The sequence below is a fragment of the Saimiri boliviensis genome, chromosome 2 (genome assembly GCF_048565385.1).
Source record: "Saimiri boliviensis isolate mSaiBol1 chromosome 2, mSaiBol1.pri, whole genome shotgun sequence".
Taxonomy (NCBI): Eukaryota; Metazoa; Chordata; class Mammalia; order Primates; family Cebidae; genus Saimiri; species Saimiri boliviensis.
In genome coordinates, this window is record NC_133450.1 from 139,921,172 (window position 1) to 139,985,453 (window position 64,282).

A 64,282-nucleotide genomic window follows, 5' to 3' on the forward strand; every position below is an offset into this window, starting at 1 on the left:
GGGAGAATGGGACTGGTGGGAGAAAGTATTAATACTTTTAAATATTAATAGTATAAAGGGGTATAAATTTCTTTTTGGAGGGAGGGGTGTCATTTGCCCCATTATCTGACTGGATTTGGAGGAGAGTAACTTAGAGAAGGAGATTAGCACAGAGTAGGCAGTTTTTGAACCCAAAAGGGAAATTTATCATTTTACTTGCTGCCTCCAGAGTTGTCCTTGGCTTCATCTTATTGGTGACATGTCTGATTTGGAATCCACCCAGGGCAGAGAGCCCTTTCAGCTGAAGGCCATCAGGGGTGGGGATTCCAACCCAGGACCCCTTTGGTCCTCAGGGGACTCCCATTTCCAGTGGCTGAGCTTGGGGCAGAGGGGGCAAGCCTTACAGGATTTTTTTCCATTTGTCCCACTGGGGCAGTTTGCCTTCCAGTGGCCTGGCTTCCCACATCAATGGCCGTTATCTGAAGAGTGTCCTTAGGCCAACCTGGAGAGGGCTGGGGACTGGAAAGCAGCTAACGGCTGAGCCAGCCTATTGTTCCTGCATTTTTTTTCCCTCTTAACCCTGCTTTCTTGAGTCTGTTCTTAATTATAAGAGACTGAGGGGGTAAATTTGAGGATTTCCTGCATAGAGAACATGCTGCATTACACAAGAAAATTAGATGCTTCTTTTTGAGAGTCTAGGGGTCAAATTTGTCCCAATGCTCTAAAATGCAGCCCTGGGGTGAGTCTGAGGGAATGGAGGGCCTTTGTCCCATGATGGGACTGGGAAGAACATCTGCTGGGGACACAATCACAATTTCTCATGGGGTGTCCTGCCAAGGGAAAAGGGCTCCCTTCACGTCCACAGAGGGCCTCCGAGTTGCACTTTCCAAAGGGGCATCCCTCCTGTTGGAAAAGACCTCCTAGAACTAGTGCCTTGTATTGGATAAACACTGGGTCAGTGGCCCCAGGTCCATCCAGGTATGAATTACACTGGGTGGCTGGCCCAGGTATGAGTTATACTGGGTGATTCACCCAGGTACCAGGGGAATGGGTTGAGGGAAGTCTCATTGTTCTGGTGCTGCTTGGGATCACCTGGCTTAAGATGCCTGAGCCAGATGGCTAGCTGTCTTTACTGGCGAATTGACAGGGAGAATAAAAGGGGCCTGAGTTCCGCAAAACGTGTGTAGGTTCGCTTTCCCTGAGCTTCCACTGTTAATCACACTACACAGAGGGATTGGGGAACTTCTGACCAGAAAGTATAGGGAGGGCCTTCCTCCCTTCTGCACAAGGCAGCCAGCCTGCTCAGCTCCTGGCCTTTAGTCCACACCAGGGAGTGGCCCTGGCCCTTGTCATCAATTTCCAGAGGAATACTAGAGTTTGTCTTCTGGAAGATGGAAAAAGAAGGCAAAACTCTAGACTCTCACCGGAACGGGTAACAATGGTCAGACGTCTTTCCACCAGGACCTCCTGGTCCACTGGGGAGTGGCCCTGGCTGGCACCTCCACCTGTCTCTGGGTTTGGGTGCTGAAGAACTTTGAGTTTAAATAAAGTAAGTGAGCCCCACATTTCCAGGGGGTCTGTCTGCCCACTCTGTCTACCAAGAGGTTGGAGTTGGAAGAGTTGGAGAAAAGGAACAGGAGAGAGTAGGGGAGCAGCCTCAGGCACTTCCTGAGCTGCCCACCGCCCGACTACCTTCTGGGCCACAGAAATGTCATAGGTGCCACTACCTGGGGCTGTAAAGGAATTTACCAAGACAGTTGTAGGTGGAAACAGGCAGATTTATTAGAGAATGTAGGAAAACACATCGCAAGAGTGCAACGGGCAGCAGGGCACAGAAGGGGCTGTCTGCAAAAAGGCAGTGGCTGTGGGGGGTTTGGTAGGGCTGTGCTGCTGAGGCTACGTGGAGCGAGGCATTTGCGAACAGGACGTTGTGCCAGCAGGTGGTTTGCGGTAACTGTCTCTTGGAACCATTGTTCTCCTGGTCCTGGACCCCTTCCTCATCGTCGCTTATCTTACTAGGACTCCGCAAAAGTGATGCTAACACCGTGAGGATACTCACTGTAAAAGTCTGGTGAAGAACACAGGCTGTATGGTTGCCCGTCTTAAGTACTTAGAAGAGAACTCTGTGGAATGAAAGGCTGGGTGGAAGGTGACTAGTGATTACACCCCACTCCTGTCTACCTTTTGTTATCTGTCTTAGTTTGCTGTGGCTGCTGGCAGCTTCATGCAGCAGGAATGCCCTCCCTTACAGTTCTTGAGCTCAGAGTTTAGGGTCAGGGCACTGGTGGGGCTGCTTCCTTCTCCACGCTGTCAGGTTGGGGGGACTCCGTCTCCTTCCTTTTTAGCTTCTGGAGCTCCCTCTGTTCCTTGGTCTTTGGACTCTTCCTCCACCTTTGAAGTATATCACTCCAATCTCTGCCTCCCCCACATACTTCCTGAGGAGGGCAGGGAGTGCCTTGTGATGGCTCGGGCTCACCCCAGCTATGGAGAATTATCAGCCTCCAGATCCCCAACTTCGGCACACCTGCAAAACCCCCTGTACCGGGGGATGTCACAGGTTCTGGGATGCATGGGTTCTGGGGGTGAGGACCTGGACATGTTGGGGTGTGGTGCTCAGCCCACCATGCTCAGCCCACCATGGCATTTTCCCATCTTTTCCATGACGAAGACACATGTTACTTTATAGTGGACAAAACGTATATATTTTATACTGCCAAGCAGATAGACCAACTGGAAATGTGGGGCTCACTTTATTTAAACTAGAAACTCCTCTGCAAGGCCCATGAAGTCCTGAGTCATCTGATGCCAGGGACTCTACTGCTTCCTCTCCGGTAGCTGTTGTCTCCTTCCCAGGCCAGTCTCCCAGAATGCATTGATGCCTGGTGCATGCCATGCTCCCCTCACCCATGCTCCCCTCACCCTCTCTGCTTTGCTGACCCCTCTGCTCTGGGACATGGGCTGGGGTATGCGTGTCATGAGTGCCACGAAGCCAAGTGAGGCTCCAGCTGCAGGAGGGTGTCGAGGGCTGAGGGTCTTGCACCCGCCTTCAGCAGGTGGCAGATCAGACTCCCCAAGGGCCATGGTTGACCTGCCTTGCCCTCAGTCTCCACACTGCCCTGGCAAGCCATGCAGTGACCGTCCTCCAGCCAGGCCTGAGCTCGGCCCCAGCTCCCGCCATCGTCACAGAACGTGCCGTGCTCTGCAGGCTTCACACCTACCTGCTCTGGGCTCTCCTCTCCTCTCTGGGTGCTCCCTCCACACTCGCCCTCTCACTTGCCATGAAGGTGCCCAGCCCAGCATTCCCTTTCTCTCCCCTCTCTACCTCTGGCCATCAGAGGCTTCAGAGTATCATCTCTGGGCCACTGGCTCCCATATCTGTCTCCGGCCCTGAGCTCTCACATGGCACCGGGCACACCATGGCCATGCTTGCTGCCATCCATGCCTCTTGGTGGGCACAAGGGCAGCCCCTCGCCTGGTGTCCTCCACCTCGCAGCTGCTGGGACAGGGACCTGAGTCTTTCTCCCTCCGCCTACAGCCAGTGTGTCTCCTGCCCGCCAGCCCCCTCCAGTATGTTTCCGGCATGAGTCCTCCCTCCCTGCAGCCGGCACTCTCCCCCAGCCACTGTCCTCTTGCCGAACGACCAGGACAGGGTTGAGCTCTGGTGTCCTTGCCCAGTTCAGTCCCCACAGTGTGGGCCAATGGAACACCCGAAGCAGAGCTCAGGTCCAGTCTGCCCATCCCCAGCACCCGCTGAAAGCCCCAGCTGCACTCAGGGAGATCCAAGCTCCTCACACTGCCTGGAAGAGGTGGGCTCCACCAGCTATCCCGGCCCCCTGACTGCCTGGCCCTCTCCTGAGCACTCTCCTCCCCAAACATGCCCCGGGTCTTCTTCCTGTCCCCTGTTGGCCCTGCCTCCACTATTCCGCTGATCAGGGCAGAGGCCTCCGCTGCAGCCGCCCGTTCAGTGACCCCGCCTTCTAAAGTCCTCCAAGTCCTTTTCATGGCAACCTGACAGAGTCTTCTGGGCATCTCAGCCTTGGGAAGCCACCTTCTCCCCACATGTGTTCACTTGTTACTGTTTCTCCCCCCACACCCCATTTCCATTTCTTCCAGAGCCTGCCCCTCCCATCCCATCTCCAGGATGTGTCTCTTTCACCATGTGCCTGGCTCGTAGCAGGGATTCAGTAAACCCTTCTTATGTGAAGGTCACAAGTCTCTGGGGTCAATTACAACAGGCAAAAATGAGCGTGTGAAGTGTTGAACGACCGGGCTGTCCTCTCCGGGGGCAAGGCCACCAGGAGACCCTCTGAATCGGCCTAGGGCCTGCTTCTTGATCAGCCCAGAAGGTGGCCCAGCCCACCCAAGTGCACCAAGCCCCTGCGGGGACAGACACCTGGGCAGGCTCATCCGCTCCATCTGCTCCCCTAAGCACAGGCTGCTGAGTGAAGGAACGGCTTTAATTTGCTAAAAAAACGATTGATTTGGCTGAGTTCCTTGCAGTGTGAGTCACTTTAATCAGCGTCATCTAATACTGTTTGGGATGAATTTTGCAAACGTTAGCAGCTCCATTTTTTCTCTCTCTGAAGTTGTTGCAATAAAGTTACAAGAAGAAGCCCAGTGAGAAGCCCTGATGCCCACCCTAGAGAGTGCCCACAGCCTGTGTCTGCCTCTGCCAGCCTGCTCGGATTCCGCTGGTGCTGGCAGAGGAAAGGGGGGCTGCAGCCGTGAAGAAAGGAGTCGACCTCACTCTGACCAAAAGCCGATCCGCCCAAATGTGGCCCATGTCACCATGTCAGACTCACATTCTCCCAGGCCGTGAGAAGCGAGAAAGTGACCACCGTGCTCACGGTGGCCCTGCAGAGTGGGCTTTGCGGGTGCAGGTTCACCCAACATCTGCTGGGCTGTTCCGACATGCCAGACAGTGACCGTAGCCCTTCATCAGCAGGGAATTTTATTCACTGCTTGTGGCAGCTCTGGGACCTGCTGGGCGGTATTGCACCTGTCGGTGGGGGTCAGGGAACCAGGTCCCATCAGGGATCTTCCCAGGCCGGCCTTATCCTTCCAAAGCCACAAGGCTTGTCTTCACTAACCTCATCACCTTTGTTAAATGAGGCTCAGACCTGGTCTAACCAAGTCCTTATGTTTTGTTGGAGCATAACTTTCTGCTAGTTCCTGCCCGGTTCTTGCTCAGACATCCAAGCCTGCCCCCGCCCCGCCCGGACATGTGTGTGTTCATGCCTGGGACCTCAGTGTTGGCCTCTTGCTTGGGAACTCCAGCCCCACAAGAGCAAGGTTCCCATCCACTTGGCAGTGTCCTTGGCCCACAGGGGCCCAGGGAGCCTCCGTGGTGCCAATGAACAAGCAAATGAATTCACAGAGCTTCCGGAAGATTGAGACTATTTTTTTTTTTTTTTGGCAATTTTGCATTCGCTTGGAGCCTAACACAGCATGGCCGGCAGGTGCTCAGTAGGAATTTGTGGGAGGAAGGATGGGAGGGAGGTGTCAGAGACAGAAGAGGAAAGGAGGGAAGGTTCTTCGGAGACGCTGCGTCACACTCACCAGGGTTGCATCCTACAAAGCCCACTTCAGCTCACGTGAGCACACCTGTGCTATGAAGCTTTGGGCGGAACCTGGTTCCCGAGGCCGGTTCCCGAGGCCGGCTTAGACCCTGTGAGATGCCGGCTTAGACCCTGTGGGATGCCAGCTTGCCTTTTTTCTATTTTAAGACCTTTGAGAGGTGGTGTCTAGGAGCTGAGCTCTAGGGTCAGCCAGCCTGTCCTCTGGCCCCAGCTCTGCTGGCCCCTATGCAGGTGGCCCTGGTAAGCCCTGTGCCTCTGGGAGCCAATTCCCTTGGCTGTCAGATGAGGACTGTGACCCTCTCAGGATGACTGTGGGGCGAGGGGAGCATCCCTCCTGCTTTAGCCCAGAGCTTATCTTGCACGGCTATGGGGGACGGTGGCAAACATGCAGGAGCATCTGTCTCTTGCCCCCTCTAAGTTCTGCTTCCAGCCCCCAGTGACCGCTCATCATAAAGGGTCAGAAGTATCACCTGCACAGAGGGAGATGCCTGAAGACACCCTCCAAGAAGACGCACAGCTCCCTAGAGTCTCAGCACGCTGAGGCTGGGGCAGACACATCCTTCCCAGGGTGGACTCACGCCACCTCCACACCCACACCTGCAGCTGGGCTCTGTCTTCAGTCCCTGCCTCCAGCTTTAGGGGCACAACCGCCATGAGGCTTGCTGTGTCTTAGTAATGTGAATCCAAATAACTGCGGTGGCTTGAAGGGGAGACCTGAAGGAAGGAGTGGAGCAGACACCTTCAGGGAGGTGTGCGATTTATTAAGATTACTCCTAGGTGCATGCTTAAGATTCACATAGTTAAAAACCAGGCTGGGAGGACAGCCAGGAGAAGCGGGAAGCTAAGGTGGGTATGAAGCGTTGCCTCCTTTTGTGGCTGCCGGGGATGAGGACCTCCCTCCTCAGTGGAGAGGGTGAGATCCTGCTGTGCCAGCATCCGTGTGATCAGCTGCACTGAGGCCCAGGGCAACCGTAGCCATAGGGCGAATCCTTGCAGGAGCGAGATTGAGGCTTGCAGAACGCTCGCGTTCACTCTCTCATACACGCATGCACGCACACGTGCACATGCACACACACACACACACACATGCACAATCACATACACACACACGGACACATGCACATGCACACACATGCACGCACAATCACATACACACATGCACGCGTGCACATGCGCACATATGTGTGCACACACATATGCACACACACATGTGCAATCACACACACATGCACAATCACATACACATGCACACACACACGCAGACACACATGCACACACACGCACGCACACACACATACACTCATACACACACACACACACACACACACACACACAGAGCTGCTGTTTACTGGGCGCTTTATGTGCCTAGAAGGCCTGGGAGGGGATTCTCATTACTCTGATTTTGCTTCAGGGTACTGTAGTCCAGAGAGGGTGAGGTATCTGCCCAAGGTCACACAGTAAAAAGGCAGAGACACTGGCCGGAGTCTCTCTGCTCCCAAAGCCACCCTGTCCCCAGTCCTCGTGGATACTGCCAGCAGGCAGGTCACACTGACCTGACATGACTGACACCCCAACCTTCCCGCGGGATACGAGAGCTGTGCAAGGAAGATACGGATGAGGCTGCGTTGTCCTGGACGACAGGGATGCGAGGAATTCTTTACACGCTGCTGTCCGTGTCTCAGCAGTCTTGAAGACGCTCATGATTAAAAGTCTGGGGCTGTACATAAACTCTGGAGATGGCTGGGACATGCCCAGAGCTACGGAGTCGGGGTTTGAAAGCTCCAGATGAAATGGCAACATGACAGCTGAGGCCAAGCTTCGCCGGCAATTCCTCACCACGCGGGAGTTTAATTTGTACCTTTGGAGAGCATTTCTTGGCTGCACTGCTCAGATGATGGGATCCGGAATGTGGGGGGGTCTGCACTCCCAGAGGGCACCAAAGCTTCACCCGCGGGGAGGCTGCGATGAGCTGAGAGCAGGGAAGGTTCCTCTGCCCGGCAGAGGGCCTGGCCAGCACTGGGAGCAGAGCCCTCCATCAGGATTTCACAGAGAGAAGCTCCACGGGCTTTGGGGTCCCTGGAGGGATGGGGCCCTTTCCAAATTCACAATGGGGCCCATGGCGAGGTGGTGGTGAGGTCCCTGCCTCCTACTCCACCCGTGACCTTGAACAGGTGACCTAAGTCCTCTGTGCCTCAGTATCCCCGCCCATAAAACCGGAGCATCAGTGCTGTCCACCTGATGGGCCCCCAAGGGCCGAATGCAATGAGAGCCGTGTCTGGCACCCCAAAGGCACCCAATAAGGTCAGTCTCTCTAAGGACAATTGGGCCGTGCGGCCTAGGAAAGGGGTCTGTGTGGCATTTCGCTAGCAATCTGTAAGGATGCTCACTTGGTGACAACCACACTTAGAACTAGAGCCCCCCTTTCCAGGGGACCCTCTGTGGGAGGCTCCTTCCTCCTGCTGGGGGACCCTCCCCAGGGGGCTCCTTCCTCCTTCTGGGGACCCTCCGGGGGGATCCTTCCTCTTTCTGGGAGACCCTCTGCCAGGGCCTCCTCCTCCATCTCAGAGACCCTCTGTGGGGAGCCCCTTCATCTTTCTGGGGGATCCTCCATGGGGGCTCCTTCCTCCTTCTGAGAGACCCTGAGGGGGCCTTCCTCCTTCTGGGAGACCCTCGGTGGGGGAGCCCTTTCCTCCTTCTGGAAGACCCTCTGTGGAGGCTCCTTCCCAGCCCTTCCCCAGCCTCCCAGCTGCAGAGGCACCTTGGACCCTCGACCTGCGTCTGGTCATCCGGTCTCACTGGTCTTATTGTGTCTCAAGCTGCTTCCTTTGCCCACAGCTGGGCTTTTCTGATTTTTCACCTGGGCCCTGACCTGACCACTCCGACCTCATGGACAGTTAGGAGAAGAAGGGGTGGAGACGTCTCCCACCGTCCCAGCGACTCAGCAGCTGTCTTTGCAATTCGTACAAAAGGGATTTGTGATTTTCGTGGTAAATTAATTTGAAGACTTTCTGCTTAATTAAATGGGCTTCCTGAGCCCTCCGTGTGTCTTTGTTTGGTGTGGAGACCCATCTTGAGTATCAGAAGAGATGTTCGCCGCGGAATTTCCTACAGGGTCTCCCGTCTCTCTTCTCTGACACCTGTGGCCTGAACCCAGCCCAAGACCTGGCTGGCAGCTCCTGGATTTTGTTCCAGGCCGGAGCCGAGGCTGAGGCGAGCAGCAGAAGCTCCATGGCCAGCCCAGCACCGCCAGACCCTTCAATGCACAGGGAAGCCTGCACTTCATCAAGCTTGAAACACCTGCCTGAGGGCAGAAGCAGGGGACTGCGCTCTTCAGTGCCTCTCACGATTGTTTGGCAAAATGAGCTCCGAATGGCCCAGGAAACCTGAAAAAAAAAAAAAAAAAAAAAAAAAAAAACAGAAAAAGATGGGTGATGAGAAGCAGGGCTGGGCCCAGGCTGGCCAGGGAGTCCCTGCCTTTCACCCACCTCTCCCCAGGGCTGCCGCCGTGCCAGGTGAGAGGTCATTGGCAGCAGGATTCCCAGCCAGGCGGAAGCAGAAACCCGCCGAGCCTGCCGGGTGTCCGATGAGTGATTCTGTCCTGAAACCTGGTAGAGGACTCCGGGGCAGAAGGCGGGCCCCCTGCGGTGGGTCGAGTTTTCTTTCTGCAGCATGCCACTATACCAGGCACTGGGATGTGGACATCCACGTGGCATCCATGCACCAGTGCCATCAGAGGCGAGTGGGAAGCCAGACACGTGCACACAGGCCACACGTGGACCATGTGCCCCGTGGCGAGCTGGGCCCTCTGCAGACCCAGGGTCGAGAGTAAGGAGCGGTCAGCACTGCTTCCTGGGGCGAGGAGGAAGGCAGCTGTCCTTCCATCCAGTGTCTGCAGGAGCGCGCCACGGCGTGCCCACACTCATCCCACCCTCCCGGCCCGGCTCAGGCTTCCCCATTGCCACCTGCCAAGCCCAGCTCTGTTCACTTCCCCACTTGCAGTGTGGACAGTGGACACTGCGTGCTGGGGCTGGCATCACCCTCGGCACCGTCTTGAATTGGTGGCAGTAATCTCTGTGTGAAGTTTCAGTCTCCCAGCGTCAGGCAGCGGCCCCGTTTCCTCAGTCTCCGTTCGCACCGCTGACCGGGACACTCCTTTCTATGTGGCCACAAGCTGCCTCTACCTGCAGAGTAACTGTTCGTTTTCCCCAATCTTAAGTGTCCAACCTCCACCCGCTCCCGATTTTAAAAGCACCCACCTGCTAGCGTCTGAAGAGACAGCAGCTGCAGCGGTCGGTGCGGTGGGCTTAGGAGACCTCTGTTCTCACCCCCGACACACACGGGACGAACAGTAGAAGGAGCCTCGCACAGTCTGGATGCCCCTCCGAACCCCATGTTCAGACTCGACCCCAGTGTCCGAGCGGGGCCTGGTGGGAGGCGTCCGGGTCACGGGGGAGATCCCACAGGGTTTGGTGCTGTCCTGCCCAGGGTGAGTGAGTTCCTGTGAGGTCTGGGTGTTGAAAGTGTGTGCCCTCTGCCCCGGCCCTGCCGTTGCCCCCTGCTCCTGGTGTGGCCATGTGACTCACCTTCTCCCGCCTCGCCTTGAGTGACACTCCCTGAGGCCTCCCCAGGAGCCGAGCAGGTGCCGGTGCTCTGCCTGCAGAGCCCGCAGAACTGTGAGCCGATGACACCTCTCTTCTTCATCCCCCAGCCCCAGGCATTCCTTGACAGCAAGGCAGGAACAGACTAACGCACTGCCCAGGTCTCTGACCCCTGGGCCCAAACAAACCCCAGCACAAGCTCCCAGGAGGGAGACAGCCCCTTTGCTCCCCTCCCTCTGTCTGAATCAGGCAGGTGAGGGCCGATTGGGATGTCTGGAGGCCACAGCAGAGGCTGGGGAAGGCGGCTACTGAACCCCGGGTCGGGTGACCCCCTCCTGCCTGGGGCAGATAGAAGGAAGTTGGTTTTGGGTCTGCCCTTCCCTGCGGGGTAAAGGTCCGGGTGCCATTTCAGCCACCTTGTCACTAAGTATGGCCAAAACCAGAGAATGGGGCCACATCACAGAAAAACTCCAATTTCCACGAGGAAAAGTTGTGGCTTCCTTCTGAATGCGGCTTGCCAGATCCGGGCACACCAGAGGAGTGTCACTGCCGGTGGAGATTGACAGAGAATATCCTGGGCTCTGGTGGGAAGAGGGTGGAGGAAGCAGGGAGGGTGGGGGCAGAGGCAAGGGCCGTGCTGCTCTCACAGCTCATGTCCTTTCCAGGCAGTGGCAGAGAAGAAGCCAGATGCATCCTGGGCACCTGCACACGCCTCTGCTCTCATGTGACCTTCACACATGCCAGGGACAGGTAGCTGCTCACCTGCCACTCCCAGGGTGGGGAAGGCCAGGGACTCAGGCTGCTTCCTTGTCACTGCTCAAAAAGGAGATGACCCCTGCTCCTTGCCCACTGCAGAGAAAGCAGGGACCCCCAAGAGTCTCCCTGTATTTCCCAGCCAGGTGACCCTTTGCACAAGTCACCTTGGTCTTTTCTGGGGAGCCTCGTCCCGTCGCTTTCTTCCTAACTTCTTCTGTCATTTTGCAGTTGCTCTGCCAGCAAGCGCCTTATTTGCGGAAGCTCCTCAGGCATTATTTGATTAAGATGCTGAAATGCCATTTTAGAAGCAAAGTCCTGGGATAATCCATATCGACAGCTGGGGGAAGTACGAATGGGGCCCCTCCATAGCAGGAAGCTGGGTGAAAACCCAGGACGCCACTCACATCTCACCGCTCGGTTGGAGACCCTGCACACCAACCTACGTGCCAAGGCACCCGAGCAAATCACCGCTCACTGCTGGGATGGCGGCCTTCTAATTCCAGTAACACAAGTCGTCCAACCCTTTCCCTTCACTAAGGTGGTCTCCATATTTTGAGTAAACAGCTATGTACTGAGATTCCACTCTGTGTCAGTTCCTAGCCCTGGATCACTCACAATCTAGTTGTGAGAGTAGAGTGTTTGCCCACTAAACAGCAACCTACAAAGAAGACAACACAGTAAACAGTGGGTACTTATTCAAAAGCACCGGAGTCGAGGAAAGGAGGAATGTATGTGTGGAGGGGAAGTCAAGGGAGGCTTCAGGGAAGACGTGGCTTTCACACTAGGCTTTGAAACAACCACCATATCCTGTGCTCTTGACTTCGTGGGTTGGCATTTGGGCTGAGCTCAGCAAATGGCTCTTCTGCTGGCCCTGGCTGGGGCTACTCCTACCACTGCAGACATCTGGCAGTTTGCCGGTGCCAGATGGTCCAAGAGAACTTCACGCCCATGAGTGGTGGTTAGCACCAGCTGTTAGCAGGGTCTGTGTTCCACGTGCTCTGTGTTCTTTTTATGTCCTCTCAGGGTCATGGGATGCCAGAGGGGAAGCTGTGAGATCCCCATTTTTGCCGCTCTCCTTGCCACCTTCTATTGCTCAAAGCCAGTCTCAAGGCTGGCCCAGATGCAAAGGGCAGGACACAGCCTCCGTTTTCAGGGGAAGCAGCTGCAAGGCCACATTGAAAAGGGTCCTGCGTGTGGGATGGAAGGCTTGGTGGCGCCCATCATGCAAATGATTCCACACCCACATGAAGACCTCAGCATTCCTATCATCAGCATCATAGGGGGCCTTCCTGAGCCTCTGACCCAACCACACTCTCAGAAATGGAGCAAATATCAAGGGGAAGGCTCAGAGCACCTGCAGCCATAGGATAATGGGGTCAGGAACCACAGGCCAGGGACTCAGAAGGCAGGACCAGGATCTCATAGGCACAGAGTGGCACTCAGGAGAGGGCTTTGGTGCCAGCTCCACATTTCATCAGTAAGGAAACTGAGTCCACGCAGTAAAAGACTTTCTCAACGGCACCAAGAAAGGTGGTGGCTAACCTAGGACTGGAATCCGGGTGGTTCCACCCCAGGGCTTTGCCATCAGTGACCCAGTAGGAAGCTGAGTTTGCCGTCCGTGATGGACACTGCTGCCTGCTGGCAGCCAGGGGCACGAGGAGGTGGCCGTGGGGATCAGACACCAGGAGGGATGATTGGCAGATGCCAGAGGGCTTAAGGGATTTCCCAGAATTAACTTTAGGGTCTGTCCACAGTGCAACTCTGGAGAGAAGGGCTGCCTTACCTATGAGTCCCCAGGAAGACCTTTGTGGAGCAAATGAAGGAAAGAAAGAAATGAATCGAGGTCCTGTTTGTGCTCGTGCAGGTGGTTCTGCTGCGCACTTGACTGTGTGACATATTCAACCTCGCTGCACCAGCAGGACACCTGTTTGTGAAATTCTTACTCTCATCTCAGCTCTGGACACCTCCTCCACCTGTAACGTTCCAGCAGGCACTCCCTTCTGGTGTGTTCAGTGATGGGGACTCAACCCCAAGGAGGCAGCAGAGGAAGGCAGGGGCTCAGCAGGTCTGTGTGGGACTTGGCACATCCTTCAAAACCAGGGCACTGGAAGCTGGACATGAGTGGCAGCCAAGCCCACCCTAATGTCCTTGCCCCATCTCATGGCAGATGGCCAGAGGTGTCTGTTGCTGGCTGCAGATGGACTCAGATGACCCCCAGAGCACTGTGGTAGACACGGAGATGGGCTGCAGACGCCCCTGCACAGATGGCCTCACTGCCCAGCTGCACGGAGCTGTCAGCACACGGCCTCAGCCATCTGCATCTTCCGGGTCAGCCCAGGCTGCTGAGAACTGCCCCCACTGAGTTCACACCCTTCCTGGGGAGTCCAGTGAGGACCGTGCACCCCAGAGCTCCCCGCCGGTGGGCTGGGGGCTTTTCAGGTCGCATGCAGTGAGCATCGTCCTGCCTGTTCCTGCCTCCCCCACTCCCAGGTGTCGGACCTCCTGTACCTCCTGCTCCCAGACTCCACCGTGGCCTCCGCTTCTGGAGATCCCAACCTAGAGGAACCCCCACCTTCCACTCAGGGCTCCAGTCAGCTCCTGGCTCGCATTCATGAAGTGTCCTGAGTTTTTTCACCCTGCCCTCTGCTTCTCCTCTGTGGCTCCATGACTGGCCCTGGTTCCCCACTCCCAAGGCTGTTGCATGTTCAGGGCTGAGGAGGAAGGACCCCTGCTGTTTGCATCTCAGCAGCAGCGGGAGCCCCATGGGACCTGCCCGTGGTGAGACTGTGATGGAAGTAGCCTCTCCACCTGCTCCCCTGCCTTACCCTCAGGCCTGGCATGCAAGAGCGGCTTGCATGACCTTCCCGTGGCGCAGGAAGAGAGCTCCACACCCTTGTGGCCTTCGAACTACACACACGCATTTTCTTATGGTTCTGAAAGTCAGAGGTCTAAAACCAAGGTGTGGATGGGGCTGGCTCCTCCTGGAGGCTTCAGGGGAGAACCTGTTCCTGCCTTTCCCTCTTCTAGAGGCCTCCTGCACTCCTTGGCTCGCAGCCCCTTCCCCTTCAAAGCTGGCAACGACATGTGAAAACTGTCAGAACCAAAATACAGTCACTTGTGTCAAACCCCAACAAGAAAACAGAGTCAAGAGGTTAAGAAGGGCCCTCCCCACCCCGCACACCTGCCTGTGGTAAGAACTATCATGAAGGCTCTGTGAAGGGCTCCTGCACACATATACCTGTAGCTAGAAGTTTCTCAAGGACTTTCCAAACTGCAGCTTGCTACGTGAGTCACAAGGACGGCTCGCCGGATGCGCAGGAACCCCTGCCTGACACGCTCCCTCCACGCGTGAACTGACGTCAGCTCCCGCAAGGAGCTCCTGCGTTCTCTTTGCTGCAAAACAGCTTGCACACCTGCCTCCCTTTGCCTTTAAGAGCTTCCCCTTGCCTTAACCTCCTCCCACATGCCTGCGGTCCCTGCAGCCTTTGCAGCCTGGACTGAGCCCCCGCGCACTCCTGGTTACACTCAGCATCTCTGGGGGAGCTGTCTCTGATGCTCAGGTTGACAACGGTGCCTTCGAATCTCCTGCTGACCTCTGCCGTCACAGCCACATCCTCCGACCTGGACTCTCCTGCCTCCCTCTCATAAAGACCCTTGTGGTACATGGGGCCACCCAGATAATCCAGGCCCTTCACCTAACCCCACCTGCGCAGTCCCTCTTGTCATGCCAGGGAACATAGTCACAGGCTCTGGGTTTAGGGTGTGGGCATCCTTGGGGCTGTTATTCAGCCCACCTGAGCATTCTTTACCTTAGTCATTTAGGGAGGGAGGGGAAGGGCGGGGTGGCCGATAATCGGGTCTGATCCTGCGGGCTCTGCAGGTGACTGACCTCAGGCAGCTCTCGGACTTGCATAAAGGTCAAGCTCCCTGGTTGAAGGGCCCTCCCCGGCCCCGGCCCCGCACCCTGTACCCACGGTTCTCTGCAGCTGCCATTCCCAGCACACGCAGAGAAAACTGCCCCTCGGGCCTTGGTGTGGCGTCCTTCCCCTTTCCACCGGGCTCTGTTTTCAGCGTCACGCTCTCTCCACTGCACGCCCAAAATGCGGCCCACTCTTCGCCCCTTCACCCTGCCCGTCTGCGAGTTCACTGTCTGGCCTCCACAGAACATAAGCTGCCCGAGGACAAACAATGTGTTTTGTTCACGGCGATTTTCCAGGGGCTCGGGGCCACACAGGCGTTTAGTGGGTGCTGTGGGGTTGAACTCTGTCCCCCAGAAAGATATGGGGATGTCCTAGTTCCTGATACCTGCAAAGGAGACCTCATTTGCAAACAGGGTCTTCCAGGTGTGATCAGGTGGGATGGGGTCATACCGGGTGAAGACAGGGAGTTCTGGAGACACACTCAGAGGAGGAAGACAGCAGCGGAGCCCGGGGCGATGCAGCCACAGCCGAGGAACGCGGAGGAGGACAGCAGCCACCAGAAGCCAGGACAGCAGCCACCAGAAGCCAGGACAGCAGCAGGACACAGACGCCACAGAGCCCCCATGAGGAGAGGAGCCAGCCCCACCGACCAGGACTGGGGACTCCTGGCCTCTGGGCAGCAAGGGAAGGGATTCCTGTCGGTGGAAGCCCCCTCGTTCTTGGGCTTTTGCTACAACATCCCAGGGACAAGGCGAGATTCAGCTGCTTATGAGGACGCACAGCTGAGGCCTTGGGCCCGGGGCACTGGCCTTGGGCAGCAGTCCCGAGTCTGCTCCCAGCCCCGCCCCCCTGGCACAGGAGCCACAGCCCACCCAGCTCTGCTGTGCCCGGTTCTTCTTCTTCCGCCTTAAAGATGAGGGCACCCTTCCAAGTCAGTGGAATCTTAGAGCAGCTGCCTGTCATTTAAATAACTTGTCTTAATTATTTTAAAAGATAAATTTAAATATTCAGATAATTTAAAAGGAAATGCAGCTCCTATTGTGCTCCCTGTGTAACCACCATCGGCTCACTGTGCATCCTCCCTGCAGCATGATCAATATCTTGCTGGCAATACTCCCTGTATAACCATCATCCTCCTCCCACTGTCCCTCCTCCCTGTATAACCATCATCCTCCTCCCACTGTCCCTCCTCCCTGTATAACCATCATCCTCCCACTGTCCCGCCTCCCTATATAACCATCATCATCCTTCCGCTGTTCCTCCTCCCTGTATAACCATCCTCCTCCTCCCACTGTCCCTCCTTCTGTATAAACATCATCCTCCTCCCACTGTCCCTCCTCTCCATATAACCATCATCCTCCCACTGTCTCTCCTCCCTGTATAACCATCCTCCTCCCACTGTCCCTCCTCCCTGTATAACCATAATCCTCCTCCCACTGTCCCTCCTCCCTGTATAACCATCATCCTCCTCCCACTGTCCCTCCTTCCTATATAACCATCTGTCCCTCCTCCCTGTATAACCATCATCCTCCTCCCACTGTCCCTCCTTCCTATATAACCATCCTCCTCCCACTGTCCCTCCTCCCTGTATTACCATCCTCCTCCTCCCACTGTCCCTCTTCCCTGTATAACCATCCTCCTCCTCCCACTGTCCCTCCTCCCTGTATAACCATCCCCCTCCCACTTTCCCTCCTCCCTGTATAACCATCCTCCTCCTCCCACTGTCTCTCCTCCCTGTATAACCATCCTCCTCCTCCCACTGTCCCTCCTCCCTCTATAACCATCATCCACTCACTGTCCCTCCTCCCTGTATTACCATCCTCCTCCTCCCACGGTCTCTCCTCCCTGTATAACCATCCTCCTCCTCCCACTGTCCCTCCTCCCTCTATAACCATCATCCACTCACTGTCCCTCCTCCCTGTATTACTATCCTTCTCCTCCCACTGTCCCTCCTCCCTATATAACCATCATCATCCTCTCACTGTCCCTCCTCCCTGTATGACCATCCCCCCAGGTGGACTGGTCCGGTGTGTGGTGAGCCTTTGTGGGCAGGCAACTGACTGGCAAAGACTCCCTCCCTGACCCACCGTGAGCCAGGCTCCTGAGCCCGGTTCAGCTAGCCGACCTTGACCTCTGTGTCCACGGCCTGCTGAGTCCTGTGACACGGAGAACCCTCCCATCCTTGGCATCTGATCACATTCCTCGCCCCCAGCCATCCATGTCTAAATCCTCGGCCTGCCTTTAGGAGAACCCTGACCTTGGTGTGTAGCCAGGTGAGTGGTTTCCAGACGGGACCCTCGCTCTGCCCCTGGGCTGGGCATCTGCAGCTGTCTTCACTGTGAACTGAGCTGGATTCTAAAGTCCTTCATCCACTGCAGCAGCTGGAATACAGCCTGTCTTGCTGTTTCTCCCAAGTGAGCAGTGCAAACTTGTTCTCCGACACACGGTGACATGTTTCAGAACATCGCTGTGAAGGAGGACTCGCTGGTGAGAGGATGAGCGTTAAGGGCTGGGGCACCTGCTGAGTGGCTGTGCATGGAGGAGTGTCCTGCACGCCCTGGTCTGGGCAGGCCCCTTTCTCCCAGCGCTGGGTCCTAGGCGCCTAAGTCACGAAGATTCTAGCTCAACCTCCATTCCTCTGTGCCGGCAACCCCCTCCTGGCCACCCAGCTCCCACCTGACTGCCTCCAGCAGAGGCTGGGAAGGAGCCTCCCCCACTTATTTAACTGTGGAGTTGGAGAATGCCCTGGATCGAACAACTGGGCTATTTTTACCCTTTCACTGGAAGGCTTTGTCTGGCTCTCTCCCCAGGTGCAAGGCCTTGTGTGGGCTGCCTTCACCCCTCAGATTTGGGGTCACTTCCAGAGTCCAATGCCTGCAGCTTCCCAGACGCTGCCACACCTCTGCAGGTGGCTACAGCCGGGCACCCCCGACAGGGGTTTTACCCCGGGGTCTGTGAATTGAGATCAGAAACATGCTATGCTTTTTAAAACTAAATTTCCCATCATCTCTCATTTCTCCCCATCATTCTTACAGACAACCACAGTGCCTGTGACTTTGTGCACAGGGAAACTGCAGCCTTTCATCGCTGGAGTCAGCCATTGCTGCTAACTGCAAATATCCTCTCCATTCACCACTGCTGCGCACTTCCGGAGGCGTTAACACCCCCGGCCACAGGCCACGCAGACTTCTTCCTGCCACGTGGCCTGGTGAAGGGACAGGCCACCGTCAGACCACTGTGTCCACCTGAAGACGCTATCTGATAACAGTGTTTAAAGCAAGTGGTTTATTTAGAAATCCTGACTAGTTTGTTAAGAATTTTAAAACCATGTGATACGTCATTTGCAAACATCCCCAAAAGCATTCCATGGGCGACAGGAGATACCAAGGGGGTGAGACCCCTGGCTCAGATGCTCAGAATAGCTCCTGCCCCACGGGCTTAGAGAGTCCACTCCCAAAACATAAAAGTGACCTGAGGTCCTTTACAGACTAAGGCCAATCCCGGGGGCCCAGCAAACAGATCGGAGCATGGAGGAGGCCGGACAGGTTCTTTCTGAATAGGAAATTGGGGGCTGGTCATGGCAGGCTTCCCTCGGTTCCTCTGCGCCTCCTGTTTCCACAGAGAAAGCTGCAGTAGCAATTGCGGGCCACAGGTGTCTGCTGTGGAAGCTTCGTGTGTTTTTTATCTGCTTTACTCAGGTCTAACTGACATAAACAGTGATGTCTAAAGTGTACAATTTGATCAGCTTTGACACGTGTGTGTACTTGTGATACTATGGCCATGATGGTGGGGAGACACGCAGACTCCACTTCTGAGCGGCTCCTGGGCCCTTGGAACTGCTTCCCTACCTCCCCCCGCCCCCCGCCCCCCCCCTCCCCGTTTCCTCCCTTCCTTCCAGGCAACTAGAAACTCTACTTTAGGTCACCACAGATTGGTCTGCTCCTTCCTTCCTCCCTCCTTCCCTCTTCCCTTCCCTCCCTCCTTCCTTCCTTTCTTCCTTCTGTCCCTCCCTCTCTCCCTCCCTCCCTCCCTCCCTCCCTCCTTCCTTCCTTCCTTCATTCGTTCCTTCCTTTCTTCCTTCCTCCCTCCTCCCCTCCCTCCCCCTCTTCCTTCCTTCCTTTCCTCACTCTGTCACCCAGGCTGAGCACAGTGTCATCATCACAGCTCACTGCAGCCTCGAACTCCTGTGCTCGAGTGATCCTCCCGCCTCAGCCTCTCGAGTAGCCAGGACAGCAAGTGCTGGGTACGGGTGTGAGCCGCCGGGCACGCGGCCCAGTTTGTGTTCTCAGTGGCGCAGTCATCCACAGCTCACCCTTCATGCTGACAGGCAGTGCCCCCGGCGTGGGGACCCCTGCATACTTGTTTATTCACTGGCTGGTGCCAGCTGGGCTTCTCCCAGGTTCAGGTTACCGATGAAGCCGCTGTGAGCCTGTGGACAGAGGCATGCGTTCATCGCTTGTGTGAATACAGGCGCGGGAAACAGGTCTTGTCCTACGGTGGGTGAGTGTGTAGCTGGAACCTTCCAAATGGTTGTCAAAGCCTTGTCCCTTGTTACATCCCTAGGTCTTCTATGTGGCGCTGGGCGTGGCCAGGCCTCGTAATAGGCCTATCAAATTGAGCTATTTAATAGGTGTTTATTATTTTGTATCAGCCTTGTTGAGGTGTGACTGACATAGAGTAAATGGCACACCTCTGAAGTGTACACTTTGATCAGCTTTGAGCTCTGTGAGCCCTCAGGCCCATCACCACGGTGGCCGTGAGACACGCAGACCCCGTCCCTCAGTTTCCTGGTGCTCTAGGCTCTGCTTCCCCCCGAAAGGTCGCGTTGTGGGTTTCATTTATATTTCCCTACTGACGAATGAGACTGAGCATGTTTCTTTTGGAGTCAGTCTCACTCTGTCACCTAGGCTCAAGTGACTCTCCGGCCTCAGCCACCCAGCTAGCTGGGACCGTAGGTACTCCGCACCATGCCTGGCTAATTTTTGTATTTTTTGTAGAGACTGAGTTTCACCATGTTGCCCAGGCTGGTCTCAATCTAGTGATCCTCCTGCCTCAGCCTCTCAAAGTGCTGGGATTACAGGCATGAGCCGCCGTCCCTGGCCGGACAGCGAGCGTTTTTATGTGCTTATTTGCCGTGTATGTATCTTCTTTGGCGAGCTATCCATTGAAGCCTTTTCCCCACTTACTGAATTGGGTTTTTCATTGACTTATTATTAAGCTTTGACATTTCTTTGTATTTTCTGGATATAAGTTCTTTTTCAGATATGGAATTGCAAATATTCTCTCAGTGGTGTCTTTCGAAGAACATCTAATTTACTCAATGTTTTTCTTTCATACTTTTAGTATTGTAGCTAAGAAACTGTTGCCTAACCCAAGATCACAAATATTCTTCTCCCATTTTTTTTTATCGTTGTTGTTATTAGATGTTTTATGGTTGTAGGTTTCACACTCAAGCCTGTGATTCATCCTAAGCTAATTTTTGCGTATGCTGCAGACGGTGCCTGAGTTTGGTTCTGCACATGTGGGTATGCGCACACAATGGCTCCCGCACCATTTGGGAAAATCCTACCCTTTCTCCACAAATCAGACCGACTGGCTGCGTGTGGTGGCTCACGCCTGTAATCCCAGCACTTTGAGAGGCCAAGATGGGAGGCTTGCTTTGTCTAGAAGTTTGAGACCAGCCTGGGCAACACAGTAAGACCTCTTCTCTACAAAAATCCAAAATAAACTGAGTGAGGTGGCATGTGCCCGTATTCTCACCTGCTGGGGAGGCTGAGGTGGGAGGATCATTTGAGCCTGGGAGTTTAAGGCTGCTATGAGTTATGATTGTACGACTGCATTCAGCCTGGGTGACAGTGAGACTGTCTCAAAAAAATAAGACAAAGGAGGGGAAGGGGAAGGGGAGGGAGGGGAGGGAGAGAGTGAGGAAGGGAGGGAGAGAGGGAGTGAGGGAAGGAAGAAGGAAGGAAGGAAGGAGGGAAGGAGAGAACAAAGGAGGAAGGAAGGAGGGAGGGAGGGAGAAAGGGAGGGAGGAACAGAGGAAGGGAGGGAGGGGGAAATCAGCCGACCATGCACACGTGGGTCTACCTCTGGCCTTTCTACTCTGTTCCATCGATGGCTGTCTTTTCCACCCTTTCTACAGCACAGTGCCTTCTGATGACTCCAGCCTTATCATCAGAATTGAGCAAATCCTCTTTTTTGTTCTTCATTTTCAAAGTTGTTTTGGCTGTTCTAGCTACTTTGAATTTTCATGTAAATTTTACTTTTCTTTTCATTCATTTTCTGAAACACCGAAATGCCCCAAACCTGGAGAAATTTTAGAATCAGTTTGTTATTATCTAAAAAAAAAAAAAAAAGCTTGCTGAGATTTTGATCGGTGTTCTGTAGAATCTATAGGTCAAATTGGGAAGAAATTACGTCTTAACAATATTGAGTCTTCCAATCTCTGAATGCGGCTGTCATTATACTTTGTTCTTTCTAAAATTTTCTCAGCAATATTTTGTAGTTTCAGCGTGCAGGTCATGGAAAACTTTCACCAGCTTATCTCTAAGCATACCGTTTCTTTTGATGTTATTGTCAATAGTTTTGTATTTTCTTTTTTTGAGACGGAGTCTCGCTCTGTCACCCAGGCTGGAGTGCAGTGGCACAATCTCGACTCACTGCAACCTCTACCTCTTAGGTTCAAGCGATTCTCATGCTTCAGGCTCCCGACTAGCTGAGATTACAGGTGTGTGCCGCCACACCCAGCTAATTTGTGTGTTTTATTAGAGACAGGGTTTCACCATAATGGCCAGGCTGGGCTCAAATTCCTGGTGTCAAGTGATCCACCTGCATTGGCCTCTTAAAGTGTAGTTTTGCATTTTCAATTTCAATTTCCAGAAGTTTGTTACTAATATATAAAAACTGATTTTTGTATATGAATCCTGCACCCTGCATCCTTGTTAAACTCACTGTCAGTTTGAGGGGTTGTTGCTGTTGTTTTAGAGTTCATGCTGTTTTCTATGTAGATGACCATGTCTCCTGTGACTGTGGACAGCTTCCTTCTTTCTGTACATGCTGGATGCCTTTCATTGGCTTTTCTTGCCTTACAGAAGGGCTAACCCCCAGTACAATGCTGAGTAGGAGTGGGGAGGGTCACTGTCCTTATTCGCTTTTTACCTTAGTGGGAGAGCACTTGGTCGTCCAGTAAATACGGTACCACCAGTGGGATTTTTAAAGACATCTTTTATTATGCAAACAAGTTCCTTCTACTCCTAGTTTTTATCCATAATGCAATTAGATTTTGTGAAACACCTTTTCGGTATATATTGAGAGGTTTATGTGTTTTTGGGTTTGGGTTTGTTAGTGTAAGTTACTTTTGAATATTAGGTCAATGTTACATTTCTGAGATACACATGTGCTCATTCGGTATTATCTGTTTTTAGCAATTGTTAGGTTTTATTTGCTAAAATTTTGTTAGGAAAGTTTGCATTTATGCTTATAAGGAATATTTGTCTTTAGGCTTATTTTCTCATAATCTCTTTGTCTAATTTTGGTTTCAGAGTAACTCTGGCCTCATGGAATAACTAGAGTCTCTAAACTCTTCTTTTCAAGAGTTTAGAAGAGATTATTTTAGGTTGATATTTTTTGTTCTTATTTGGTGGAATTCACTGGTGAAGCCATATGAGAGTGGACATTTCCTTGTGCAAGGGCTTTAACCACAAGTTAAATTTCTTTAAAAGATTTGGAAAATTCATGATATCTATTTATTCTTAAGTGGGCTTTGGTGCTTGGTAGTTTATGCTTTTCAAATCATATGTCCATTCCTTTTAAGCTGTTGAATTTATTGACAAATTATTTATACGATCTTATTATTATCCTTTTACTATCTAGGAAATCTTTATAAATGTCACCCCTCTCAGTCCTAATTTGGTTAATTCATTTCTTTTCTTTTTCCTAACCAATCTGCCTATTTTATTGATCTTTAAGAAGAAACTTTGGTTTTTTAATAATTTTGTTTATTATTCTTCAGTTATCTATTTCCTTGTTTTTTTTATTTGTTGTATTTTCATATTTATTCAGTTCAAAATACTTCCTAATTTGCTTTTTGGTTTCTTTTTTGATCCATGATTTATTAGGAACTGTTCTATTTCATTTCCAAATATTTGGAGATTTCCAGATAGCTTTCTGTGGTCCATTTCTAATTTAAATCCATCACGGTCAGAGAACATGCTCTATGTGACTTGAATCCTTTTAAGTTCCTTGAGTCTGGTTTCATGGTCTACAATGTGGTTAATCTTTGGGAATGCTCTATGTTCATTTTCTGACAAGATTTGGCTGGTAAGGAGTTCCTGTCTGACAGCTTTGCTTGTCTTTCAGACTTTAGGGCTATTTCTCCACTTCCTTCTCGCGGGCATCGATTTGGACAAAAAGTCCGCCACCACTGTTTGTTCTGCGTGTCAGATGTCTTTTTTCTCTGGCTCCTGTCAAAATTTTGTCTTTGCTATTGGTTTAAAGCATTTATTTGTGCCTTACTGCTCCCGTTTTACGGTTTTTCATGTTTAGGGTTCATTGAGGTTCTTGGATCTGCAGATTCATGGTTTTCATGAAATTTAGAAAATGTTTGTATTTTATTTCTTCAAATATTTTTCCTGACCTTCCTTTTCTCTCCTTTGTAGACTCCAATTACATATATACCAGGCTTTTTGACGTTGTCCCAGGAATCACTGGTGCTGCTATTTTTTCTTAGTTTTTCTTTCTCTGGGTTTTATGTTGTAGAGTTTCTATTACTATGCTGTAAATCGCACTAACCTTTATTCTTCAGTGTGAATTCTGCCATTGACCCTCTGCAGTGTATGTTACATCTTACACATTATACTTTTCACATCTAGAATTTTGATTTGGTTCTTTTTAAAATTTTGGTTCCTCTGTGTCTCTACTTGCTATATTTATTATTTCCTGTGCTTCTCAAGCATATAAAATTAAATTATACTAGCCGCTCAATGTCCTTAGCTACTAATTTTATTATGGGTGTCATTTCTAGGTCACTTCCAAGTGATCGGTTTTTCTCCTTGGTACAGATTGTATTCTCTTGCTTTTTGCACCCCTGGAAAGTTTTTGTTGGGTGCTGGGCATTCTGAAACTGACCTTATTTGATGCTGGATACACACGTGTGCACACACTCACCCACCCACCCACACACCCACGTACGTAATACCCTTGAGTTTATTTTGGAATACAGTTAAGGTACATGTAAACAATTTATCCTCTTCGGTCTTGCTTTTAGGCTTTTTCAAGGGAGAAGAGAGCAGAATTTAGCCTAGGGCTAACTCTTCTTACCACCAAGGCCATCCTTCTCTGCGTGTGCACCTGACGCCTGGGGACAGAGGGTGCTTTGTGCTCTGGCTGGTGGAACCGGCTCTGTTCCTGGTCCCACATGAGCCCCCATAATCCTTCCCTGTAGTTCCTGTGGTGATTCTTCCCCGGCCTGAGGTGCTTTTTTTTAACCTGTGCTGATTTCTAGAGTTCTCTGTGCAGCATCTCCCCTCCAGTGCCCTCTCCCGTGGTCTCTACCCTCTGGGGTCTTCCTGAGCAACTAGCTCTGTTTTCTCCACAGTGGGAGACCTATGGGCTCCCCCTCCCTGAGCTGCTCCCTGAAAACTTTCTCCAGACAGCAAGGCAGAGAAGTCACAGCTCCCATGCAGGGCTCTGTCTCTTGTTTCACACCCTACAGGGTGGGCTGCTTTTGTTGTCTGATATATTTTGTCCAAACCACTGGTTAATATATTTTATCCAATTTTTCTCCCTCCCTCCCTCCCTCCCTTCCTTCTTTCCTTCTTTCTTATCTCACAAGACAGAATAGTCTGTTTCCCATTACGCTATCTTAGCTGAAAGTTACATTATTTTTAAAAAATTTTTTCAGTCAAGAGAAAGTTTTGCCAGAAACATTTATTCAACAAATATTTATGTATTATCTTCTGTGAAGATCAATAAGCCTAGAGCTGTGAATAAAGACAGACAGGATCTCTGCCTTCAGAGTTGAGAGAGATATGAAATGAATCTCACAATTAGCTATTTAATTTCAGTTGTGATAGGGAAGGGTGCCCCTTTCATGTCCTGAGCACTTTGAATCCAGTGAAGATCCCCAAAGCTCATAGCTGGGTGGAGAGGTCAGCACCCTACACCTTCTTAGGCAGGTGGAAGGGTCAGCAATGCACCTTGTTAGGCTGACAGGTGTCAGCGACTCGCCTGCTTAGGCAGATGGAGAGGTCAGCGTCCTGTGCCTTCTTAGGCGAGTGGAGGGGTCAGTGAAGTGCCTGCTTAGGCAGATGGAGAGGTCAGCTCCCTGCACCTTCTTAGGCGAGTGGAGGGCCAGCGCAGCGCCTTCTTAAGTGTTGTGGGAGATTCTGGGGAGGACACTGAGGAGCAGCAGGGTTGGGTGGGGTGACTCGGTTTCTCCACTGTGAAGATGACAAGATGCAGGCACCGGGACTCTACCCACCCCGTGGAGGGTGCTGCTGAGTGCCGTCTTCCATGCCTCCCCACACTACAGCTCTGCAGGAAGAACCGAGCAAACTGAGCTTTTCAGAGACCCCCCAAGACCATGTGACAATCCGTTGGCAGTACCTGTTCCTTGATCAGGTTCCTGGTACAACCAGGGGGAGGGCTGGCACACAGACCCAGGGAGGAAATCGTCCCAGGATAGCACTCTCTCACGGGCAGCGTAAAACAGGCTCTGCACGGTCCACGCTCTGCCTGTCCCCAGCCCCTCTGCACGGTCCACGCTCTGCCTGTCCCCAGCCCCTCTGGACTGGACCATGCTCTGCCTGTCCCCAGCCCCTCTGCACGGTCCACGCCCTGCCTGTCCCCAGCCCCTCTGGACCTGAGCTTTGTGGCTTATGAGGGCCTGGACCTTTGCCTGGGCAAAGCACATCCTACTGTGGCAAACTGCAGGAGATGCCTTTTGAGTTTGGGTTGCTGGGCTGCAGGGAAGCTGCCAGGGAGGGAAGATGCCTCACCTACACCTGCAGCTGGGCCTGTTCCTGTATTCTTTCCTCTCTCCTGCACGGCTCATATACTCAAAATATCTGCCCCAAAGCAGCCCTTGGGGGCCTCTTCCATTCTTGCCCGCCCTGCCCTTTAAATGCAGAAAAGGAGACACAGAAATCCAGGGGAGTCCACGGAAGCCACGGAGGCCATGGAGGTCCCACAGGAGGTGGAGACCCAGCTAGAATCAGACCCCGCACCCCCTGATATTCAGTCCCAAGTGCCCCCAGCCCTGGCCAGCATGGCCAGACCCCCCTGAACCAGGGCCTGCCTGATGGTGCTGGGGAGGGTGGGGCTGGGAAGGCTTCTGCTCAGACTCTCACCCCGTTGTGCATTACCAGCCCCTCTTTTCTCAGTGCCATTGGTATTCCTGTCCCGGCTATCTTGGAAAGGCCCAGCAATCCCATTACTGGGTATATACCCAAAGGATTATAAATCATTCTGTTATAAAGACACATGCACACGTATGTTTACTGAGGCACTGTTCACAATAGCAAAGACTTGGGACCAACCCAAATGCCCATCAATGATAGACTGGATAAAGAAAACGTGGCACATATACACCGTGGAATACTATGCAGCCAAAAAAAAAAAGACGAGTTCATGTCCTTTGCAGGGACATGGATGAAGCTGGAAACCCCCATTCTCAGCAAACTGACACAGGAACAGAAAACCAAACACCACGTGTTCTCACTCGTAAGTGGCTGTTGAACAATGAGAACACCTGGACACAGGGAAGGGAACATCACACACCTGGGCCTGGGGGTTGGGGAGCTAGGAGAGGAATAGCGGTGGAGGGGGGGGATTGCGGAGGGATAGCATTAGGAGAAATACCTAATGTAGATGACAGGGTGATGGATGCCGAAAACCACCACCATGGCACGCGTATACTTGTGTAACAAGCCTGCACGATCTGCACGTGTGCCCCAGAATTTAAAGTATGATAAATACATTTTTTAAAAAAGTATCAACTCACCAACTCATGGTCCTTGCCATGGACCCATTGCTATTTATTATTCATAGTGAGAAGGTTTTAGGGGAGGCTGGGCACTCATTGACTGGGAAGTACAATTGTTGTTTCATTAAAGATTGATTACACATGTGGCCAGCCATTTAAATAATGGCTCTGCTGACACCGTTAATGGAATGATAAACGATTCCACCCTTGCTCCTCTGAATCAATACGAACGCTGCGTGGGAAAGGCAGCCGGCCAGCCCTTCTCTCTCACCTGGAGGTGACGAGAGACCAGGGAAGAGCAGGCAGGTCCCAGGCTACAAATGAGGTCAGCTTTGGGGGTCAGAGGTGCCAGGCGTCAGCCTAACCACTGGCTCTGGGGCACAGCTGTCAAGAACTCAGTCAACTTTAATGTCTCTGTGAGAAACTTAATTTCAATGTAATAAGTCAGGTGCTGTGTGTGGTTTAATGTCACTTCATTATTAAAAGCAGATTGATGGAGACTTAAGACATTAGACAGACCTACCAGGTAGTGTGACATCCATCTGGTCATGCTAGAATTGAAAGGGCACCACAGACCTTCTGAGTCTGAGGGAGGCATCCAGCTATGCACGCATTCATTCACGCAGTCATTCATTCATGAATTCATTCATTCATGCATTTATTCACTAATGCATTCATTCATTCATTCATGTATTCATTCATTCATGTATTCATTCATTGACTTATTCATGCATTCATTTGTGTATTCACTCATTCTTTTGTTCATACATTCATTCGTGCGTGCAATCACAACTCCTGTGCCCTGAGCCACATACTGTGAATGAGTGATAGTGGCGAAGCAGAGCAGACATAGGCCACCTCCTCTCCAAGCTCCCAGTCAAGTGAGGAAGGGGAAGGAGAGAAGGAAAATGAACAGGGAGCAGCCAGGCAAGGAGACCCAGCCTCCCAGGAGAAGCCACAGGGTGGCTGTGAGCAAGGAGGGCACAAGACCCCCACTAGGATCTGGGGGTGATCACAGGAAAAGCATCCTATGAGGAAGGCAGTCAGCACCAGCCCCCACCCCAGGCCATACAGCTGCCCTCCCACCTCCCTCCAGGACACGGTCTGGCAGGTGGAGCTGTGAAAGGCAGGAAGGAGACCTTGAGGTCCTGAAGAGCAGAGAACACGGGTGGGTCTTGGGTCCTGTAGGAGATGAGAGCAGGGTTCAGGACAGCTGGCAGTGGGGAGCCTGGGATGCAGGGGGAGACGAGGAGGCTCCCCAGTGCTCAGTGCTGACGCGGCTGAGAGAACAGAGGTTTCCCATCAGGGCTGTCGGGGACCGTGGACCTTGGCTCCTGAAATGCCTGCGGGAAGTGAGCCGTGACTGGCAGGCTTCCTGGAGGAGGTGACCTTCAGGTGGGCCAGGCAGTCAGTGTGACCGGCAAGCACACCCTCTGCCTTCCCCACTCCCACATTCACTGCTAAGCTACCACCCTCAGAAACACCGAGGAAGCCGAGTCCCAGGCCACACAGTGTCTTTCACGCACCCCTTCCTGTTCCTAGGCCAGGGTGCAGCCCCAGACCCAGAGGTTGCCTCCTAGGCCCCATCTGGTGTTTCCAGCTGTGAAACCCGGGGATGAGATCTAAGCCCCTGGCCTGGCCCTCCCAGCCCCTCCTGCCCTGGTGTGGCTTTGTCTCCCCGGAGTGACATCAGCCCTGAGTTAACAAGATTCCGCCCCAGGAGCTGATGAGCAGCTCGCTCCTCTCCATCCTTGTTGAGAGCTCAGCTGTAGCAGCGACGCGGCCACGTTTACACCCAGAAGACTGACACTGGGGTTTCTCTGCTTTGCCCGAATAATGAGGGTTCAGTATTTGTCAGCCTCTGCGGCTTACCAAGCATTCCCAGGCTCACATTTCACCCCCCGGCTGCAGTCCGCTGTGTCTTCTTCCACGTGTCAGAAACAGGGCTGGGCCAGGCAGGCTGAGGTCACACGACTGTCAGCAAAGGAGCTGGCCCCTGAGCCTTTTCCACAGCAGAACTTTCTGGCCCCTGCAGATGGTTGGATCTTGCAGAAAGGAGGCCCTGAGGCTGCCCTCAGGAAATTTCTTTGACCTGTCTCCTGGACATGCCTCAAGTCTATGCCCCCGGCCCCAGGGACTGTTTTGGGAACCAAGCAACTGGCCTCTTGGTGCAAGAGCTGCCTGGGCAACCCTGCAATGTGGCGGGGTGAGCTGGGATGGGGAGACCCGATAGGGTGGACTTCCCTTCTGCTGCTCCTTGGCTGTGTGACCTTGAACAGCTCTCTGCACCTCTCTGAGCCATGCTGGGAGATGTCAATGAGCCCCTGAGACCTGGCCACTGGACACCCAGTTCCCCACTTGGCAGAGAGAGGGGCTCCTGAAATACTCCGGTCCCTCCACCTTCCCAGACAGGGTCAGGAACTGCTGCATTATCCTGACCAGACACATTCCGGGCCCCGGACATACCTAGGGTGGCAGCATTTAAAATGCACCCAAGGGCCGGGCGCGGTGGCTCTCGCCTGTAATCCCAGTACCTTGGGAGGCTGAAACGGGCAGATCGCCTGAGGTTGGGAGTTTGAGACCAGCCTGACCAACATGGAGAAACCCTGTCTCTACGAAAAGTACAAAATCAGCCGGGTGTGGTGGTGGGCGCCTGGCCTCTCAGCTATTTGAGAGGCTGAGGTGGGAGAATCACTTGAACCCAGGAGGCAGAGGCTGCAGTGGGCTGAGATCGCACCACTGCACTCCAGCCTGGGCAACCAGAGTGACACTCTGTCTCAAAAAAAATTAAAATAAAAATAAAATAAAGCATACCCAAGGAACTCGCGTTCCCTCAGGTTCCCTGGAGGCATCACTGGCCTCGGCCCACCTGGACTCCTCCTCATCCCTTTTCATTACAGGAAGGCTGTGTTGGATTTGCCGCCACTGACAAGTGGAAGAGGGAGGTGCTCAGCCCACTTCCAGCGCCGTCGGGTAGGCGGAATTTGCAGCAATTAATTCCAGGGACGCAGCTCCAGGAGGACGCCCCAGGAGCTCTGTGCAAGGCTGGGCGGCTGCTCCGGAGCTGGGATGAGGATGGTCCCTCCTGCCATGGGAACAGTCGGGCCGCCCACATCCTGCTGAAATCTTGAAATCCGAGCTCTGTTCTCCCCGAGTCAAGGAGTTCTTGTCCATGAAGTAGCATACAATTTTTTTGGAAGTACCCCTTGAGGTCGAATAAGATAGCGTGTATATGATAGAGAATTGTCTTTTTATTTTTATTTTTATTTTTTTTATTTTAAGGAAAGGGGACTGGAATGTAGCACTATGGAAAATTAAAATCTCCAGAAAGCAGCATTAGAAAAAATAAGCCTGCTTCTAGCCAGCCCTTCCTCTCCCAGTTGATCACACAGAAGGCTGCTGTGAGCAGGCTGGTTCTGCTGAGGCTGCGGTCTGGGGCTTTGGCGAGCAAGCCCAGGTCCATGCGGGTGGATGGAGCTGCAGATGTCCAAGAGGCCTGGCCTCCTCGACTGCCCGATTCCTGCTCTGAGCTGACAGCTGCCCCCGCCCAGGCCACTGCCCGCGGCTACTGCCCGCTGCAGACACAGACGCACTCCCTCTAAGTGGAAGAAGTCCTGTCTCAGGGTCCCTCTCATGGTCTGAGGAAGGGAACAGTGACCGCACAGACAGGGAGCCGCCCCGAGGAGCCTTTTTCTATCCACCAGGATGAGCTCAGGGTGCACAGGAAGGTCAGCCACCCTTTGGGTGGCAAGCGATGGGGGCACTGCTGAAGGGCACCTGGGCATGTCTCCTAAAGCTGAGCACACACGGAGCCTGTGGGCTGCTAGTGAAGCATCAATGTAAAGCTGCGTGTGTACGGTGACCCAGGAAGGCACCCCCGCCTGGCGTTCCCACGTGGGGCACTGCTGTGGGGTGTTCTCCCGCCTTTCATCCGTGGGGCAGCTCTGAGGGGGCACGTGCCCTGTCCCCGTGTCTCTAATGAGGGACTTGAGTTGAGGGATGTGGGTGGCCCAGGATCCCCCAAGGAGGCTGAGTAATGGGGGCGCATAGCTAGAGGTTTTTCTCAGGATTGCTCCCCTCAGTCTGAGTTGAAAGCCCCTTGGGAACCCCGTCCTGCCCCAGTCTGGGCTGGGAAGTACCTGGGGACCACTTACTGCTTTTACGTCGGGTGAGCCCTACTGCAAAGCCGCTCCCAGGACCAGAACTCCCCGTGGCATCTGTGGAGCCGAGAGTCCACCAGCAGCCGTGACTCATGGAGGAGGGAACTGGACCAGACGTTCGAGAAAGGAGGGCCCAGGGCCCTCAGAGGGCATGGACCAGCCCTGACCTCTGGTGCCACTGCCCACCAAGCCTGGTGAGGCCACTGTCCCCTGCCAGGGCTGTGGCTGCTAAATGCAGGGCGGGCATGCGTGAGCTGCAGGCTCCAGGCGGCTGGAATGCCCCCTCCTCCTCCTCTTCTCTCTCCATCCCCCAGAAAAGGTCACAGACCCGCCGGTGCTGGCCATCCTGGCACATGCGGCCTGCAGGCGTCACCCCTGAGCTCTTTGTCATGGGAGAAATGGGAACTTGGAAAAGTGGTTCTTAAATAGGCGTCGGCCTCAGGCCATTAGGCACCTGATCAGCCCACAGGTGCATCAGAACCAGCTCCCTAGTGGCCTTCCCAGGAAGACCCTGATCTCAGCAGGGGGGAGGCCCAGTGAATGGGGGGCATGCCCACCTGGCTCTGCTAAGCCGGCTGTCTCACCCCCAGGGCATTGGCATCCGCTCTTCTTATCAGCCAGCACAAGGGCTCTGTGGCCTGGCCTCCGGCTCCCGCAGGCATCTCACAAACAAAGCAAGAGTATCGACCCCAAAATGTGCTCCCCAGAGCCCAGGTCCTTCCAGTTCTCTCGTCTGGAGGCCACCCCCTCCTCTCTTGGACTGGAAACTGCCTGAATGGGCCAACTGGGTCATCTCAGGGCTCGGTTCTGAAGAAGGAATCTCCAAGGAGCTACTCTGGGTCCTGGCACCACGGGCGCCTGGGGCGTCACTGCACGTGGGGCCGGGGGTAACTCCTCCTCTGCGGGGGCACAGCCACGCCCCGGCCTGTGGTCCTGTGACTCCCTCCCTCCTCCTCCACTGGGCACTAGGTTCCTGGCGGGCAGCTTCTGTCTCGGCCCAGCTTAGCACACAGTAGGCCAGGAGACAGGCACCGTGTGAACAAATCGAAACAAGCATGGGTGGGTGAGCGCTGGCTGAGGGGCAGGTTAGAGGCTGAACCGAGCCACCCCTCACCCCAAATTCACACGTGGAAGTCCTCATCCCAGCACCTTGGAGTCTGTGATTGTATTTGGAGGTAGGATTTTCACAGAGGTCACTAAGTTAAAATGAGGCCATTAGCCTGGACCCTAATCTGATAGGACTGGTGTCCTTATAAGGAGGGGAAGTAAAGACACGGACACCCACAGAGGGAGAAGACAGCACCCACAGGCCAGGAAGAGAGGCTGGATCCCTGTATTGTCCCCTTGATCTCAGACTTCCAGCCTCCAGAACCGGGGACAATACATTTCTGGCATTTAATTCTTCATCAAACGGAGCGTGCTTTGATACAGCCTCCGAGCAGACTCATACAGGGGGCTTGGTAGCTTGTGGCTGGACTAGGGAGGTCTGGGGCCTCAAAGCCGGCAGAGGCCAGGGGCCTCTGGAGATCCAGCGGGTTCCTGTGATGAGGGCCTGGATGCCCGCCCCGACCCCAGCCCCGCTCGCCGCTGCGTGGGTGCCCCTGGCCACGGTGCCAGCTCCCACCTGCGATGCCCATTTTGTCTCTCAAACCCTGCGGATCTGCCCTCATTAGCTGCTCCGATTCCCATTTTTAGTCCCTTTATTTCGACACCTCTGAAACGTCAGCGTATTTCACTCCATTGCCAGCACGGAGCCCTGGAAGGCCAATTATCCCCCATTCGGAACAGTTCTCTTCAGCGCGAAGAACTTCACACAAAAAGTTATTCATTTTATTTCGGGCAACTTGGAGAGAAGTCATGCCCCGTGTGTGTGAACTCCGCGTGGACGCGCCTCCGAAGAACACGTGAGCCTCCCGTGCTGCGAGCACCATCCCCGTCTGGCTCCCGGGGCCTCACGCGTGCTGGAGCCGCTGCGGCCACACCTGGCGTGAAAGATGCTGGGATTGGATCTGGGCTCAGCCACTGTCTGCATGAGCAAGGGTACGTTACTGAACCTCTCTTTGCCTTGGGTTCCAAATCTGTGCGGGTGGCTGAGACCGTTTCCATCTCAGATGCAGAAATTGGTCAGCACAGTGCCCAGCCCCAAGTCAGCCAGCCAACAGTGCTGCCTTTATCAACCCTGTCGGGATCTTCCCCCAGCCAGCCCGTGAGGCAGGTGGAAGAGATCTTATGCAGCGGAGGAAAGGGAGGCTCCATAATGTTAAGGCGTGGCCAGGTGCGGTGGTTCAGGGCTGTAATCCCAGCCCTTTGGGAGGCTGAGGCGGGCGGATCTCTTGAGGTCAGGGGTTCGAGACCAGCCTGGCCAACATGACAAAACCCCCGTCTCTACTAAAAATACAAAAGCGAGCCAGGTAGAGCCCCACCTGGCTGGCATGCCTGTAATCCCAGCCACTCAGAAGGCTGAGTCACAAGCATGACTTGAACCCGGGAGGAGAAGGTTGCAGCGAGCCGAGATTGAGCCTCTGCACTCCAGCCTGGGCGACAGAACCTGTCTCAAAGAAAACAAAAAAGAACAACATTAAGGGGCGTGTAGAACCGGGCAGACGCAGTCTTCTGATTTCTGGCCTGCTGCCCTGTGGGACAGGCAGGCCCAGTCTTAGGGCGGGGAATGGTGAGAACTGTGAAAAGAGGGCATGCTGACACAAGCTTGTGCAGATGCGGGAGACGTTTTCTTCTTGGTATTCCAAATCAGCACACGCTAATAGTCACCTTTATGTTCTGAGCAGGTTACCAAAGAGTTTCTTTAAGGGCATATATTTGCTTTTGTGGCCTTTAACAAGCCCAATTAAAGTTTATGGCTTTGGCTGGGAAAGCCAACTTCCCATTTATTATGAAGTCTGCAGGCCGGAGGCATCGGGGCGGGAGGACTTCCTGCCTTCCTGCTGCTGGCCTGAGATCCCGCCTGACGGTCAGCCTCCCGGGAAGGGCCTGGCACCGGGAACTAAAGGCATAGACAAGAAGGCGTGAAACAAACCCGTCACAGCGTCCTTGCTGTCGTACAGGAGCTGCAGCAGGCCAGCCGTGCCATGCCTTTGCCCTACATAGCCGGGCGGCCGCTCCTGAGAGGCGGAGCTCAGGGTGTCTGCACTGGCGGCAGCACGAACGAGGCACACGCACCAGGGTCCCCACAGTGGCTCCAGGCTCTGATCGTGGGGGTGACTTCCAGCGATTCTGTCACCTCTCTGCTGAGGGTATGTCTGTAACCTGTTGGAGGCCATAGATGTCTATTTCCTATGAAATGCCCAGCCAACGGCTATGGGACCCCCATAGAGCAGATACGAGCTAGCGGGCTCCCTGCGGTGTGCTGAGCCGGATGACCCCAAGGCCCACCTGCAGTGTTTGCAGCGATGCTGGGAAGGAAAGCCTAGTGCCTGAGTCAGCGCATGACCCGGGTGCAAGCCTGTGGCCATGGACGGCTGCCAAGGTGGAGAGGAGGGAGGAGCCCAGGGGCTGGACAGCCCAACAGCCCACAGGGGCGTGGCCTGGGGACGCTGCGGGCAGGGCAGGAGCCGAGGGGCCAGACTCGAGGCAGAGAGGGGGGAGCAGTGGCAGAAAGGAGTGTTGGGCCCTCAGACCCCACTGGGTAGCGGCACGCCATGAACTTGGTAGAAAGCCCCAGAAGTCCTCACGAGGACACTAATTTGAAATCTTTGTCAGCAGGTGCTGGTGGCAATTAGGGTTTTATTTCGAGCTGTACATAGCCATAGTCCGGGGTCCTGGCCCCAGCGCAGCCACCAGCCTCTGCACGCCCCCGGTCACGGCTGCTCTTGGCCTCACTGCCCTCGGGAAACCAGGAGGGTGGGAGAGTTGGCTCCGAAGGCAGGCAAGCTGGAAGGTTCTCTGTGATTTTATGGTATGTGGTGACATTTAGCCAAGAAGGGGCAGCTCTGTGGTGGGAGTCCCAGATGCCTGGCTGAGGGCTGACCCTCCGCAGGGGTTCGCTCTCCTTCCTGGAATCTGGCGAGGACTGGCTGCAGGAGGCCCGCTCCGTCCTCCCTGCATCACAGGCACCAGGGAAGCGCTTCAGCTGCTGGCCAGCTTGCTGTCGGCCTTGCCTGTGGGAGAGCTATCGCAGGGGGCCGCTGGTAGTGTCGCTCGTGGATTAGGGGTGCCAGCTGTGAGCCCAGATGGGAACAAAGGCCAGCAGTGCCCCACGCTGGGGGCCGCACCCAGGAGCAGAGCCGCTAGGGCCTCCTTCCCGGCCCAGCCCGGGTCCTCTCCACTTAGCGGTTTTGACAGAGCCCCAAGCACCTGCAGAGCAGACAGACTGCCACGCGCTGGCGGAGAAAGGTCACCCTGCCCTTGCCTGTTCAGCAAGGCTCTGCAGGAAGGGCCTAATGACTAATTAAAACCCTGCTGCCCGGGTTGGAATACTAATCCTTACAGCTGCACGGCCCTCCGTGAGGAGGCGTCTCTCTGTGCATTCTGAAGAGCCGGGAGATGGGGCCGGAGGGGAAGGCGCTGGTTTCCACTGACCGCTTCTTTCCGGGTGGGGAGCGGCCTCCGCCTTCCAGTTCTCAAAGTCACTGTGAGGAAGTTAGAGCTGCTCCTTCCTGCTCTTTCTCAGGGCCACAGGCAGAGATGGGGCCTCCTGGAGGGTCAGGCCTCTAACTTCCAACTCACTTCTAGCTCCTGCCCAGGGAGATCCCAGCTGGGACTGGCTGGGAGGGAGACACATTCCCTCTGAAAGGTCTGGCAGGTGGCAGGCTGTGCCCAGCCACGACCACTGGTGCCCCTGGGGTGGGAATGGCTTTGCCATCTACCTTGAATTTCCCCCTCCTCTGGCCACCCAGCTTGCCCTCAGGCCCCGCCTGAGCTAGTGCTAGGGCATGTATGTCTCTGGGGATCCAGAGAAGTGACTTTCAGAGGCTCTCTGTGTGTAGGGGAGTGGTGCGCAGTGAAGTCTGAGACCCTCAAGAGTTAGCCTGGCTGACGGCAAGAGGAGCCGACTGGTCTTCGACCCGGCAGGCCCCAGCACCTGAATGGGTCTCCTCCCTCAGCCCCATCTGGGCAGCATGGCACCCTGCGCCTCCAGCCTTCACAGCGTCCTCCCCGTGCCTGGGAGGTGCGTCCGTGGCTCGCTTATTCCCGGGTCCTCTGGCTTCAGGCCCACCCACGGGTCCTTGGAGATACCTCACTGCACCCACCGAGGAGGCCCTCCTGGCAGTGGTGCTCCGGAGCCACGCCCTGTTGTTCTGCCCAGGGCCTTGGTTGCAATCTGAAATAGACCCACACAGGATGCGTTCAGGGTGGGTTGTCCTCTCCCCGGGCAGCAGCCTCATGGCGGCAGAGCCCACCTGGCTGGCTCCCAGTTAGCCGGAGAAGTCAGCCCCAGTGTGCATTTGCTTAATGAGTGGATGAAGGCGTGGATGCACGGATGGATTCCTGCTACCTCTGTGGATGCTGGTGCCTCATAGGGGTCAGGGCTGTGGCCAGGACTGGCAGCCGCAGCCAAGGTGGTGCAAGGCACCTCCAGCCAGAGCCAGGCCTTCCTCAGGGACGTCCCACCCAGCACCCACCAGGGGAGAACCTTCCAGAGATCGTTCTAGGAGGAAGGGCCAGGAGGACAGGTGGCTGTGGCTCAGAGCCTCTACTGACCCAACTCCGAGACCCCCCAGGGCACCCGAGGCAGGGCCGCACTCCACCCAGAGGCCCCAGGGCAGCACACAGCACTCCTGGGGTCCCACTGTCTGGGCCCCGAGACAGCTGCCTTCCCTCCAGGATGATTATGAGCCACACTGAAATGGCCAACAGTGACCCGACATGGTAGCGGGTTTCAGACATTCAGATGCTTTGGGAATGATGATTTGGGCCACCCCACCAAACAAGGAATCGTGACCCTCTGAGGGCCTGGCTGAGGGCACAGGGACTACGAAGCAGCAGGGGGAGGGTGTTTATAGGACAGCTGCAGCCACGTGACCAGGTAGAACCATGAGGTGTAACAGTCACGAGTTCTGATTCCTTGTTTGGCTGTAAGTCCGTCGGTAGATGGGACCCACACTTCTCCTTCGTCTTATGTTTCCTTGCATCTAACATACGTTGCATTGATAGGAGTGACCTTCTGTCTCAGCAGGCTGGGTGGCCTCTAAGACAGGCCCATGACCCTCTCCTCTCTGTATCTATGGCCTTCTTTCCCCTCCCCTGAAGTGTGGGCTGGACCTAGTGCCTCACTTCAAAGGATGGACAGAATGTGACAAAAGCAAAGGGTTATCACTTCCACGATGACAGGTTAAGTCACAAAAAGATCACGGCCTGCATCTTGCATGCGTTCTCTCGCTTTCTGTCTTTTGCAGCTCTTTTCTTCTGAGAGAAGCAGGTTGCCACATCATGAGTAGCCCCACAGAGTGGTCCGTGTGATGGGAATCTGCTGACGTGAGCCAACAGCCATGCATGTGAGTGCAGAGGACGATCCCGTGCCAGCCCAGCCTTCGGATGAGATCCCAGCCTTGGCTGGAAGCTTTGCTGAGGCCTGGTGAGGAGCCGGTTCAGCCATGCCCAGACTTCTGTCTACCAAAGAGGTCAGATCACACACACTTACTGTTTTAGGCCTCTGGGCTTTGGGGTGATTTGTTACCTAGCAATAGGTAATCAATACGCTTGGCATTTAGGCCACAGGATATCAGGAAGGGCATGTGACTTCGCTGTCGGAGGAAAGGACATCACCCAGAGGTGGAGGAGGGGATTTTATTTCCTCTTCTGGACAGAGTGTGTTTTCAGTGGTTGGAAGGATCGTGCCCCAGGTTGGACGTAAGCAGGGATTTTGCTGTTGTCTTTATTGCAACATTAAGTGTGCCTAAGTGAGTCACACATGGTGCCAGGTTGACAAGGGGCAGACCGTGGTGGGTTTCTATTGCATCACCCCACCCGCGCAGAGCTGCACTGCCCAGAATGCCCTTTCCTATGGAGACCCCAGTCAGTGAGGCCCCGAGAGGCATGGTGCGGACTTGGGAAGGTGGGACGCTGTGGCTGTGTTCCCTCTGTGCCCAAAGGTTGGAGCTGCTGCAGCCCTGCACGCGGTCACCTGTGGGCAGACACCTCACCACTATGCAGCAGGGCACCCGCAGCAGCCCTGTTCTGCCCGATTCCTCCATGAGTTCTTCAACTTCCAGGACAAGTGAGACATTCAGCACCTGATACAGGGTCCCAGCTTCTCCTGTGGGATCCCAGGATTAAAGCCGGGACTGCAGCAGTAAGACTGCCTTGCGGGGGACATCCGTTCCGGCAGTTTTCAGGGGGCTTCTGCCGCCCCATGTGACCTGCAGCTCTCCTGCCCCACTGCCCACCCTTCGGACACCAGGCTGCCACACCAGGCACAGAAGGAAGAGCCTTCTTTGACTGTTACCAAATATGGGCAAATCCTGCAATAAATCCCTCAACCACATTTCCCGGTGGTTCCGCCTCTCTGATCAAAGCCTAATACAAACCTAATCCCTGTGTAGGGAAGCCCTGTTCCCCTGCTCCCAAAGGATAAGAAAGAGGCTCTTTGTGGTTTGCAGCAGTCGCCAGGAGGATAGCAGCAATGTCTGCGGCCAGACAGACTTGCCAGTGAGGGGATCACACAGGGACACCCACAAAACTCATAGACATCTGCCGTACCCTTTAGGAGGCAGAGACCAAACCCCTGTGGACGAAGGTTTCTGTGCCCCAAGGGCTGGGCTCAGTGACTGGAGCATCCATCTGTGCACATGCACAAACACACACAGACACACACAGAAATACAGACACAAATGCACACAGACACACCTGCACACAGATACAGACACACACAGAAAAACACACAGACACACATGCACACAGACACAGAGACACAGAAATACACACAGACACACATGCACACAGACACACACAGAAATACACACAGACACACATGCACACAGACACAGACACACACAGAAATACACACAGACACACATGCACACACAGACACACACAGAAATATACACAGACACACATGCACACAGACACAGAGACACAGAAATACACACAGACACACATGCACACAGACACAGACACACACAGAAATACACACAGACACACATGCACACAGACACAGACACACACAGAAATACACACAGACACACATGCACACAGACACAGACACACACAGAAATACACACAGACACACATGCACACAGACACAGACACACACAGAAATACAGACACAAATGCACACAGACACACCTGCACACAGATACAGACACACACAGAAAAACACACAGACACACATGCACACAGACACAGACACACACAGAAATACACACAGACACACATGCACACAGACACAGACACACACAGAAATATACACAGACACACATGCACACAGACACAGACACACACAGAAAAACACACGGACACACACACACAGACACAGACACACAGAAATACACAGAGACACACATGCACATAGACACATGGAAATACACATAGACACAGACACACAGGGATACACACAGACACACATGTGCACAGACACAGACACACATGGAGATACACACAGATACACACAGACACATACAGAGAGACACAGACACAGAGAGATACACACAGAAACAGACACAGACACATATAGAAATACAGACACACAGGCACACAGACACAGACACATAGAAATACACACAAAACACACAGATATACCCACAGACACACACAGATATACACAGACACACACAGAGGCATAGATATACACACACAGACACAGACACATACAGAAACAGAGACTTAGACACATACACACACAGACACATAGACACATATATGTGCACACAAATACACAGCAACACATGCATACATATGAATACACGTGGACATACAGACACATATAAAAACAGACACACACGTGCACAGACACACGCATGTGCAAAAAGACACACATACACACAACACACACGAACAGATAGACACATAGCGAGAGACACACACAGATGGAAAGTTTACTGCAGCCCTATCAAAAATGTTTAACACCATGCTAGGAAAAATGGCACCTCCAGCTGTACCTTCTAGATTCTTTCTTGTTCATTCTCTGCAGTTGCTGGAGGAGAAAAGGAGCCCAGAAAGTATGATCCCACCTTGCCGGGGGCCGGTGGTGAGCGTGAGCCCCACTGTGGGGAAGGAATTCCCGGTGCAGTACAGTTTGAAAGGAGGTCCAAGTCGGGTGGCCTGAAGACCATGTACTGGAGCACATGTGTCCTGTAGGTGTCACGCTTCCAAAGTGGGCAGCCCCTCTCTTGCCAGTCTGGGCTGCCCAGGGAGATGGTACAGCCATGTGATGGCACAGATGTCCCTGGCCCAGGCCACAGTCTCCTTTAGGGAGCTCCTTCCACAGCGAAGGGCAAGGCGAGGAGAGATGCTACTGTGGCACAGAAGCCCGTGGTGGCCCCCAGCTGGCTGGCCATGCTGGGACCAACTGAGTCAGAGGGACAGGAGAGCTGCCACTCTGCACTGTGCATTGCATCTGAGGAGAGGGCGCAGAGCTGGAGGCTCCTGGGGCCTCCTGAGCACAGAGAGGAGTCACTGCAGGGCCCACAGCTGTCAGCCGAGCCCTGCCTTCCAAGCAAGCCTCACTCATCACTGCTCCAGGATCAGCCTCATTCACAAGGTGTGTGTGTGCACCTGCATTATTGAAGCTCCATCCGAAAACCCTGTACTGAATAGGGTGTTATGAATCTAGAGGCTGGTTAAAGACCAGACCAATGGAGAAGACACATATTTGTGCGTTAACCATCACCTTCTTCTGACATGATGGCTCCCATAGTGACAGAAGGTGTGGTCTGGAACCCCTGTTGTCCAGCTGTGGCACCTGCCACTCTTGCCCCAGGCTCAGGGTCACATAGAGGGAGACAAAAGTGAGCGTGGATTCTCCTTACTTCCCTCACTCTGCCAGCTGCCTTCCCTCTGCTCTGAAATGCGGGTCCCGAGCTCAGACTTCAGGGCGCTCTAAGCCCTGGCTGCATGGTGGGGTCCCTGGTAATGCTAGCCTTCTGGACACACTCGCTCAGCTTGGGAGAAGTCTGCCACATTCTGGCTCAGACCACTAGGACAGATAGCCTAGCCTCCTCATGCCCAGTCTCCGGCAGGGCCACTGGATGCATCTCCCTGAATTCACCAGGCTTAGGTGTCAGAGGGCGGGGCTTCTGTGTCTTCATCATTCTTTTCTCCCCAGTGCCAGGTGCATAAAGGAGCTCAGTAAGCATTTATTGAATGAATGAACTTTGCATGAGTTGTTACAAAATCGCTGCCAGAATCAGTGCTACTCTCAGACCGTATTTCCTGACGCTTGATGGTTGTTAAATCAGAAAGCATCTCCTATCTTCATCCATTCATCCACCCACCCAACGTCACACTTCTAAAGGATTTGTGACAGCAGAAAGTACAAAGGTAGGTGACATCTGAATACATTTTTGGGCATTTGCATAGTGCTTGTTCACGCCTTAAGGTCTCATCGTAACGACTGTGTTGGAGATGATTGTGCCACGGGGCCTTAGACACAAAGGGCTCTGGTTTGGTGCTGAGATTCCAACTTTAGCTGATGCATTGAGAGTGGGTGGGAAGCAGCTGGGGGTTTTGTCTGCAGTCCTGAGGAGTCAGTGCAGAGGAGGGTGGAGGACGAGCATGAAGGGAGCAGAGAAAGCGGAGGATGCTGGAGTTCACGGCTACTCACGGGTCTGCTGAGAGCACAGGAGGGCTTTGCTTCGGCACCGTCTAAAAATACGCAGAGTGCCCGTCATGTCCACAGCTAACTTCATACTTAATTCGGAAGCACTGGAAAAGCTTTCTACCTCTGATCAGAAACATGACGGGGACGTTCCTTCCCCCTACTTCTATTCAACATGAGGGTTCTAGCCAAACAGTCAGGAAAAAGAAGCTAAAGATATCCAGATAGGAAAGGAAAAACCACCTCAATGTGCAAATGACATGATCTTCCCAAGAAATCCATAAAAAAACTTTCAGAACAAATAAACAAGTTCGGCAACGTGGCAGGATACAAGATTGATACGCAAACATCAACTTTATTTCTACACACTTGTGACAAACAATCCGAAAATGAAACTTAAAGAAATTTCCACTTATAATTGTATGAAAAAGAATAAAATACCTAGGGATAAATTTAACAAAAGAAGCCCAAGACTTGCACACTGAAAGCTACAAAAGGTTGTTAACAGAAATGTTTCAAGACTAGATAAACAGAGCGCTATCCCACATTCTTGAAGGGGGTGACTTGCTGTTGTTATGACGGTGGTGTGCCCCCACATTTACCTACAGATTTGATGTGACTGCTGTCAAAATTCTGCCTGACTTTTTTGGTAGAAATAAACAGGCTTATCCTAAAGTTCATATGGAAACCCAAGATATCCAGAGCACCCAAAATATTCTTGAGTAGAACAAAGTTGAAGGACTCACACTTCCTGATTTCAAAACCCGCTACAAGACATCAGTAAAGACAGTGTTTACTGGCATAAGAATAGATGTACGGATCAGTGGAATAGAACTGAGAGTCTGGAAATAAACCGTCACATCTATGGCTTATTGATTTTTGATAAGGGTGCCAAGACCATTCAATAGGGGAAAACAGCCTTTTCAACAAAATGGTGCCGGGATAACAGAATATCCACATGCATATTCAAAAATTATCCATATATAAAAATTAATTCAAATAAATCAAAGATTAGGCCAGGCATGGTGGCTCATGCCTGTAATCCCAGCACTTTGGGAGGCCGAGGCAGGCAGATCGCCTAAAGTCAGGAGTTCAAGACCAGCTTGGCCAACATGGCAAAACCTTGTAACTACTAAAAATCCAAAAATTAGCTGGGCATGGTGGCACACACCTATAGTCCCAGCTACTTGGGAGGCTGAGGAGGAGAATTGCTTGAACCCAGGAAGTGGAGGTTGCAGTGAACCGAGATCGCACTGCACTCCAGGTTGGGCTGGAGCAAGACTCATCACACACACACACACAAAAGGTAAAAGATCTAAATGTAAGAGCTAAAACTATAAAAGCTCTTAGAAAAAACAGGCATAAATCTTTGTGACATTATGTTCCTCAACACATTTCTTAGATGTGAAATCAAAAGCACAAGGAAAAAAAGATGAATTGGACTTCATTAAAATTAAAAGCTTTTGGGCTTCAAGACACAAAAAATTGAAAAGACAACTGACAAAATGGGAGAAAATTGTTATAAGTCGTCTATCTGATGAGGGACTTGTATCTAGAATAAAGAACTCTCTATGCAATAATTAAAAGACAGAGAACTTAATTTTTTTAAAGGGGCAAAAGACTTGAATAGACATTTCTCCAAAGAAGGTACACAAATGGCCAATAAGCACATGAAAAGATGCTCAGCTGGTTTAGCCGTCAGAGAAATGCAAATCAGAGTCACAGCAAGATTCCCCTTCACATCCACCAGCATGGCTACAGTCATGAAGACAGATAATAACAAGTGTTGGCAAAGATGAAGAGGAATTGGAACTTTCACATGCTGCTGATGGGATGCGAAATCATGCAGCTGATTTGAAACCAGCCTGGCAGTTCACCAAGAGATTAACTATCCAGTTACTATATGACCCAGCAATTGCACCCCTAGGTATACACCCATGAAAATTGGAAATAGGTTCGCATAAACTGGTACATGAATTTCACAGCAACATTAGATCTTAACAGCCAGAGAGTGGAAACAACCCAAACATCCATGAACTGAGAAGTAATATCGCGGAACATTACTCAGCAACCATGGAGTACTATGCAGGCAGCAAAAAAGAATGGAGTATGGCTGTGTGCCTCGACGTGGATGAAGCTTGAACACATTCTGCTAAGTGGAGAAGCCAGTCACCGAGAGCATCCATTGTCTGATTCCATTTGTACAAAATGTCCAGAATCAACAAATCCATAGAGACAGGAAGGAGACCGGTGGCAGCCTGGGGTCAATAAACGCAGACCCTCTTTTGGAGGGGACAATGTTTTCTCACAGCTCTGTGGAGACAGTTACTAAAAACCACTGAGTTGTGCATTTCCAATGTGTAAATTTGATAGTAAGTGAATTATAGCTCAATCAAGCTGTTTAAAGAATCACAATAACCCAGAAAGATTCTGTGCCTACCCATGGTCCAGATCTCAGCTGACCCGTGGTGTAGACACCTGAGCACGGTGAACCAAGCAGGCTGAATCTTCAGGTGAGGACTTGCAGGGCATGAGCGGAGGCCAGTCACAGAGCAGCAGCCGGGCTGGGCGCGTGGCACGGGTTTGCCCGACACAAGGTACATTCTGGTCCTTTTCTATTTGAGATACAACTGAATACAATAAAACCACAGATCTTAGTTTAGTAAATTTTAACAATCATAGGCACTCATGTAACTAGCCCCCTAAAACCCCCAAATTACGGCATATTGCCACCACCCTAGAATGTTCCCTTAAGCACACACGCAGCCGTATCACAGCAGTGAGCCACGGGGTTGCCGCTGGAGCAACCTCAGGGCCTGGGTAGGCCCCTAGCCAGAGCCGGAACCTGGCCTCGGTTCCTCCCACGTGCACACCCCTCTACAAGTGTGGCCTAAAGGTCACGAAATATTCGCCCCCTCCCATCAGCCTCTAGGACCAGAAGGGAGCCAGAGAGCCAAGGGATTAAAACTCAGCTTCAGAAATCAGACAGCCGGGTTTGGTCTTAGCTTTCCCGGCAGGATGTGACCTTCAGCTAAGTGCACCAGGGACTCTGTTTCCCACCCGTATCACAGCAGAGAGGTGGAACTCCACCCCAGAGGCGGGGCTCAGACACTGGACCAAATGGAGGACCAGCTAAAATAGGGATCGAGTGGAAGCACCTTTCCATAAGACACGCCCCCAGTGTGCCAGGTGAGTTGACTGTTGCCATGGCAACACCTGGGCCTTCCCTCCTCTTTCCATGGCAGTAACCCCAGGATCTAGAAATTTCCGCATAAGCGTCCCCTTAATCTGCATGTAATTAGAAGTAGATATGGATGTGACTACCGAAGCACCCTGAGCTGCTCCTGTGGGCTCACTGCCTGTGGGGTAGCCCTGCCCTGCAGGGGCTGTCACGGAGCTGCAACGCTGCCCGGTCAATAAGGCCGTTCCTGCCACCCCACCGCAGGCTTTTCCTGGGCCAAGTGAAGAACCCTTGCAGGCTCAACCCCACGTCGGGGCTCCCTGCTCTGCCCCGGCATGACGGGTCTAATTGTTGACTGGAGGCCAGGAGTACCTGAGTCACTGCAGGTTGGGGACTCAGCGGGGGGCTCCCCTGAGCCCCGGAGGAATATCCTGGCGGACTGGCCGGCTGTCATCAGGGAGGAGTGGGGTTGTGGTTGGCGTGAGAGCTCAGCTGAGAACAGGCGTGAGTCGGGGTGGCAGTGGACGCTCTCGTGTTCCAGGACCCCAGCAAGGCCCGGTGTGGCTGTGCCACTGTCTACAGGAAAAGGACGGGGCGCCTCTGAAACGCTCACAGTTGTTATTTCCGGGCAGTTCTTCATGTTCTTTAAATTTTCTGTATTTCTCCAACTCCTTACTGAGTATGCAGGGCCTTTATAATCAGAAAACTAAGAGGGTCGTTGCACCCGAAGCCTCACTGGGGCGTGGCACCACAGACGTGGCCCGCCGTTTGCCGTGTCTTCTGCCTCACAGACGCGCTCACGTTTCTCAGCGTTTGCCCGCGCACCCAGCCCCGTTCTGGGCTCTGGCTCAGGCTACAGCGTTGATCTCAGGATCGCCCAGTGGGTGAGGAAGGGCCTGGGACCGGGAGGTTGTGCCCAGTCGTGTGGTTGGCATCTTGTGCCTTGTCTGAGCCACGCTTCTCCTCTGCTCTCACAGCACACGATCATCCACACGGAAGGAGACCTCTGTTACCCCAGGCTGCCCTGGCCCTCACCAGCCGAAAGCCTGGGCCTTCGGGACTTCTAACAGGTCGGCTTCAAGGTGGCGTCCCTGAGCCCCTCTTTCCGAGTCTTTCCATTTGCTGGGGCAGCTCACAGAGCTCAGGCAAACACTTACGTTTACAGATCAGTTTAAAAGAATATTGCAAAGGACACGGGTGAAGAGACCTGTAGGCCAAGTGGAGGGGGTGCTTCAGAGCTTCCGCATCCTTCCTGGGCGCGCCACCCTCCGAGAACCTCACTGGACCCCGTCCTCTGGGCTTTTTACGGAAGCTTCAGGATGTCAGCATTCCTTCTCCCATGGCATAGGATGGGACCCTCTCATAATCAGAAAGGCCAGAGAAAGTTGGGGTGCCACCTTGGGGCAGGCTAAAGGAGGGCAGGAGAAGGCAGAGGCTGCCCATGAGGCCCAACACCCCCAACATTCTAACATGGGAACAAGGGCTATGGGAGTTACGAGCCAGGAGCTGCAGACAAAAGCCCGTATCTATCGTAACAGCACGTAACCAAACAAATCCATTTCCTGGCCACAGATTCAATTTGTAGTGTAACCTCGATTAACAGCACGGCGTTCAATGTGTACAGAGCGCCTGGGCCGGGAGTGAGTGTGTGGGTCAGGCCCACGTAGATTCCAAGGACGTGAAGGGAAGCCTGGACGCTGCTCCAGAAAGCAGAGGACACCCGTGGGTGGCCAGTGATGGGCTTCTCGCTCCCATGGAGCTGTGCTGGCTGCACCCTGTCCACCAGCAGTGCCAGGCCAGGGTCAGGGCTGCAGACACCCAGGGCAGGTGCAGAGGTGAGGGGTCACAGGTGAGCACCCTGGGAGTGGGGTGAACTCTGCCTCGGATTCCCTGGGGAGCCTGTGGGAGGTGCACGGGTGTCAGGGATGACCAGAGGCTGTGCTGTGGCCCCTTGGCTTGCTGTCCGTGGCCTTCACACTGCCTCTCACCTCCTCTGGAAATGAGACTAATTGGCCTGGCCGCCCTGACCCCGCTGGCTGAGAGCCCAGTAGAAGGGGTAGTGGAGTGAACTCTGCCTTTTGGGCCAGGAAGATTGGTTTGAACCTTAGCATCTCATGTAGCTGCAGGTGACAAGAGTCTACAGCTATGCCAGGCAGAGCAGGACTCTCCTGTCCAATTCTGAGCTGAATCCTCCAAGTGACCCCATGGAGGTGGCGTCAGTGTTACAATAGCTGAGCCGCTGAGAAACTAGGGTGACCTGCAAGTGAGTGGGTGGACGGTGCCAGGCTGCGTAGGGGCATGGACACCCAAGGGGGCTCCTCTTGCAGGACAAGCCTTCTAGCACATTCTAAGGGAACCCACGCCCTCTGCCCTGTTGGTGCTGCTCCCAGAGAGGTCGATAGCTGGGTTTGGGGTAGGGCTCAGCTTCTGAATGTAAGAGACCAGTGTGGGGTCCTGACGCGCAGCCGGGCTGGGGCGGTGCTCAGAGAGAGCGCCAGGCTCCCTTCCTTCATCCTCACCTGTCAGGCAGGGACCCCCAGCCTGCCTTCCCGAGGCTGCTGGGGTGGGGAAGGATGTGGAAGGTGCAGCCTGTGGAACAAACGTGGGTGGTCAACACCGCCATCAGTCAGGTAGCACAGCCCCAGAGCGGCACAGCCCGGCTGCCCCCAGCGTCCTCAGAGACAGATGGCTGGGGCCTCTGCTGGGGGGGGGAGATTTCTGCACCCTCCTGGCTGGAGGTGACGCCGTGGGCCGCTGACTCTGGGAGCTCCAGGCTCTGCCACCCACGCCCGCTGCTCTGGGCATATGGCATCGCCCTGCGGGCCGGGATGGCCGCAGGCCTGGCTGGCTCCGCCTGGCCCCCCAGCGAGCTACTGGGAACATGTGCTGTAGGACCAGGAGAGAAAGTGGGCGAGGAAGTGGGGGAGTGTGGGGTGAGCAAGTGTGAGCGTGCAAAGTGGTGTGCCAGGCATGAGTGTGTGAGAGATTACAGTGGCTGTGTGCAGGGGTGTGCCTGTGTCTGTGTGTGTCTGATGTGAATGTGTCTGGTATGAATATGTGTGTGTCCCGTGTGAGTGTGTCTGTGTGTGTCTGGTGTGAATGTGTCTGTGTGTGTCTCTATGTGTGTATCTGGTGTGAATGTGTCTGTGTGTGTGTCTGGTGTGAATGTGTCTGTGTGTGCCTGTGTCTGTGTGTCTGGTGTGAATGTGTGTGTGTCTGGTGTGAATGTGTGTGGTATGAATGTGTCTGTGTGTCTGTGTGTCTGTGCATGTGTCTGGTGTGAATGTGTGTGGTGTGAATGTGTCTGTGTGTCTGTGCATGTGTCTGGTGTGAATGTGTCTGTGTATGTGTCTTGTGTGAATGTGTCTGTGTGTGTCTGTGTCTGTGTGTGTCTGGTGTGAATGTGTGCGAGGCGGCACGGGGGAGGTTCCGTCCACCTGCTCACCTGCTGGCTTTCTTCCTCCTGCGGTCCCTGCTCGCTGGTTCTCCCCCACCACCTGTCCCAAAATATTCCCAGCCTGCCAGGTAGGGAAACCCGCGGTGAGGGCACCTACGGGGCAGGGTTTCCGTGTCCCTCAGGAGGAGGTGTGAGGGCAACACTGAACGGGTGGGGGTGGCTAAGGGTGGAATTTCAGGCATGAGCAGGGGTGCCCTGTGTCCAAGCCAGGGGAGCAGGGAGGGACAGGGAGGGGTTCTCCAACCAAGGAATTCCCAGGGGCAGCACGCAGCCTCGGGACAAGCCCAGCTGTGAGAACAAGAGGATCTGGGTCCAGTTCAGCCTCAGCCTCCACTCATTTCCTGTCTCTGCAGTCTCTGGGCCTCAGTTTCCCTGTCTTTAAATTGCAATTCGGTATTGCAGTGCTCAGGGCTGTGAGGCTGGATGAGATGAGCTGACCCTGACTGTATTAGTGTCTCTGATACCCCGTTCCTGACACGCTGGGTCCGGGGCGCCGGGGACCTGTGCTCCAGCAAACCCCTTAGCAGGAGGGACGGCAAACCTTGGAAATAAGTCAACAACCCAGTCCCAGAACGGAGGTGGACAGCAAAGCCACGGGGACGTGTCTCTGAAGCCAAACACCCGGCACTCAGTCAGCTCCCGGCAGAGGAGAAGTGAGACCCGCCCCCTCCCCCCCACCTGGCCGGGCTGAGGCTCTCCCGGCGCCCCTCTGCTCAGTCCTATTAGCCAGCGAGCAGCAGAAAGAAGCAAGTACAGAAGGCAGCCAGGCACCAGGGACAAAAGACAAAAGCCAGGGTGGGGCTGGGAGGAGGCGAGGCTTGCAGGCCGGGCCAGGCCCTGCTCCCAGAGCCGAGCCGCAGGGCTCCAGAGGGAAAGGCGGTTTATCCAGCTAGATGGATTCCTCTTATTAGACAAAGTGCTGTCTCCCCCAGCTCTCACCCCTGCACTGCTACAGAAAAAGGCTCTCCATGGTTGGGGGTGGGCATCTTATTCTCACCTCCACCTGGAGGGGCGGGCTGGGCTGGGGATGGGGAGAGGGAGGAACCCATCCCCGCCAGACCAGGCCCCAGGCCAGCCCCTGGAGTAACCTGGGGGCCTGTATGCTGAGCGCCTGGCTTCTTCCGTCTCAGCTGCGATGCCCCCAGCAGCCCCGGACTCTCGTCGTGTGGCAGGCTCGTCTGAGAGCCCTGGTCCAGTAGGAAACAGTAGGGGCCTCCTTCCCTCCTCCAGAGCTGGGAGGTGAGGCTGGGAGCATCCTCCACCCACCTGTCCTTGGTGCACCTGTGCAAGGCAGACAGGGTGGAGGCAGGACGGGGCGGAGGGTGCTGCGGGGCAGGTGGGCATGAGTCCCCCGCCATCCCTGCTCACACGAGGGGCTGTGTCAGGATCCGTGTGAGAAAGTGTGCCTGCGGGCTCAAGCAGGGCTGGAGCCTCTGCCACCCACCTGTGCACGGCAGCTCTCGGTGGGCAGTCTGGGCGGGATACCCTGCAGACACTGTGGCCTGCGCCACAGCGGATCCCATGTGCCTCCCTTAACCCTCCCGCCCCGGACCTCCCCCAGCCATTTTCAGGACCTCGGGAAAGAAGAAGGCGTTCGAACATCTTCAAGATCATTTGCAGGTGAGGAAACTGAGGCTCCGAGGAGGTGCTCATGCCCTTCCAGTGGGAATGTGAGTCAGGCCAGGGCACCTGCGAGGCTCACTGTTTAAGTCCAAGAGGCACGGGGCCCTCCGTGTCCACCTGGAAGGGCCCGGGGGCTAGGCTCTCCAGCCTCCGCACGCGCAGCACCCGCCCCAGAGGAAAAACACCACTTCCCAGGACCTGACCCAGAGTGGCCTGTGGAGAGAGAGCAGTGTGTGGAGACAGAGTCCCTCCAGAGACCTCCTCTGTGCCTCAGTTTCCCTCCGTGTCAAACGCCAGCCTCTGAGCTCTGAGGGTAAGCTCTCTTCATTATTGGAAGATTGTCCAGAGAATACACCAAGGAGAAGCCCTGTCTCAGAACTAAGTGTGGCTCCTGCATGTGCCCCTCCCCCATTTGCACCTGCTCCCCCCACATGTGCCAGTGCCCCGGGCAAGTCACTGTTGCCGTGTTCCTCTCCTGGCCTCCGGGCACATGGGTAGGGGCAGAGGCAGAGCAATCAGCTTTGCCCCTTGCCTGCCGGCTGCCAGGGGCGGGGGCAAAAGAAATGTTTAATTTATCACCGGTTCCAAGAACTGAGGGAAAAGTAATAATACTTCTGTCTTGAGCAGCAAGAGCATATTATTTACAGCCGCGAAACTTTCACGGCCATTTGAATGCAAAACAGGGTGCGCCTTATTCACAGCCGTTTGTCCCAATTGGGAAGGAAAGCGTTTGAGAGCAGAATAGCACTTTGCTGCAAACTGCTCGCTGAGAAAATGGCAAGGCGATCTGTGTCCGAGGGAGGCTGGGAGCTGGACACGGGCAGATACCTGAGGAAAACAGAACAAAAGCGGGTGCAGCAGGCAGTCCACGCAGCCTGCGCCGAGCAGAGCACGGGGGCTTTTTTCTTGATGTATTAAAAATAACATTTTTATTGATTCCTGAATTCCTGCCCAGATGAGGTGGGGAGGCAGGAAGCCACGTGGTCGAGACGCCTGGGGAGAAAGCCCACGGCCCCCCAGCTCGCGTCCCCCCGAGGCTGCTTCCACTCTGCGCCGCGTGGTGGGGGCGGGGGGCACGGCTGACTCAGTTTCCCTCGCTCTTAGGGCGAGCACCAGCGCTTCTCTCCCAGGAGCTGAGATGATTCATGAACAACCAAGGAGATATCTGAAGATGAAAAATGTCCCACCGTCCTGGGGATTCATCATCCGACAACGCATGCTCCCTCTCTGCGCGGTGACTTAATTATCCGCCGTCGACAAAATGATCCTCCTCCTGCTCCTCTCCGGAGAAACGCTGCCGTTTGGAGCCCACGGTACAGATTCTCGGCAAAGAATCAAAGCTCTCTCTGCAGCAGCGGAAAGGCTCGGAGTGTCTTTATGGAAGGAGAGAGAGCAAAAGGAGAGACGCCTCGCAGCTCCCGAGGGAACGGGCCAGGGAGAGGCAGAAATGGCTCTAATTTTGTGATTTAAAAATTGAACTTGATTCTGTTTCCTCCCAAGCCTACTGGAAGGGAGTCCTTGGCCCCAAGGGCCAGGGTGGGGCAGGGAGCATGGTCTTGCCGGGAAGCTGGCCTGTGTGGTCCCGGCTAGGACCCTCTGGGGAGTTCAGCCCACTGTGTGCTCTGGCTCCAGCCCCGGTCACCAGGGAGCCTTAGGAACAGGGGACTTCCCTGCTGACCCTTACTGAGGCCATGGCCCCTGGACACTCAGGCTTGCTTATCTGCCGCCTTGTCCACGACCATGTGGGTCACCGTTCTTTGTAAAGGGCTGCTCGTCACTGACCTGCAGGCTCACTGTTCCCCGCAGCTGTGACGGGGTCCAGCCTGCCTGGGGCAGTCCTCCTCCTGCTTGTCTGCCATCCTGTAGCACCTGTTAAAGCTTGCAGGGACACTTTCACGCCCAGATGTCTTCCTGGCCGTCCCCGTTCTAGAAAAGAAGACATTTGAACTAGTCTTACAGCCCACACAGGGTTTTTTGTGTGTTTCTGTTTTTTGCACCTGCTAATTAAAGTCATAAATTCTCACTGCATAAAGTTTGGAAAGTAAGGAATAAATAACACGAAGCAGTGGAGAGAGCCACGCCGGCTGCTAGCATCTCGGAATCTCTATTTTCTGTCGTTTTTTCCTGGGCGTGTAATTATGCCACCTGGCCAGGGTCCTCCTGAACACAGCCATCGGACTTGACCGTCTCTGGACACAGAGATGGGAAGGGCTTCGAAGGGCAGAGCTGCCAAGGGAATATGGGGCTCAGCTCCTGCCACTAGCTGCTGTGTGTTCTCTTGCCAGCCACTCAGCCTCTCTGAACCTTCTTTGGTCTGCAGAACCGGCAAGGGGCTGCCACAAGGGTGGGTGCGCTACAAGCCACAGCCACGGGCTTCTGCTCCGAGGGCCCTACAGAGACCCCTGAGATAGTGCCCCCTGCCGACCCTCCCCACCACCACCCCACTTAGCTTTCCTTCAAGTTGCTCGCCGCCTGACACAGGGCACGCCACAGTGCTGAGCTCCCTCTCCTCACCCAGGGAAAGATGGGGAAGCTCCTGAGAGGGAACTCGCTGCTGTGTTCCAGACTGTGTTTCTGGGGCACATGAGGCCCATGCTGGGTGCTCAGTGAGGCTGTGCTGAGTGGATGCCAGGCCTTTCAGGAAAGACGGCGAGGGCACCAGGACTGCCCGGGAGGAGCAGGAGGGGCCAGCAGAGGATGCCGAGGACAGGAGGTCACGGTGGGCCCTGGCAGCCTGGCACGGGGCTGCTGTCCTCTCTGTGAACTGTGCAGCTGTCTCCACCCCTGGGCAGGCACACGGCAGTGCGGGTGGGGGTCCTTCCTCCTGGCACGGACCGCCCCACAGCCTGTGGGACTGCAGAGCCTCCACCCCGGACACTCCTGCTCCTGGATGCGGAGCGAAAGGCGGCTGAGGCCATGTGGGATGGTGCACGGAGGCTGATGGGAGCACGGTCCGCTGAGAGAGAGAAGCCAGCAGGCCTCAGGATGGAAGCTGACGTTCGCTTGGTGCCTCACTGTGATTAGAGTCCTGTTTCACTGTGAGCACCTCGGGCTGTGTCCAGAGGCCTCTGTCTCACGGAGAACAGGACCTCTTGAAGGATGATGTGCTAGTCGTGGGGCCTGGGGGCCACGTTCTGTGTGGACAGCCAGGACTGGGATGGGGCCTGGACCAGCCCCCACCCGGAGCAGCTGAGCGTCCACCCCTCGGTTCACATAGAAGGAGCCCAGATGTCTGTCTTGGACGGCCGGCCAGGCCCCTGTGGGCTGATGGGAGGTTCCCTTTCCAGGGCTCTGGGCTTGTCTCCAGAGCTTGAAGTGCTGAGGACCCCAACCCGGGCCATGATGGATGCCACGCCCCCACCTGCCACCCCGTCGATGTCCGTCCTCCCATGGGGGACACCCTTGTCTTGTCTCCGTGATACTGGGGGCTTCCCCTGGCAGAGCCCTCATCACAGGACTCGGACTGACATTTACTCATCCATCTCCCCAGTGAGCCCCAGGGAGTGTCTCAAAGGCCACCCCCCAACCCAAGCCACCATCCACTCCCAGTGCCGGCTGACTGCCCGCACGCAGGGCTCTGTCTCCATTCCTCCCATCTGCCTCTAGAGCAAGAAAATCGCCCCCTGGCATTAATCACGCCCCCATGTCAGTTCCAGGGCTGGAAGGACCTACGGAGACCTGCCTGTGTTCATTCACTTACCCGTTCAGCCTTCATTCAGGAGGGGTTGTGGCTCAGTGATGCACCCAGCCCCGCGCCAGGTGCTGCAGGTACATGGCTCAGGAAGGCGACGCAGTCCCTGAGCACCTGGCCTCTGTGTGCCGAGAGCTGAGTGAAAGGGTCCCAGGGCCACGGGGAGATTCAGAAGGTGCAGCGTGCCCTGCCGGGGGTGGGGGAGACGAGAAGGGCGTGACTGTCCGGGAAGACAAGCTGGAAGGTGAGTGGCAGGGCAGTTATAGGCAAATACAAGTGTCCAGGGTAGAGGCTCTGGCCCTGGGAGGCCCGGGGGTGGCGGGGTGAGTGCCCCAGAGAGGGCTGTGCCTGGCACTCACACAATGAGTTGGGCATGAATGTGGCCAGACCACGAGGGCCCAGAGCACACAGGGCCTGGAGGCCGTGAGGAGGGCCATCTGCCTCTCGCTGCGGCGGACAGCGGGGAGGGCCTGTGTTCAGGGGCGCCACACACCGTTTGTGCTCCGTCTTATAGCTGGGCCCTGCGGTGCCGCGCTGTCTAGGGTAGAGAAGCAGGCATCAACCTTCCAGGCTGCAGCAGCAGAGGGGTGGGGTGGCTGGGCCTGGGCAGTGGCAGCAGGGGAGAGGGACGTGGATGGAGGTGAAGTGGACAGGTCTGTGGAATGTGGGGAGCCTGGATGTGGGTGTAGGGGGCATCACGGTCCTCTCTGCCCCTGCAGATGAGGCAGCAGGCTCTGGGGGAAGCTGGGGAGAGGCAGAACCGGGCTGCTTGGCTCTGAGGGCTCCTGCACAGAGCTGCAAGTCCCAGGAGCTTCTGGGGCTGGGACCTGCCTGCGAAGTCAGCGGTGAGTCCAGACCTGTGGCACGTGGCCTCTGCTGTCGGCTTTGCTCTCAGGGCAGAGCTGGCCTCGTCCTCGCTGTGTGGCTCAGGAGATAGAGGCCCAGAGAGGCAGGGCCGGCACCCGCTCAGGCCAGCTGATAACCCAGGCCAGCCCCAGGTCCCTCAGCCAGGCTCCATGGTGACCCACTGTCGGGGTGACGAGCTTTGTCACCTGCGGGGCAGGAGGGCAACGAGACCTGCTTGGAAGCTGAGCATCCAAGTGCCCAGCAGGGCCTTGGGAGCCGCATCCCGCCCTCCTCCGCCTCTTGATGCATCGGCCGGCCATCCTGTGCTCCCGACACCGGGGCCATAGGGAGCCGCGTCACCCAATCCGGGCCCGCAGGCCTCTGATAGGCAGAGCGCCTGTCCCTGCGGGACCCCAGGTTTATATTTGCAGCCACAGAGCAGGGCAGGGAAGGGCCACACTGACCCGCCAGCTCTTCCCCGTCTGGCTCCTGCCCTGACCACGTCCATCACTGCTGGCACCAGGGGAGAGCGTGCAGCGGCCCGTGCTCCCTGACAGCAGCCTTCCCCAGAGAGCCAGCCCACCCCACCCACCCCAGCCTGGGGTCTCTCAAAGCCTCTGGACGCTGCCTTGGCTGAAGCCGGTCCTGAGCTTCAACTCAGGGGCAGACCCAGCCCACCTGGGTAGACAGGGCTTGGCAACATCACCGAATCCCGAACACACCTCGTAGGCAGCTTCCAGCCTCAGGTTTGGAGCGGCAGAGGGGCAAAGGTTCCAGCTAGTCAGCCAGGGGCAGGGAGAAGGTGCCATGGTCTGGTCAGTCACCTCCCTGACTTCCTCGTCTATATGGCAGCTGAAGCCTGTGACAAGAATGGACAAAGCCAACAGCAGACCCAATCCTATAGGTTAAGCTTATCGGTCCTTACATGAGGGTGTAAAGTATTTTAATCGGGTAAGTGTATGCATCCTGTTAGCTGAGCTAAATCACACAGAGCTGACTGGAGGAGGCAGGACTAATTTGGAAGATAAGCCTCCAGCGAAGAGTGCCCCATGAGGACATCTGGGGGCCCCAAGATCTCCCTCCTGCAAAGCTACATGTCCTCCTGTGCCTGATGCGCTCCCACGCCACTTAGCTCTGTGACTTTCTCCAGGTTGCCTCAGTTTCCCCAAATGTAAAATGCAGAATGAAGTGCCCCTCCCGCCCCCTCGCCCTGCAGATGAGACACAGGTGGAGAAAGGTGGTCCGGTGATCTGCGCCATCCCAGGCGGCTCTTACTGGAGGTTGGCTGCTATTGTTAGGTCACTTGCACATTCTTTACGTGGAAGATGGTTGAAACCTGCACTTGGACAGTGCTGCCAGCTGTGGGCCACCAGCTCTGCAGAGACCCAAGGCCCCAGTGCAGGCTCGGAACCAGGCAGAAACAGCCCTGTGTGCCACCGCGGGCATCCGCACTCTCAGGGACCAGTCACCTTCCTCCATGCCTGTCTGGGCCATCCCAGGAGCCATTGGGGCTGTTCGGCCTTTGGTCCTCTTGTTTCAAGGGAAGAAAGCGGAAAATACCTAGAAGTCTAGATGGCCCTGGGCCCATGACAGCCTCTGCCAGGAGCGCAGGAGCTGGGCGGGACCGCACCACCCATTTCTTCTTGGGAGACTTCTAGGGGTGGGGGCTGTGGTAGGCGATACAGAGCATGTATTTCCCCAACATTAACCATGCAGCTCCCAGGCTGCAAGGCTTAAAAGAGGAACCCGCCGCCCTCCACGAAGCCGGAGAATCAGCAGCAGTTTCCAAAAGGCAGCCTTGGTTTAGACCACAAGATGATGGAGAATTTGCACTTTGCTGGGGAGACTGTGAGGCACCTCGCGACCTTGTGTCAGTTTGTATTTGTTGTTCCTTTTCAAATGTCTGTTATTGAAGCAATTTCTGGGCAAATCACACAAAGACAGCGCTTGAGAAACAGATGATAGCCCGCTCACCCAATTTGCTAAATAGGTTTGGAAATTTCTAGAGGGACTCTGACTTCAGTGACTAACTTCACCCTGGTTTGCCCCGGGGACATGGGGCCATCAAGGCTAAAACTGGGACAGATCCAGGCAAACGGATGGGATGGTCAGCCCACCTGCGTCCTGGTCACTGTCTTCACCCAGCAGCTCCGCCCCTCACTTCCCTCAGCTGTGATGATTGACAGGTGACCCACCAATCAGATTCTTCCCTAGGATTCTTCATTGGAGATTGGTGGGTCACATCTTGACTTGACCCCCTAACGCAGAGTATGACGGAGGTGACTTAGCGGTGATTGTGGCCGGCGTGGCCGGCGTGGCGCTCTCTGCCTCTGAGAGCGCACTCCCCTGTAGAAGGAAAGAAAGAACTCAGGCAGGGACAGCGTGTGTACCTGTGTGCGTGTGTGCATGTGCGTGTGTGAGCCTGCAGACCCATGCACCCACCCCCAGCTGTCCCTTGTCACTGCCATGACCAGATCGGGGTGCTGGGAGGACGGATAAAGGCTCGGTCCCATGCTCTGCCCTCTACTGTAGCAGATAACCCGCTACACAGAGGCAGCTGTGCTGGGGTGAGGGAGGTGGAGGAGAAGGTATTTATGTGCAATAAATGTTTAATTCCACCCAGTGCTCCCCCTGTAGCAACCTGGGCCCTAGATGAGTTTTATGCATTCCATCCACATGGCGGTATCCTTCAGCAAGGTTAATCCTGTCCTAATGCGAGTTTAAAAATTAAATCCACTTCGATGAACAAACGTCCTTTGCAGCTTCATCCCATTCTTTTATGCAGAGTAAATATGTTTGCACAATGGCTCTGGGAACAGCACTCCGGAGCGGATAACACACACATCCAACACGGCTCCCAGCACCGACTCCATGCATTATAGATGACAGTCCCAATCCAGTCCCACTGCCGTTCTGGGGCGAGGACAGCAGCTTGGCAGCGCCTTTAAATCAAGCGCAAAGCAGACTGTGAGCTGGTTTTTCGGGGAGCAAAAAGCAGTAAAAGAATTTGGGAACCACTCATGTAACTGAGGTGAGAACATGCAACTGGATTTCTCTCATCTTTTCAGGAGTTTTAAAACATACACAAAACTAAACTACCGGAACAACAATGGCTCCTCCCCGGAAACTGACCCTCCTTCCTGGTTTGTTTTCCCCGGGGTTTCCGGAAGGTGACAGTGACCTCTCTCCTACCCAGAGCTGGAGGTGGAGGCTGGAGACGTGGTTGTACCACCATGTTCTTGGGCTTGGAGACTCAATTAAGATATTAAAAATAGGACTCAGTCTAGCAGGGTTCTTCCAAGGAGCTGTCTTTATGTCTTCAGCCAGCAGCCTGTGAAAGCGTCCCCAGTCCTGGGGAGGCTGGAGTGTTCTGAAGGGGATTATCTGCCTCCTGGGGTATACATTCCAATTTACTCTGACACAAACTATTACCCTGCAAACACTGGCCATCCGTCTTCAGGTGCCTGGCAGATCCTCGGTGCGGGTGTTATTATCTCTGGGAAATTAAAGTGAGCCGCAGGGTGAGGGATGCTTCCTGCCAGAGCCCCAGGTACCTCTGCCTTGAGGCCCAGGCTGACCTCCAAACGGTTCCAAGCATGAATTTGTCTCTCTGGCTGGCGCTGCCCGGCGTCCTCTCTCGCCCTCTGCGCCCTCATAAGGGCTGATAAGCACCTCGCCTTTTGTAGCTGGTAGGGAGCTTTATAAAAGGCAAGGTTGCGGCCCACCCAGGGGTCTGGGCAGGGAGGAGATCGTAGTGCTGGGACAGAGGAAAGGCGAAGAGAGAAGGAAAGTACTGTGCTGCGTAGCAGAGTGGGGCTTGCCCCGCCTGGCCATCCTGGGTGGCAGAAAATCCCCCTTTATTTCATTTAATTTTCTGAGACAGAGTCTTACTCTGTCACCCAGGCTGAAGTGCTGTGGTGCCATCTTGGCTCACTGCAACCTCTGCCCCCCTCCCCAGGTTCAAGCAATTCTCTGCCTCAGCAGCCTGAGTAGCTGGGATTACAGGCACATGCCACCACACCCAGCTAATTTTTTTGTGTTTTTAGTAGAGACAGGATTTCACCATGTCGGTCAGGCTGGTCTTGAACTCCTGACCTCATGATCTACCCGCTTCGCCTCCCAAAGGGCTGAGACTACAGGTATGAGCCATGGTGCCCGCTGAATTCGCCCATTTAAAGTGCACAGGCCCGTGGTTTTTTGTACAGTCACAGAATTGTGCTGCCATCACCATATTCTAGTTTTAGGACATGTTCATCACCTTAAGAGAAACCCTGGACCCTTTGCCCCCCCAACCCCACCAACCTGCCTCCCTTCTTCCCCTCATCGCCTGGCCACAAGGAATCTCCTCTCTGTCTGTGGATCTGCCCACTGTCAATGGAATCCTGGGACATGTGGCCTGGCTTCCCATGTGTGGTATGTGGAGGGCCCGCCCTGTCGTTGCTGGGACCCCCACCCCCTGCCTTCTATGGTTGCTGGGTTCCGCTGTTCAGGGAGGCCGCACTGCGTTCATCTCTTTCTCAGCCGAGGGTCATCGGGGTCGCCTCCGCCTTTTGCTGACTGACGTGTGCTACTGGGAACGAGCTTGTGCAAGGGTTTGTGTGGAGCCTGTTTCATTTATCTTGGGAATGTTCCCAAGGGTGTTGCTGGCAGTGCAGGGGCAGTTGGAGGGGCCGCCAGCCTGCTTCCACCTTGGCGGCTCTGTCTCCCATTCCCACCTCCTAGGCACTGCTGGTGGTCGGCTTTGCCTTGAGCACCAGGAAAATCCACCCTGAGGGCGGGCGTATCTTTGCTGAACCCATTCCCTAAAGAAGTTAGGATCTCTTACCCCAAAGGGGACCCTGACACAAGAGCTGGGGGGTCCCTTGCCTGCCCCTGAGGCCTGAGTAGTGGTGGGGTTACCGGCTGAAGGTGACAGTGACTTCTGGAATTGGAACATGGGGCCAGCGAGGGAGCGAGTGGGGGTGGAGAGGAGCTTCGGCTTCCGCAGAGAAGGCTCTGAAAGGCCATCCGGTCCCGACTCGCTACACGTAGGGGACTCAGGCTCCGCGCGGGGGAGTCCGCCCCATGGCAGAGCTCACTCGGAGCTGCACTGGAGCTCTGGCTTCTCACCCACCCTTTCGCTGGCCTGGGCTGCCGCTGGGCACCACAGCCACGCCTACCTGGAGTCAGGAAGTTTGTCTGGCAGGAGGCTCCTGTGCTCCAGAGAGGCCCGCCGTCAGTGTCCGCCAGAGAGGCCATCAGGGGCCAGGGCCTGGGTCTGCTGGGTCTGCTTTTGCCTTTCAAACTAAGTAGCAGCCCCTCCCAGTCACTCCAGGAAGAGGAAGGAGAAGATGCCACTGGGGCTGGTGGGGAGAAATGGGGCAGAATTTGCCCCCTTGTTGCCAGCACTCTCTGAATACCTGGCCTGTTGTTCCAGCAGGCTTGAGCTCTGCTACCTGTGGTGTGGATGGAGCACGAGACGTGACACGAAGCAGGACCCTGGGGCTCTGCAGCAGAGAAGACAGACAGTGTATGTGTGCGTCTGTGTGCACGTGTGTGCATATGCATGCGTGTGCGTGCATGTATATGCATGCATATGTGTGTGGGGGGTGTGTGGGCATGTGTGCATGTGCATGTGTGTATGTGCCTGTATGTGTGTGTGCCTGTGCATGTGTGGGTGTGTGTGCATGTGTGTGTGCATGTGTGTGCGCATGTATTGCATGTGTGTGTGCGTGTGTATGTATGTGTGCGTGTGCGTGCGTGTGCCTGTGCACGTGTTTGCATGTGTGTGCATGCATGTGCATGTGTGTGCATGCATGTGTGCCAGTGTGCTTGTGTGCATGTGCATGTGTGTGTGCACGTGTGCATGCACGTGCATGTGTGTGCATGTATGTGTGTGCATGCATTTATGTGCATGTGTGTGTATGTGCATGCATATGTGTGTGTATGTGTGCATGTGCGCGTGCCTGTGCACGTGTTTGCATGTGTGTGCCTGTGTGTGTGCGCATGTGTGCCTGTGTGCTGGTGTGCATGTGCATGTGTGTATGTGCATGTATATGTGTGTGTGCATGCATGCGTGTGTGCGTGTGCATGCGTGTATGTGTATGCATGTGTGTGCATCTATGTGCATGCATATGTGTGTGCATGTGCATGCGTGTGTGTGCATGCATTATGTGCATGTGTGTATGTGTGCGTGTATGTGCATGCATGTGTGTGTGCGTGTGCATGCGTGTATGTGCATGTGTGCATGCCTGTGTTCATGCACATGTGTAAAGAATGACTTCTGACTCTAGATAACAGAGAACTAGTTTTTCTGGGCTCCATTTTTAGCGAGTCATTGACTTCTTCCTAACGACTTACCTAGAAAACAGCCCGTAGGACTGACAGATACGTTGCCTATTTCTGCTAGACATACCGGACCTACAGAAGTCCAAAACCTTTGTTTTCCCCAGAATGTCGTTTTCTGAGGCCATTCACCACAGGAACAGAATTCATTACGTATCTAGGAATCAAGCAAAAATGTACACTCTGATACAAGACGTGGAAGACTCTGAAGACGGGGGATGGCTCCGTGCTGGCCGTGCTCTCCGAAGCAGCGGCCCAGTGTCAGGATGTTACCGATTATCTCCAGACGAACCCCCAAATTCAAAACGCAGTCACAGCCGTGTTTGGGGAATTCAGCAGTGCTGGAGGAGTTAAGGCCTTAGATAGCTCGACATTAGCCAAGAAGGGCAAAGGCCATGGGTTTGTCCCGTGAGATAGAAAGACGCCCTGCAAAGATGCAGAAATAAATGCCACATGGCACTGGCCAGAAGAGCAATGGCCTAGATAGAACCAGGAGCCCAGAGACACAGCCAACATGGACCCTACATGGGACATGAAATCCCAAAGGCAGCACTGCAGATCCAGTAGGAAGGGGTGTGTGGTCTGCAGATGTTTGCTTAGCAGGGGGAGGGCCACAGTGAGTCCCCGCAGCTGTGGGCCACAGATGCAGGAGGACTCCATGGATCAAAGGGCCAGGTTGGAAAGGTAGAAAGTCAGTAAGCCAAAAGACTGGAGAGTATCTTGAGGGCCTAGGGGCTACAAAAGGCTTCTTAAAGAAAACTTACTTATTTAGACAGGGTCTCACTCTGTCATCCAGGCTGGAGCACAGTGGTATAATCACAGCTCACTGCAGCCTCCACCTCCTGGGCTTAAGGGATCCTCCCACCTCAGCCTCCTGAGCAGCTGTGGCTACTGGCCTGTGCCAACATACTTGGCCAATTTATGTTTTTGTAGAGATAGGCTCTCGTCATGTGGTCTTGAAGTCTTCAGCTCAATCAATCCTCCCACCTCGACCTCCTGAAATGCTGGGATTCTGGTTCAAACTTGTTACACATGGAGAAACTGAGGCTCCGAGGGGGGGAGCATGCATGCTTGTGCACATACACACACACACACACGCACGCACGCACGCACCCGGTCTGTCTTCTCTGCTGCAGAGTCCCATGGGTGACACACACACACCTCATCTGGGATTACAGGCATGAGCCACCACACCCAGCTAAGGAAACTTTAGAGGCCAAAATTAGTAGCTCAAAAACTACGTGGGCAAAGGCCATGGAGAGCCAATGGAATGGAAGAGAGGTTTGCAATGTCTCACGCCCACAAAGGTGGATGTGTAGAGCGAAGGCATTGGCAGTGAAAGCCAGCAGCCCCCACGGAGAAGGCGAAGAAGGAGCAGTCTCCTTGGGCGACAGGTTTGCCATCCACCGTAAAGCTGATGAGTACCAGCAAAGATATCCAAATCCCAGGCTCCTCGGGAAGCAGGAACACGCAAAGACTCGGCGGGGAAGTGCAGAAGCCAGCACGCGCCCCGGGGGGACGGCCTTTCTAAACGGTCCGGTTTTACTTCATCACATTAGGGCTCAGAATAACTGGTGTGAGCCAGGAGGACTCCGGCACAGGTTCGGGGCTGGGGAGGGCGGCGCTGAGGCACTGGGGCTGGGAGCGGAGGTGGGTTTAGAGGCCCCCTGGATCACCGGCCCGGACAGTGCGAGTAAGGGGGCGGCTGCAGCCTGGGGGTGCGCGTGGCTGTGGAGAGTGTGGGCTGAATGCAGATGCCCCAGGATGCGTGATGGTGAAAGTCACACGTGCGCACGCGAGCTCCGTGGAGGAAGCGGAGTTCAGAGCCCGGTGCCGTGGTCACCATTTACCTACGTTATAAATACACACAGATTCATTTTGCAAGAACATGGTTCAGATAAAAAGCTATGCACTAAACCCATGTAAGAGACGCAGAGGCTTGGAGCAGAGGCAGGGGAAGGAATGCGGGGCAAGGGAAAGGGGAGAGAAAGGAGTCTGCCGGGCCGGGGGCGTGGCGCTGGCGGACGATGGCCCCTACCCCAGCCCCAGGCCTTTCGAGGCTGGATTTTCTGCTTCTCTGCATCTGCGGTGTCTGCAGAGCCCCAGGCCATCCTCACACCCTGCTCTCTGCAGCAGCATTCCCCCCGCAACCGGAGGCGGGGAAACCAAACCTACCCACCCTTCCCTGCAGACCGGAGGAGGACTGGCCTTCCATCCAGGGGCTCTCTTTGCTGGAAGAACCCTCCGGAGGACTATGGCCATCTGGCTGGGAGACGGGGCAAAGGGGAGGAAGGCCAAGAGAAACCGGTGCTTGGACCTGGGCACACGGGGTTGCAGGCGAGGGGGAGCCTGAGTGGGGGCGGCTCCGCGCAGAACGACTCTGCCCCAACTCGGCATCGCGGCTCTCTGCTCTCGGCACAGTTGTCTCCGTCTCAGTAGAAGGGGCCGCAGCTCTCACCTGCCCCCATCGGCATGGCCTGCAGGGAGCTGGTCCAGGGTCCTGCATCCTGGGTTGGGGGAGCCCAGGTCTGTGTGGGCCCACGGTCGCGTCCCTGCTCCTCACATGGGTGTGGGGCTGCCAGGTCACCTCCCACCAGGGAGATAACAGGTGCTCAGTAAACTAATGTTGAAACCTCGTGCTCCCAGGTCAGGGCCTGGTGCCTGAGCCAGGAGGCAGGGGTGGCCCGGGTTGTCCTGAGGGCTGGGTGAGGTGGGATATTGGCGAGGAAGAGGTAGTGGGGGTCAGGCTGGGTCAACTCTGTGAGCTGCTAGGTCCCTGCCCCGGGGTTGGGGACGGAAGGATTCCATGGCTCTTCCAGGAGCCGGCACATGGTGACAGAGCTCGCCTCTCCGGAGGAGAGAATGAAGAAGTGAGCAGCCTTCAGACTGAGGGCAGGAGTGGGGCTGTGTAGCCACAGCAGGAAGCAGAGGCTGTGTGTCCTGGGGCTGAGAGAGGAAGCCGCGGGTGTGGCCGCATCTGATATTGCTCAAGGTGAGTCCTGGATTCCTCTTCCCTGAAGTAGGAAATAACCAAGCAGGGGTGGAGCAGGTGGCCCTTGGTCCCTTCCTGGGGTCCAGGCTCTGGTCTGACTCGGCAGAGAGCCTCTCACCGGCGGCAGGGCTGCAGATGCCATCCGTCCTCACAGCCAAGCAAAGGTGCCCTCGGGTTCCCTACAGGACCCTAAAGAGTGGGGTGTGCAGGGCCCCACCAGCTTCAGCCAGGTAAGCTGTCCCTCTTCTCACTGCCTGCCAGACATGATACACAGAAAGTGAGGGGATGGGTCCCATCAAAGGGACGGGGACAGCTCAGCCCAGGGGACATGCCTGGCCTCGACACTGGTTCCAGCCCCCGCTCTGGAGGGAGCCAGATGCCCCACGGTAGCTCTGGTGGCCTGGAGGAGCCAGGTCTCTGGGTGGATGTCGGGGGCACACCTGCTGCCCTCAGGTGCCCATGGGGCCTGCAGGGCCTGGAAA

General features: G+C 54.8%; 3 long non-coding RNA genes across 5 annotated transcripts; 1 reads left to right on the top strand and 2 right to left on the bottom strand.

The window, feature by feature from the left end:
* Positions 1-6,844: 6,844 nt before the first annotated feature.
* Positions 6,845-15,561, bottom strand: LOC141583691 (uncharacterized). Of its 3 annotated transcripts, none has more exons than XR_012516469.1 (5): positions 14,151-15,561; positions 10,142-13,983; positions 9,815-10,035; positions 9,044-9,739; positions 6,845-8,941 (listed from the first exon to the last, which is right to left on the bottom strand). It is a non-coding gene; the product is annotated as an uncharacterized LOC141583691 (long non-coding RNA). The 3 variants fall into 3 exon arrangements; XR_012516468.1 differs by having other exon boundaries at positions 10,142-13,623; positions 13,738-15,561; XR_012516467.1 differs by having other exon boundaries at positions 10,142-15,561.
* An 18,494-nt stretch (positions 15,562-34,055) lies between these two features.
* Positions 34,056-38,459, top strand: LOC141582825 (uncharacterized). The gene is made up of 3 exons (XR_012515737.1): positions 34,056-34,226; positions 37,329-37,553; positions 37,644-38,459. It is a non-coding gene; the product is annotated as an uncharacterized LOC141582825 (long non-coding RNA).
* Positions 38,460-50,480: 12,021 nt separating this feature from the next.
* LOC141582827 (uncharacterized) lies at positions 50,481-56,019 on the bottom strand. Its single transcript, XR_012515739.1, has 3 exons — positions 55,803-56,019; positions 51,730-51,873; positions 50,481-50,775 (listed from the first exon to the last, which is right to left on the bottom strand). It is a non-coding gene; the product is annotated as an uncharacterized LOC141582827 (long non-coding RNA).
* Between the last annotated feature and the right edge of the window lie 8,263 nt (positions 56,020-64,282).